Below are 72089 nucleotides of genomic sequence, written 5' to 3'. Positions count from 1 at the left end.
ATAGCACACATGGCTGCGGATTGTTTATTGCTAAAAAAAGAGATGTAGCTTCAGATACTTACAACATCGTGATGACTCCAGCGATTGAGCTGCTGCAAAGATGGCCACGACGGTATTGTCGATATTTAAACTATTTACCAAAACTGAACGTAAAACAATATTGTACGTCCAGCGTGCTGTTCCGTACCAAAACACATTGTAAATTGAACTCCACACTGTTTAGAAAGGTACGCAACTGTTACGAACATGGAATTTTCACGTTCCTCTTTCCAACACAGACGAAATTGATCTTTTCTTCATAATTTAATGAAACTTTGTCCTCTTTGTACCGCATTTGCGACCGAGCATCTCCAGCCATCCGAGACCACCCTCTAACTGAAATGATTATCATTTGTCTCTCTTGCGCTGGTAAAATTAATACATAGTTTATATTTTACCCTACTGGGCTGAAGTTTTCACAGGTGAGCTGATATTATAATACAAATAACATCAGTTTACATAACAAACTTCCGGTAAATTTTCATACGAAGATCACAAAATGATTCAACGCAGTTTAAAAAAAAATAAAAAAAAAAAAAAAAGAAGAAGTTAAGCGAAATTTTATACTGCCCCTTACAAGAACTGAATGAGTGAAACATTGTTGTAACGATACTAAACGAGGACCAAAATATGTCCGTCTCAAACTGACCGGACACTTATTGGTAGAACAGCTTCACCATTGTAAATGAAAAGCACGACATTGTGGATGTTCTACAGTATTAATTTATTTCAGTCATCAGTTACAAGCCAACTTTAGACAGGGCTTTCAGCTAAGCTGTACACCTCAAACATTTCCTGGACTGTGTAAGATACCTTAATTCTGTTTTCACCCCAGTTAATTGTGAGAAATTTCTCACTAAACGACGTAGAATATGTTTTCATAGCTGTATTAATTACGGCGATATTGGCCTGAACTTCGCAGTTTCAAATGCAACTATGGTAATTGCAGCTGCTCTCGTCGTAGTTCTGAAAAATACAAATTAAAAGGCAATTCTCTACTCAAAATTCGATTTGTAGTTTCAAAGAAAGTACTATATTTAAAACTTGGAGTTTATCTGTTCTGTCAGGTTTATTGAACGCTAAGTGAGTAGAGAAAAAATTTCAAACTAATTGCACTTAGCTACATGTGGTTGGACCGGCACGCGAACCGAAATTAATGAAAGTACACTTCAAAGGTTGAATTATAATGTTAGCTGAATTCTCCGTCGGTTTTTGGTAGAACAACCTTATGACAAATGAAAAGCGCTAGTTTTATTGTCGCCAAAAAAGATACAATGTTTGTAAAAGACATTAGAAAAGAAGTTTCACATCTAGGTTGGAGCAGAATCTTGCAGTAAATAAAATCACTGACAGTGCAGTGGTAATACAATGTAAAAAGTAAAAAGCTGAACAGTAAATAAATATCAAGAGAGTAAACCAGAAAAACTTTGACATAAAACTGGAACAGAAAGCCTACATAAGTTTCTATTAATAAACAAAAGCAATAAAATAAAGTAAAGTTAGTGTTTGACAAGGCTACCTCAGGAGGTATAAAACATGGAAAGTGATACGCAAACTCATTACATGAAAGAATTATTAATGTAACCACAGAACATCAGAACATATGAGGCACTTAAGCCACATCAATAAGATAAACAGAAATGAGTAAATGCAGAAAAATGGAGGAGTGTGATGGACCATGCAGTAAATTACATCTTTGGGAGTGTGGTGGTACTGCATTTTAAAAAGTAAAAATTTGAACAATACACAAATATTTGATCCGTTTTTTTTAATTGGTTTGTGTATCACTTCCATGTTTTGTACCTCTTAAAGCAGCCTTGTCAAATACTAATTTCATTTTATTGATTTTATTTATTAATATAAACTGTTATGTATGCTTGCTGTTGCAGCTTCATGTTAGTTTTCCCGGTTACTCCCTTTATATTTATTTACTATTTAACTTTTTATTTTTTTACATCGTACTACCACCACACTGTCAAAGATGTTATTTACTGTACGTTTCTGCTTCAACCTAGATGTGTAGCCTTTTTTCCAATGCCGTTTACAAACATTGTAACTTCTTTGGCGATAATAATCAGTGAATGTCTGAAAATGGCCTTGTAAGCCGAAAAGCAGTTAACACAATAAAAATAATACTGTAGAACAAAAGCAAACTAGCGCTTTTCATTTATTGAATGTATAACGTCATTTTTTAATCTTTTTTTAGAAAAACCCACAAGTACAATACAAGAGATAGTTTCAAGCGGAGAAAATCCCCGACCCAGCCGGGAATCGAACCCGGGCCCCTTAGAATGGCAGTTCGTCAGACTGACCATTTATTTTTAAATCTCATTTTGATCGTTTTCGTTCGTTGTATCTGCTCAGGGCGGACGTCGTAAGACACCCGTTTCGGTTCGTCCTCGATCCATTAACTCAGTTTTTTTTATTACAGAGAGTAACAAAACCTCTGACCGAACACGCTGAGCTACCGTGCCGGCTAGAAATTTTTCACTCGAGGGAAGACTTGAACCAAGGACCTCTAGTTCCGCAGTTGCTCACGCTAACCACGGGACCACGGTGATCCTAGCATTCAGCTATCGGAGCGGACAGTAAATATACAGTGCGGTCAGAAAATGTCTGAAACGCTTGTAGGGATGTTGCAGGGCAGGTTGTATTGAGAAATGAATGTTACGAAAAAAATTCGGTACGTTGCGCCGTTTCCGAGTTATTTAGCATTGAAGTTAGCCAATCAGATCGTCGCGCGCGTAAATTCAAGTTTCAGCTAACAAGACAAAGCACTCGTTGGGCAACACCGCCCCTAGTAGGCCGCTTGAATGTGAGCGCGCGACGCCCTGATTGGCTAAATTCTATGCTAAATAACTCGGAAACGGAGCAACGTATCGCATTTTTTTCTGAAAATTTATGTCTCAGTACAACCTGCCCTGTAACATCCCTACATGCATTTCACACATTTTCTGACCACCCTGTATATGTAAATATCGTGTGACTAGGGCCTCCCGTCGGGTAGACAGTTCGCCAGGTGCAAGTTTTTCCATTTGACACCACTTCGGCAACTTGCGCGTCGGTGGGGATGAAATGATGATGATTAGGACAACACAAAACCCAGTCTCTGAGCAGAGAAAAATCTCCAACCCAGCCGGGAATCGAACCCGGGCCCTTAGGATTGACATTCTATCGCGCTGTCCACTTTTTTAAAATCTCATTTTGTTTGCTTTTGTTCGTTGCATTTGCTCGGGACAGACCTCGTAAGACATCCGTTTTAGGTTCGTTGTTGATCGATTAACTTAATTTTTGTATTACAGAGGGCAGCTAACCCTCTGACCGAACACGCTGGGCTACCGTGCCTGCTCCACTCAGCTGCCGGGGCCGGTCGGAAAGGCAGTTGAACGGAATGGATAGTGTCTCGGAAGGAGGTTATGAGGTGAAACACTAACTATAGCAAAACAAGGGTAAGGAAATGTAGTCGAGGGAATTAGATTAGGCAGCGAGACACTAAAAGTAGTACCTGAATTTTTCTGTACGGACAGTAAAATAACTGATGGTGGCCGAAATTGAGAGGCTGTAAAACTTAGACTGGCAACGGCAAGAAAAGTGTTTGTAGAAAATGAAATTTGTTAACATCAGCTATAGATTTAAGTTCCAATTTCTTACTAATTGATCCCATAATCTATATACATAATTAATTTAGTCAAGTTAAAAGGAGCAGGCTTGTAAAATACAACAAACATAAGTTGTTTAAAAGTTTGTTGGTGAATTATGGTATGCTATACAGCCCAAAGGCAGTTATTCAATGATGAATGCGACATTGCAATACAATTAATCTAAGTGAAACTCCACACTAACACAAATAAACGGTAGTATAATTGACACACGATACAATAATCTTAAGTGCTGATTAGTTTAGCTTTCGGACGAATGAGGTTGTTTGAAATGAGATTATAAAATGAATACTAGGAAAAACTAAAACAAGGGTTATGGATTGCAGTAAGACAAAAATCAAGTGAGGCTGAATAGAATTAGGCACTTCATTAAAGGTTCAAATGGCTCTAAGCACTATGGGACTTAACATCTGAGGTCATCAGTCCCCTAGAACTGAGAACTACTTAAACCTAACTAACCTAAGGACATCACACACATCCATTCCAGAGTCGGGATTCGAACCTGCGACAGTAGCAGTCGCGCGGTTCCGGACTGTTGCGCCTAGAGCCGCTCGGTCACCCCGGCCGGCGGTCACTTCATTGTAGTTTTAAATATCTTCTGTAGTCGTCAGCAGATACTCAACTCTGCGGAGGAAAACGTGTTACATACGTGGCATAAATTTAGACACACTGTAAGTCAAATGCTAGATGTGTTTTTGCTGTAGAAGACAGTGAAGGATGGGAACGACCCACCACTGTTAAGCGACAATATTACAAAGTTACTATGAAAGTACAAGAATAATTCTCAGAAGAATAGAAAAGAAAACTGATGATCTGTTAGAGGATCAGTTTAGACGCGATAGAATTTCTTGGAGACGGACTTCAACATGTTCTTAATGACATACAGCCTTGAAATTTTCTAGTATCGGAGTTCACTTCTGGATTCTAGTGATCGTCAGACCACTGTGAATCCCATGAACTTTCCTCCACAAAAAACTACTTGCTAAGTTTGTACTTCGACGCGTTACTGCAATTTTTTGTGGCTCACGGACGAGTGACTCGTTATTAACATTACCTCTAGAGCCTTTCCTTATTTTTACCGCTCGGTGTGTATTCCTCATAGATTTAAATATTTATTTAAGCGAATAGGTAACTCGATTCATGTATTGTCAGCAAACAGCATTATTAGAAAACTCAGTATTTCGAGGTAAGGAAATGATTGCATCTTAGGCGGTACGAAACTCTTAGAACTTTTTGTATAAAACTCTTAGAGCTTTTTATATAAAACAAACGTTATTAATATTCTACATCTTCATGTCTACATATTTATGTCTCAACATAGTAAACCTAGCGACGAACGAGTTTCTCCCAGCAAGAGACCAGTTTGTTGCTATTGTCACCTTGGAATGTTTGATCTTGTTGAAAGAGCCACACCCTCACCTCTTTTTGCACCGCCTCATCGCTATCAAAGTTCTTTAAGTTACTGAAACAGGTGAAAATCGGTTGGGGTCAAGTCGGGTGTATATGGAGGATGATCGGTGACAGTGAACCCAAGGGATCGGATTGTTGCAGACGCTGCGGCGCTCGTGTGTCATGTGGCATTGTCGTGCTGAAGGAGAGTGTGCTCCATGTGTGGACGACCTCTTCGAATTCGAAATTCGATTACAGCACGCTCTTTCTCACGCACCGATACAGTTACGTTACATGCCATTGTGTTCCACGCTACAATTCGTGATCCTCTAGCGGCAGTGGGATGCAAATATGTAGATATGAAGATTAAGACTGTAGAACGTTAATAACGTCTGTTTTATTTAGAAAGCTGTAAGAGTTTTCACCTACAAAATTCGGAGGCATTACTTTTCGGCACACCTTCGTACTTTATCACTCTTCTTCTGTGAATTTGTTTTACAGAAAGCATAATTACCATGAGTGCTGATAAGAATTACACCAGCGATTCACGACGAAAAAAGAAACATTTACATGTACCTTCAAAGCAAGGGAATAAATACGGAAACGATTAAATTTTTTGATCCGTACTGATGAAAATATTAGGAAATGGAGAAACTGTGAGAAGAGTGGGCGAGTAGGGCAGCGTTGGTGGTATGGAAAGAAGAGAGGGAGGGAAAGAGAGGCATAGGAGTAGAGAAATAGGTGTAAAGAAAACAGGGAGGTGGGACAGAAGACGGTGAGGTACAGGGATCAGTAAAGTAGAAGTGAACAAGCAAAGGAAGTCATATTAAGCGGAAAGAGGACTGAAGAGTAGAATGTAGACAGAGATTACTTACTGGTAGCACACAGAGAGAATACAAGCAGAAAGCAGAGAGCGATAAATGAAGGAAGGAAGAAATGATTAGTGGAGGAAGGTAGAGATGATGAAGAGAGAAGGAAATCAAGTACGTCAGAGCTAAGAAACGAGTGTGTGTGTGTGTGTGTGTGTGTGTGTGAGAGAGAGAGAGAGAGAGAGAGAGAGAGAGAGAGAGGGGGGGGGGGAGGGGGGGGGAATTTCCAGAAGTTTCACCCGAGTGTGATGGTAATCTTTGTAGCACATTCTACAAGATATCTCAGAGTTATACATCATAGTATATTTTTACACAGCAGTCGAACGTTATATTTAATTATTCATATCATCAGATCACCTCCTCTCGTTTCTATTAATCGTATGAAACACTGACCTTAGTGTTGAAAGCTTATGTTCCTAGAATTTTCGATAGCTTCCTTTTAATATATCACTTAATAGACATTGTTACAGTTTAATTATCGTTCGCAGAAGCTGACGTAGCAATCGGATAATAGAGAGAAAGAGAGCTGTACGTTTCATCGAAAGTGTATGAGTAAATATCAAACTGTAACCTAAACTGGAAAAGAAAATTAAAAGAAGCTCGTCGACTTCCTGCTCATGAAGGGTCGTAATTGCTCAGGGCTAAAGGGCTCGTGGCGTGTTGAAGGAACCATCGCAACAACTGTGGAAACTGTGAGTACGGGAAACCTAAATAAGGATAATCTAATAAGTATCAGAAGCAAACTACTCCTAATTACATTTTATTATCTGCATCACCTCGACTGGTTTCTGCAATAGAGCCATTTTGCGTGTTACTCCATATTATTAAATCTTTCTCTCTTTCCCTATTTGTCACTGTAATTTCTTGTTGCTGTCATTTAAATATCAAAAAGCATTCGAATTACTTTCCACGCTGAAACTGGTTCGTTGTGTATCGTTAGTACAACGCAGTTCAGTGAATAAGTATTAAAATGAGTTTTTGTGCGACCCTTCCGCCGGATGAAAGCGCTGGTGAAATTCACCACAGAGTCCTCAGCAGGCGCCACATTCCACACTACCGGCGGAGACCACTCAGGACGTCTCCTATAGCGTGTGGGTTGCCGGCCGGCGTCTTCCGATGAACAAAATAAGATTGCCGCCACATGTGCGGCATCGAGCGGTTGCCGGCCGAACTAAGATGCCCGTTACTGGAGCGCCGTGACGTCACGTTGCCTTAGCAACCAGAGCTACTGAGCTAGCGCGTTAAGTCCAGGGCGGGTGTGTGAGTGGCGAGTTAAGGAATCACGACGTCACTTGCACTTAACAACGATATTTCAAAGTAAAAAGAAAGGCAAACATAACGGATTTGTATGGCTTATATCTCCAATGTGTGTAACAATTTTCGGTACAACTGTGTTATCACCACTTTATTACACGTGCATTAGCACGAATTTGATGCATGTCACGTGATGTGCGTTAGGAAAGTAGGTTTGCTTTAAGGCGTTTAGCCAGCCTTTACACGTTTGACTCATTGCTGTTATAAATGAAGAAAACAATTCGTCCTGAAAAAAGTCATCTTTCGGGTCATTGTGAACTGACACAGTGATGCAGTGAAATGTTAGCTGCCTCTAGGGCGAAAGTAGCGGGAGTACCCCTGAAATTATATTGTTAGTAACTGTTGATCAATATGTACTACTAACGTCAGAAACGAACGTCGCCCACAACCTTACACTGGAGACCAGTTGACCTGTTACAGTCAGTGTCTTCACCGTCAAAATACACGACAGGAAGCCACACAAGAGTTGTGAAGCAGACGAACAATGTGTCTATCTATTCGAACAGTGGGTTATAAATTCAATACATTTGCGTTTGTTGGCAAGTACTGAAACTTGGCTATGTTAATTGAGGCTCGGTAACCTAATCTGATTAGCAGCATGTTCGGATTCAGATGTAGTTTGGTGTGACGAATGAGAAAATTCTGAGAGTAAACGATGTATGACAGTACTACGGTGTGGGATATGTTTTCGTACAATTTTCTAGGACCATTTTGATTCAATATTTGAATTGTGGTCACCAGTACAAGACGGTAGCTTATACTGGAAGAAGTGAGCTTGGAGGGAAATAATCTGCATCAGCGCACTTTCAGAAGTGTCAACAAATAGCGGGACTGACTCCGTATACACTTCAAGCTAGTTCTGTGATCTTTAAATTGTGAAGGATTTCATCCAGTTGACCAACTGCGACGCCATCTCGACCATCTTCGTGGCTTTGATTGTTTGCTGCTTAGCCACTGAGATGTCGCAGGAGAATTAGTACTTTGCAAGACTGAAACAGTCCTAATCCATGAAGTTTCAGGATTACAGCCAGAAGACGTCGACTTCTCGCCACGATATTTCCGCTGACAACCACTCAGACATCTTGAGGTGAGTGTATTGCAGTGGTGATTGCTAGTTCACGCCGCTAACTCTATACCAAAAATTGGTGCAGAGACGCTTGTGCAGCCGGCCGGAGTGGCCGAGCGGTTCTAGACGCTACAGTCTGGAACCGCGCGACCGCTACGGTCGCAGGTTCGAATCCTGCCTCGGGCATGGATGTGTGTGATGTCCTTAGGTTAGTTAGGTTTAAGTAGTTCTACGTTCTAGGGGACTGATGACCTCAGAAGTTAAGTCCCATAGTGCTCAGAGCCATTTTAACCATTTTTGAACGCTTGTGCAAAGCCATCTACAAGGAGCAGGCGCATGCGCAACGGTGATACCACACGCGAGCGCTCTGTCGGAATGCGGGTTTGCGGGGTTAAAATTCAAACATAGAATTTACTGTCGCTAGAAGTGTCACTAGTCATAAAATGCTTCCTTTTTCTAGATATTAAACGAATCACTGGTCTCGACGTCTTATCCAGTTGAAAGCTGCCATCACGATTAATAAGACTTTCCGAAAAAGTATTTCCAACGATACCTTCGTAAATGAATCTGATCGAGGCCAAGATTTCGGTGGCAGAATAATCCAATAATCCATAGAATGTCTTGTGGAATTAATAACGCTCGGCTATGACTGACTTACTGGACTGCAAAAGGCAAGTGTGATGATCATGATCAACGCACGTTACACGTACTGTGCGTGTTGTCTGAACAATGTAGGCGTTGTCACACTGGTGCGAAGCTCGATAGAGATCTCTCATACTGCGGCTGTCTTTGCGCATCCGTCTCCGTGCCAATTTTTAGTATAAAGTTAGCGTCGTGAACTAGCAATCTCAGGTGTAAAACAATCATCTGAAGAAATAAACTTGTTGTAGCTGGGATTCACAGTCACAAAAAAAAACTTTTGAAGGACATCATCTTCACACCAGTGACTGTTATAGGTTTTTGTTACACAGCCGGCCGGGGTGGTCAAGCGGTTAAAAGCGCTACAGTCTGGAACCGCGCGACCGCTACGGTCGCAGGTTCGAATCCTGCCTCGGGCATGGATGTGTGTGATGTCCTTAGGTTAGTTAGGTTTAAGTAGTTCTAAGTTCTAGGGGACTGATGACCTTAGAAGATAAGTCCCATAGTGTTCAGAGCCATTTGACCCTTTTTTTTTTATCACACAAAACTTATAACGGTCACTGGCGTCAAGATGAGGTCCTTCAAACAATCACCTGAAGATCACAGAATGGTTGTCAGCCGAAATATCGTGGCAGGAAGTTGACGCCATCCGGCTGCAATCCCGAAACTTGATAGAATACTCTTTACGCCAGGAAAGTTGGATGAATCCGTAAAATAGCCCTGTCCGCATGACAGATGAGAAAGCATCTTCAACATACACTCGCGTATTAGGGAAAAATATTAAACAAAAATGGGTTTGTGCATGATATGTTTCGACGAACAGTTCTTACGTTTAAACCATTGGCGACTGGAAACTGGACTGTTCTCTATCAAGGTGTTCGACGCCATGTTTCCCTAGCAGACTCTCTAATAACACGAATTTTTTTACTACATAAAGTACTGAGAACGAATAACAACAATTTCGCAAAGACATAGCTTTGAAGGGACTGTTGAAGAAATGTAGGCCACCTTCTTACTTCCTTAGCACTGGATACAGGGAACATCAACTGTTCTACATTTTGCTATGGCGAATAAGAGCTATTCTAGTGTAATACACTCCTGGAAATGGAAAAAAGAACACATTGACACAGGTGTGTCAGACCCACCATACTTGCTCCGGACACTGCGAGAGGGCTGTACAAGCAATGATCACACGCACGACACAGCGGACACACCAGGAACCGCGGTGTTGGCCGTCGAATGGCGCTAGCTGCGCAGCATTTGTGCACCGCCGCCGTCAGTGTCAGCCAGTTTGCCGTGGCATACGGAGCTCCATCGCAGTCTTTAACACTGGTAGCATGCCGCGACAGCGTGGACGTGAACCGTATGTGCAGTTGACGGACTTTGAGCGAGGGCGTATAGTGGACATGCGGGAGGCCGGGTGGACGTACCGCCGAATTGCTCAACACGTGGGGCGTGAGGTCTCCACAGTACATCGATGTTGTCGCCAGTGGTCGGCGGAAGGTGCACGTGCCCGTCGACCTGGGACCGGACCGCAGCGACGCACGGATGCACGCCAAGACCGTAGGATCCTACGCAGTGCCGTAGGGGACCGCACCGCCACTTCCCAGCAAATTAGGGACACTGTTGCTCCTGGGGTATCGGCGAGGACCATTCGCAACCGTCTCCATGAAGCTGGGCTACGGTCCCGCACACCGTTAGGCCGTCTTCCGCTCACGCCCCAACATCGTGCAGCCCGCCTCCAGTGGTGTCGCTACAGGCGTGAATGGAGGGACGAATGGAGACGTGTCGTCTTCAGCGATGAGAGTCGCTTCTGCCTTGGTGCCAATGATGGTCGTATGCGTGTTTGGCGTCGTGCAGGTGAGCGCCACAATCAGGACTGCATACGACCGAGGCACACAGGGCCAACACCCGGCATCATGGTGTGGGGAGCGATCTCCTACACTGGCCGTACACCACTGGTGATCGTCGAGGGGACACTGAATAGTGCACGGTACATCCAAACCGTCATCGAACCCATCGTTCTACCATTCCTAGACCGGCAAGGGAACTTGCTGTTCCAACAGGACAATGCACGTCCGCATGTATCCGGTACCACCCAACGTGCTCTAGAAGGTGTAAGTCAACTACCCTGGCCAGCAAGATCTCCGGATCTGTCCCCCATTGAGCATGTTTGGGACTGGATGAAGCGTCGTCTCACGCGGTCTGCACGTCCAGCACAAACGCTGGTCCAACTGAGGCGCCAGGTGGAAATGGCATGGCAAGCCGTTCCACAGGACTACATCCAGCATCTCTACGATCGTCTCCATGGGAGAATAGCAGCCTGCATTGCTGCGAAAGGTGGATATACACTGTACTAGTGCCGACATTGTGCATGCTCTGTTGCCTGTGTCTATGTGCCTGTGGTTCTGTCAGTGTGATCATGTGATGTATCTGAGCCCAGGAATGTGTCAATAAAGTTTCCCCTTCCTGGGACAATGAATTCACGGTGTTCTTACTTCAATTTCCAGGAGTGTATTTTCTCCCTTCAGATTTTTATTTATTTTATTTACTGGCTATCGATTTCGTAGCAAATATTACTTCATCATGAAGAAGTTTATCACTGTTATCGTGATATCCAAACGTAGCTCAACTGTGTGAAGAAAAACTATTCTACATTGCAAAAAAAAAGTCAGATTTCACTTAAACTGTTTCATATCTTCGCAGCAACAAACTCTGTAGCCATCGCAGCTTTCTTTGACGTCGTCGAATGGAGCGCTCAGATCAGTTGTGGTGGCAGTTACGATAGAGAACGTAGCGGTCTTGACATGACCTGGAAGAAGAAAGCCAAGGTTTGTAAACTCTGCCAATCAAGCTGGCCACAGTTTTTGCTCGACCTAACCAATATTGCCAATGTTGACAGTTATCAGTGCAAATCTAGACTGGAATATGCTGATGCACCATCATATTGGTACCAGATGTTACTTCATACGGTAAACGGTACTTTGATCAGCATTTCTGTGAGTTTGGTTCACAGAAAACGTAGGCAACGTTCTCCAGTTATTTGTGGTGATAGAAGAAGAAATCCTAGTAGAGGCTTACCAGTCACATTAGTCTTAATGTTACTGAGATCTTTGTACATGAAATCTAGTAGCATCCGCGTGTGGATCCTCGAAGTCCAAGACGTGACTATTGTTGTTTTGGTATTCAATTCGCAAACTGGTTTGCTATAGTTCTCCACACTAGACTATCACGTGCGAGTCTCTTCATCTCTGAATGTCTAATGCTGCCTACTTCCATCCGAATCTGCTGGAAGTAGCCAGTCAAGCCTTGCTCTCCGTCTACAATTTTTGTTCCTCTTCTCTTCATCACCCACATACTCTTCTTCGTTACCAAACTGTCTATGCTTTGATGACTCAGTTAATCTTGTTGCACCATAAATTTGGCTTCTCCCGAAATCGATTCACTACATTAGCTGTCCAATGTACCGGCTGATCTTCAGTATTTTTCTGTAACTCCGTATTTCAAAAGTTTTTTGTTATTTTGTAGAACGAAGAAACCGCACAATAGTTGTTTAATCCACAGACTTTTATTGTGTACGCGATCGGTTTCGGAACATTAAATTTCCATCAAGCAGAGTAAAAAATAAAATCACGTAACCACCTATCGGCCACATTCCACTTCCATTCAAGGCTACACTCCACCCAAGTACCTCCAGAAAAGACTACATCGACTATTAAAACAGCTTTCACGCAAAAAGGAGGCCTTACCTGTGAAGAACAGTTGCGTGTGAAAGGTATCATTATGATTTTGATGAACAAATCACTGTAAAAAACTGTACGATGCGACAAATCGCACTATTCACGTTCAGCACTAGTGCCTGAACTTCCTGAAGGTAAGCCGTACTTTTTCAAAACCCTCCACACGAGGAAGAAATGTCCTACGCACATTACGTCTCCTGCCTGGAAACTTTCAGTAAATTAGTATCAAGAAACTAGTACTTCATTTGAACTCCTTTGTCCGTAGAATTAATTTGGAGTTGAAATGGCTGCTTATTTTGGATGCAGGGTAACATATTTGCATGGTCCTGTTCATTTTGTCAATAAGCATGGCCTCCTCCTCAACAGGAAAAGAAAGTGAAAGGTTGCTGAGCTATTAGCATAAAATTTAATGGGTGGAGGAGGGGGTTGGGGGGAGCAACAGTCAGGAGTGGTAAAACACCAACAATCCTGTTGGCAGAACATCCGCAACTGAGCATTATAGCAGAGCTTGAAAATACCGCTTCAGTTGTAAATTACTTTATTTTCACATGACCGGTTTCGGACTGTTCCTAGCGCACCCTCAGGTGTCGTAGCTGTGCTGTGGTCCCCGAGCGCCGCGTGTACCAGGCGCAGTGTGCTGCCTATGAGCGCTTATAAGCTTTTTGGTGAGGCCTGTTGGAACCTGATGTTGTTACGTTATTTTAATATTTCGATGGCGTCTCTGATCTTGCTTCTTACCAAACCCGACTGCTTGGCAAACACACAGATTTCGTTAAATTTTATTTTATTGCCGCAGTCTCTCTGGTGTTCAGCCACAGCAGATCTGCTATGCTCCCAAAGTGGAACGTAGCGCTCGTGTTCCCGCATGCGCGTTGCTACTGGCCTGATGGTCTCGCCAACGAATTCATCTGCAAGCTCACATTCCGCAATGTACAAGCCTGCAGTGTGCATACGATCACCTAGTCCTTGGTGGAGCCTAACACATCCTGCATCTTGCCACTGCTGTAGAAGACAGTTTGGTCACCAGCCGGCTGAAGATGTTTATCAATCCGGTAATGTGACATTCTTCACAAACGGTAAGTAGGTTGCTGGCTGCAGTTTGTCAATTCCTTGCCTATTTTGCTTTCTTTTGTTTGTTGCCGTGGCTATATGGATCCAATTAAGGCTATAACCATTATCCAAGAACGTTGTCCGAAGACTTTTGAGCTAAAGTATTACGCTGTAGGTATCACTTACGCGCTGAACACGAAAAGCTACAGAACGGATGACAGAGTTCAAGAGCGTTGTTTGGTTTTGGTTTGAGCATGCAAATACCTGTCCGTATATTTACGCTTCCGATATACCTGACGAATATAATAAAATGGACGGTGTTTCGAGTGCTACATCGGATGATAGGAAAACTTCGTAGGTATGTTCCTTAATCGGTGCGCTCGAGGAGCTAATCTGAAAAAAGTAATAGTTCCACTTTCTGCCATATTGTGAAAATACGACGCAGTAAGCAGTTAGAATGTGGCTTGGGTGCATAAAAAAGGGAGAAAACATCAAACACATGATAACCGTGCTTCTGGCACGTTTATTAGGATATGGTCATCAGTTAGAACACGTCTTCAGTACGTCCCACGAGTCAGCTACATGCTGCATCTGTAACACGGCATGGTCGACAGTTGCTCACACCGTCTAATCACAGCCGTATGTCGACATATGCTGTCACTCAGAAAAAATCCTAATACATCCGTGATACACACTGTCTTTCAGATATCCCCACAACCAGAAGTCACATGGACTTAAGTCTGGGGATCTGGAGAACCACACATTGACACAGCGACACGTCACAGCGACAAACAGCATACTGACGTCAAAACAGAAAACGTTTCACATTTCGATTGCTTACAGCGCCATATTTGCACTTGATGCCACAAAGTGGAAGTATTATTTTTCAGCATACTCCGCGAGCACACCAATTAATGAACATACCTACTATTTTTTAGTGACCTGCGATGTATAAAATCCGCACTGAGGCACTCGAAACATCGTCAGTTTAATTACATCGACCCAGTAGCCGGCAGCTGTGGCCGAGCGGTTCTAGGCGCTTCAGTCCGGAACCATGCTACTGCTACGGTCGCAGACTCGAATCCTGCCTCGGGCATGGATGTTTGTGATGTCCTTAGGTTAGTTAGGTTTAAGTAGTTCTAAGTTCTAGGGGACTGATGACCTCAGATGTTATCCCATAGTGTTCAGAGCCATTTTGAACGACCCAGTACTCTGTGCCCTAGTTTTCCATCCACTATCTTATACTCTTTCACGTCTTGGAATGGAATCGCGTCATTATTCTCTACTCCGAGAGTGAACTTGTTCAAATTATCGTGAAACCGCTGTAGCTCCATCTCACCAAGGGGACTATACAGCGGACGTGTTGTCCATGTATCTGAACCAGCAGTGTGGGTGTTAGAGTGGAACGAAATGCCGTTCCTTCGAAGGCCTCCAGGAATATGCCAGTTGCCAACAGGGATGGGGGAGGACTTAGTTATGTGCCAGAGTTTGCCCGTAGTATTTCTCTGCAGCCAGCAGCGCGCTTGCCCTATGTGAAAATGTGACTGACTATGTTGGTAAACGCCTTCGCCGGGTTGGTTTCTAACCTGTCTTCTGCAGCAGCCGTGTCATGCAGGATGTGTTAGCCTCCACCAATGACGAAGCAGATTCTGCAAGCATGTACGAGGTAGATTCTTGAGTGTGGCGAAATATTCGCGTACGGGAACGCGAGCGTTACAATAGACTAGCGCAGCACAGCAGATCTACAGTGGCCGAACACCACAATGACTGCAGCAAGGAAATATTTTTTTTCGAAACTTGTGTACTTGCCAAGCTGAAGATAGGGAAAAGCAGGGTCAGAGGAAACATGGAAGTACTATAACCCCTAACAACACCGACAGATAAGATAGTTACAGGCTTGCCACATCTTGGCTGCCAGTCATCAGAACCCAACAGGTAGCACCAACAACACGGGACGCAAGCGCCATGCGTCCAACAGAAGGGAAACAAGAGCCCACACATCATTCACCAATGATCATCAATTACGACACACACTGCAAGAAGCAGTTCCCCATTCCCTCCACCGCAATAACCTGTTTCAATAAAGCTCCCATTCCACCCACGTCATATGACCAATAATATCAAACTTTAAAAAAAAGTGACGTAATGTCACGCTCACTGAGCTGTCACGACAAACATGAGTGACTCTGGACAATAAAAAATACACAAGCAGGCCCAGAAGAAGACTGCCGCAACCGTCGCCGAAACGTTAATCCAGTGATTTGTTTTCCAATATTAGCGGTACGATACCTAGAAAACTTTGGTGCCAACTGACTCTGGCCGAGAAAACTTCCTCAATTACGTTAGCTAAAAATTTATTCGTTTTTGCTCGTCCTGCAGCCGGTGCAGTTTCAACCAGAAAATCGTGGCAGTGAAACCAATATTCATTACAAACACTTTCACCAGTTTCATCCAGCAGGGTCATATTCACGTGCCTTCCTCAGGGCGTGGTACCAGAACTCGAATCATATTTAGTAAAGGCATAAGGAATTTACACATGAGGAATGTGCTTGCTTTGTGTGCCATGAGCTAACATGCACATTACGGTAATTAATGTTCCAGAACTGTTTCAGCATCAAAAGACACTGAAGCACCAAAGAAACTGGTATAGGCATGCGTATTCAAATACAAAAATACGTAAAACGGCAGAATACCGCGCTCTGGTCGACAACTCCTATAGAAGAAAACAAGTGTCTGGCGCACTTGTTAGATCGGTTACTGCTGCTACAATGGCAGGGTACTAACATTTAAGTGAGTCTGAACGTGCTGTTGTAGTCGGCGCACGAGCGATGGGACACTGCAACTCCGAGGTAGCGATGAAGTGGGGATTTTCCCGTATCCATGTGCCGTTAATATTAGGAATCCGATAAAAAAAACACCAAATCTCCGACATCGCTGCGGCCGGAGAAAGATCCTGCAAGAAAGGGACCAATGACGACTGAAGAAAATCGTTCAACCTGACGGAATTGAAACCCTTCCGCAGAGCATATTGCTGCAGATTCCAATGCTGGGCCATCAACAAGTCTCAGCGTTCGAAACATTCAACGAAACGTCATCGATATGAACTTTCGAAGCCGAAGGCCCATTCGTGTGCCCTTGATGGCTGTACGACACAAAGCTTCACGCCTCGCCTGGGTCCGTCAATACCGAGATTTTACTGTTGCTGACTGGAAACATGTTGCCTGCGCGGAGGAGTATCGTTTCAAATTGTGTCGAGTAAATGGACGAGTACAGGTATGGAGACAACCTCATGAATCCAGGGATCCTGCATGTTAGCAGGCAACTGTTCAAGCCGGTGGAGGCTCTGTAATGGTGTGGGACGTGTGCATTTCAAGTGATATGGGATCCCTGACACGTCTAGATACGACTCTGACAGGAGACACGTACGTATGAATCCTGTCTGATCGCCTGAATCCATTCGTGTTTACTGTGCGTTAAGAGGGACTTGGGAAATTCCAGCATGGCAATGCGATACCTCAGACGTCCAAAATTGCTACATAGTGGCTCCAGGAATGCTCGTCTGAGTTTAAACACTTCTTCTGGCCACCAAACTCCCCAGACATGAACATTACTGGAATGTCTTGCAACATGTTGTTTAGAAGAGTTCTCCACCCCCTCGTACTCTTATGGATTTATGGACACCACTGCGGGATTCATGGTGTCAATTCCCTCGAGCACTAATTCAGATGTTAGTCGAGTCCATGCCACGCCGTGTTGCCGTCCTTTTCTGTGCTGACGGGGGCACTACATGATACTAGGCATGTGTACCAATTTGGCTCTTCAGTGTATAAAGGCCAACACGTAAGTACATACATTCTAACGACTAAACTCGAAAATGATATTGTGGGCAGAAATATGAGTAATACAGAATGTATGAGTCAAGCAAAATAGTTTTTGCTGTTTAAGTGATTTCCTTTACCAGAATTCCCGTCTTTCGCTTTAAAGTTACCATTATTTTTACGGGTCTGACGGAGTCCTTCCCTTTTCATTATACACTTAACTTCCTTCATAACTGGATTATATCTCTTATCATTCGCACCTCCTTGCAAAATTTTCCCCTCCGGTGTTTCTCTTAGTTAATTAATGGCTACTAATAACACAAAGCTGAAAAAAATCCAAATAATTTTATTTCACAAATAGGCCAAATGCTTTTTGCTTAAATATAAAGCATAATAATTGGCGAGTTCTTAGGCCCCTTACATTATTCCCATATGTTCTATACAAGTGCGTCCCTTTTTCAACACATTAGACTGCAGTGCAGGGCTAGTGAATGGCATTGCGTTTATGCACTTTCATCCCTGAACACGAATACGCAGGGATAATGTAAAGAGCCTACAAACTGATTACTCATTATGTTTAGATAAATACGCTTGGTATAGTTCAGAATTTATACAGACAGCATAACCCCCATATTAGCTTATTTGCAAAAACTGAGACTCCGGAATAGAGGCTTCTTAAATAAAAATTTTTCGTGTTGTGGCCAAACAATTTTCGGTGCCTTCTATTGTTTCCTAACTCAAAACCTGTTCATTTCTGATAATTAGTCTTTAGTTCATGTAAGCCAGATTTCGTATAAGCCTCAGTTCATGTAAGCCTTATTGCAAGGTACATGATTGCTATAAGTACAGGTGACCAGATGAATGCTAGCGCATCTCCTATCGTTAGAAAATATCAGATAACGTCGAGTCAAAATTCCGCCCAACGTCATGTCTTAGAGGAATACGGCATCCAGCATAACCATGATAATCTGTGGTTTTAATCTAATTTTTCAGTTCTTTCTTTGTACTACCTCACTAGTTTGGTTCCCTTGCTAAAAAAAAAAAAAGGCGACGTCTGGAAAATTTGGGCTTAATAGGAGAAGGGGAAGAGGTAAACCGCAGCTGCTACGTTTGGAAAACAGACGAAAAATAATACAAAGACACATAAACTTATAATTAATATTTCTGTGTCATTTTTAATGATACAATATACAATATAACACTACTATGTACAACGCTTATGATGTAAAAACAATGAAAACACATTTTAGTGCATAAATACAGGGAATTTCAATAAATTACAGTACTTATTATTTTGTAGTAATAATTTTTCCCTCGGTTATAACAGTAATATTGTGTGGATATCATTATATGTGAACAACACTAAAAATCACTATTGTATGTGTGCATAATGAGTGGCTGTATGATCATGAAACCAAAGGCCAGAATAAAGAAAGAATACTCCTTTTTATGCCCTGCAAACATATGGGGTTCTCAGATACAGCCTAAGCATAAATCGCTCCTACGTGTGTTACATAGGTACAGAGAGCTGATGAAATATTAATTTTCCACCTTCTTGCGAAGAACCTGAGAAACTCGTCACAGAAATAAAATATGGTAAAAATTATGGCTGTTTTGTTGCAACCAAACTGTCCAGTCCTGTTTATGAGTGTTTCTGGGATTTGATCCATAGCAACTTAAACTCTTTTAATTTCTTCATGTGATGATTTTGTTCAACGATTCGATGCGTTCTGGAGATAGGTGCGATAAGTGTTTGTGTTTACAGCTTTTGGTAATATATTACGACCGCTTTAAGGATTTTCATATAAATCATTTGCGGGCATTACTTTTAAGCACGCCCTCGTAGAAGCTTCTCGTGTTGCAGAAGAGTGATGTTGCAGAAGAATGATAAAGATTTTGTGGATAAATCGAACAACTAATGAAGAGTTTCTGTATGGTATCGAGGGTAAAAAGTGCTTTACCACTCGGATTGTCTGAAAGAAGGGGCATTAAAAAAATAATTTGGTAGTGAAGGGAACTGTGGAGATTTATTTCAGTAAATTACTTAACGAGAAGTGTAGGTTGCAGTAGTTAGAGCTGAAGAGAATTTCCCAGAGTAGACTAGCTAGGAAGTTGAATCAAACCAGTTTCAGAACTGAAGAATACAATAAAACTACTACTAGCTACTTCGAATGTATTTTTTTCTCGGAGTATTTTTTTCTCGGAGGCAACAAGTAACCAATGATAACGAAAAAATGTTCTAAACGTACGGACTTAATTTCTAAACCATTTTATAATTTTCCTTCACGCTCGCCTCCTTGAACTGTAGAAGTACTTAAGAGTTAACTCATATTCTAAGGGAATTTATACAGAAGAAAGTGAACGCTTAAGAAACGCTGTAGGAAACAGACTGGTGCATTCTTCCTAGCTGCTTCAGAATGTGGCCAGATACTGGCAGACTGCTTCAGGTAGGAATCGAATTGGCTCGCGAGGCCTGAAACTTTTATTCGAAGTCTGCCTCGGAGGGCAGAACTTGTGCTCGGCGGCTGTACGTTAATATTGCAGGGACAGTTCTCTCGCAGGGACTGTATCTCAGCGGAGAACGACACAGACTTTCTGTTCTCTGTTAGTCAAAGCTCAATACGATAATTCCTCAGTTTCCAGCGCTACTCGTTTGCTCAAGAAGCCGTCTCAGTGTTCACAGCTTATTTAACTGCTTGGGAGCTTCCTGAGTTTCTAACTAGACGCTTCGCGCAAGAGGAACTTTAACAGGATTTTTATCTCGACACCCAAGATGTAATCACCAGTCCTGCAGGGGCTTCTAGTTAGTCCTCGACTCCGCAATAGTCAAAAGCACTTCCCGGTTCGCTATATTTAATGATAAAAATTCGGAATCTACTGTTTACTATCTCCTAGAATCTGCATGTTCTTTTGTATAACTCAGTACTTGTGTACAATCGCTGTTTGTAGTTTTGCGAATCTAAATGCTATATAGGCACAAGACACTCAGAAAACATGGCCTTGTAGCAGACATTTTTGACGAGCAGTCACAAAACATAAATGAGGTGTTATTTGGGAAAATATTGTTTCAAGCAAATGGTTCAAATGGCTCTGAGCACTATGGGCCTTAACTTCTGAGGTCATCAGTCCCCTAGAACTTAGAACTACTTAAACCTAACTAACCTAAGGACATCACACACATCCATGCCCGAGGCAGGATTCGAAACTGCAACCATAGCGGTAGCGCGTTTCCAGATTGTAGCGCCTAGAACCGCTCGGCCACTCCGGCTGGCGTTTCAAGCAAATGTTTACCTTTTTGCCAACTACAGCGGTAGGGAGCTGGTGGGGTGAGTGGTAAGGCATTGGGCCAGTTAAATCATACAAATTTTAACAGCAATTTATTAAGAGACACCAAGTATACCAACAGTAAACACTTAATACGACATTGTAGTGTTACTCCGAATTACGATGCAATGTTTCTTCGAACATGAATGTGTGTAAATTTGGGGCTGGCTGTGAGTCGTGGTCCGATAGCCAAATGGTATCTGGTATCTTGTCTGTCAAATTTTGACTCTCTTTTTGCGAATCTCGCCTTCTTATGTCGATTCCCGCACTCTCCCCACCCGGATGCTGTTTATTACCCGAGGGCGAAGCACAACGCTGTCACATGGATCAGAGGTCACGCGATTCATTATTTATTTGGAGGTGGTGTCGCAGAACTCATGGATTTTTGAACTATTTAAACGATCGTCATTGTGCTATTATGAAGAACCCTAAGTAGAGTCAATACTTTCCGAACTTCTTGCGGAGAGACTTCCACGATCCGCCCCGTAGCTGAATTATTCATCGCCGGAGATAAATGTGATACATACACACAAGGGGATGAATAGATAACGGTACCTACACGACATTACAAGAAGACATACCATGAAAATGGGGCGGTGGCGTCCGTCGAATATCGACGCAGCATTTGCGTGTTACAGAAATGTAGCTTTTAGTTTATTTTTATTTCAGAGACACGTCATGGAAAAGCCGGATTTATTTTGTGTTAGTAAATAAATGAATCAATAAAAAAATAAAAATAAATGTTAAGGCGAGCGCTCACGACAAGCGGGAAACCCGGGCTCGAGTCCCGATCGGACACAAATTTTCATTGGTGTCATTGCATTATACAGCTGATGGTTGTCGATATTCGCAACTGCGAATACATTTCATGTAAACAACATCGAGGCTCTTATGGGTCTCGACAAAGCGCCGTGAAAGTCAGGATAAATAAATATCAAAATTCTGGTATCAAGAAAGTAATTTCGAGAGACAGCTGGTTACTGTTCTTTTAGCATCACAGACAAATACCTGCTCAGTAACAACCTGAACGCCTCACGGCGATGTTGAAAAACACACAGACTTCCAATGTTTTAAAAAACAGCAAGGTCTGCTGGAAAATGAATAAATAATAGTTTTTAAAAAAGTTTACAAAAACTGGGGCACCTCAGAATTTAAACTTAACTTACACAGAGTGCGAGACTGGAACGTAGGCGAGGCCTGTTGAGGATAAGGAAAACAATTTTGAATCAGACTTTGCAGACAAAGACCATTTACATTTTAGAGACCGAAAACCTCCTCACGAAGGTACAAACAAAGATTTATTTTAGTTTCTTTAACGAAAAAGAACCGCTATCAACAGTCATGTACAACTGGGCTTAAAAAAAGGGTCTTAGAGCAATAATAAGCAAAAATGCCACTAATGGTAATGAATCAAGAAAACGCCTTGCGGCAAGAGGCAAATTGTTCTTAAAAATAATAAAAGAAAAAAGTCTTGATAATTAATTTAAATATAACTGTTGACCCCGTTGAACGCCCAGGAACGGTAAATACAATCTCCTTAAATCAATTTTCATCCATTGGAGTAACAGAGGGTGGTGGAACGATAGATAAAACACAGAAAATTGAGACAATATCACGATGGGTCGACCTTGCCTAAGATCTAGCCCAAGTAGTCATAAATTACATGAATTAAACTAGTTGACATGCTGCTCTAATAAAAGGAGACAGGTACCTTTATTAGCCACTACATTCAGAAATTAAGTAGTGCATCAGCGTGGGTCTTTGTTTTGAATTAGTTGTCAATTGAGGCATCTTAGAGCAAGCTTATAGGACTATAGCGCTTGGCTTCTTTACTGTGAGCATAAAGTAACAACAATAATCCTATGCTCCCCTACAACATACGAAGGTTTGTCTATAGTAAGCAGTTTCAACTGGATGCAGGATGCAGTTGTTACGCGTAGGTGAAAATGTTTCCACATGATAGAGTAGTGTTGAGAGCTGCATCAAGATGGTGGCCACAACGGTAACACATGACTGACGAAAATCTGTTTGATTTCTAACAGATAAAAGGTACCAGAAAAGCAATTCTCACGTCGCTCTGACAAGGGAAGTGCTCCAGTTCGAACAGCTAAAACTGAATAAAAATAATTTTAAAATACTGAACTTGCGTCTGTTCTAGGATGGTCAAGGACATTCATATACATAATGCTATGCATTGGCGTACAATCGATGTTGAAGCCTACAGAAGTGCAAGTCGCTGAAGAAAAAATACCGTGTAACAAGGGTCATAAATGAGACGTGTGCGAGCCATATCTGAAATGCACATGTACGATATCACTAGCAGCTGTTCTGCAGGATTGTCTTCGCCTGGCTGCTGGGTAACCGGTGGACACGCTTCTGCAAGGGGGCAGCCATTTGGCGCCGAGTGATAATATACGCGCGTGCACGGCATAGTTGGAGAGTTGGCTTGCTGGAGGCACAGCGTGCTGTTCGAGGTGCGCTGTTATTGCGGATACATTTACCTTCCCAGTGAGCTGATCACTGGGGCAGAAACGACAGCCTGGCCTGCGTACTGTTGGTGCTGAGACACCTGTCTGAATTCGAGCCGCTAGCCACTCAATCACTTGACGGATGGGAAGCTGGCTTAAAATGTCTTCTCATCTGAAAACTGCTGGAATATTTATGGTGAGCAAACACCTCTCTTATTGGGTAGTGATTTAAACTTGTTAAATAGCTTTCCTGAGCCCCCATCATTCTGTTGTCACACATTGCAAGTGCGTTTTCAGAGTCTTCTATACAACAGGGCGAGAGTGCACTGATCAATTAATTGTATTAGGCTGTTTGCGGCCATTTTTATCACACATGACGAATTGTTGCACGTGTGTGTGTTTGTTCGCTGAATTTTCATGTTAACTACACTGGGCGAGCGAGCGGTTGGCATAACTATGAAGGTATGTACCTCGTTGGATCTCGCACAGTCTTCATTTGTTATGTTGTTAGTCTTTTAATGAACTGAACTCCTTACATTTGCTCTCCCCCCCCCCCCCCCCCCCCCCCGAAACATCTCTCTGTCATCAAACTGAAGATTACATGGTGCTACAGCAATTTTCCTGCCTACTGACCCCTCCTTTTAGTCAAGTTACGCCATAAATTTCCTTCTCACTGTTTCAGTTTAGTATCTCTTTGGTAGTTATCCAATCGAGGCACTGGGACCCACAAGCACAGAAACAAAGTTTCGAGAAAAATAAAATATTTGTGAATCAAATTTATAGGCGAACTATCTGTCTCCCCCCCCCCATACACACACACACACACACACACACACACACACACACACACATTTATGATCTATTCCAAGACTTCATGGTCCTTGTTATCATTATTTTCATGAAGCACATTCTGTGGCTTTACGTTCAGATAATTCGGCCAATACACCTCGGATTAAGAAGAATTAATATACATAAAAGAGGCAGACACTAAATTATGTTGTGTACCCTAGATAACAATTGAGCAATGTAGAGCAATAAAACTATACTTTGTGCTTTAGGTCCATGTGGAAATGAATATCCGAAAAATCGATGACACAGCTTTTTCTGAAAATTCATATATACAGTGGGGGCTACTGATGTAGAGAAAACTGCTTCGCCGTAACATCAACAGGTGTCAGGAGCATCCATACATGCTAAACTGTCAACATCTACGACATTGTGCCTTATGCCCCTATGCTTCTCCGCACTTCAACTCTTCATCAAATGTTAGAAGCTTCTTGAAGCGATAGGGAGCTGGTTGGAGAATGGTAAGATGCTGGGAAAATTAAATCATATGTCCATAAATAACAACTTATCTCTTAAACAAAACAATCCCTTGACAGCAAAGGATAACAATTCAGCTGGAAGTGCCTATCCTTTTTAACTAAAAACAGTAACTCAAAAACAGTGAAGTATAATTTTCGAAGTTTTAAAAACACAGAAAAATTATGTAAGTACGGCAGTGCCTTAATTAAAGAACATCAACGAGTCAAGGTAACATTACCAATTTGTGACCAAGCGCTTCAGGTGGAGTAACAACAACAACAATAATAATAATAATAATAATAATAATAATAACGATCTATTTCAAAATATTTCACTAGAATACAAAAAGGCCCACTAAAAGTATATCTATAATGTCAGCCCAAATAAACTGTTGGCAGCAGACAGGATACTTTTTATTTTTGACTCAGTTAAATTCCCAGCCCACCAGCCCACGGCCAATCAAATGTTTGTGATAAGTGAGACCTCTCAAAATGTTAAACATACACAAGAGTACTAAACTTAGGTAAAGGTGAAACCAAGTGGCAACGCAAATAAAGCGCCAAAGAAACTGGTACAGGGATGCGTAGTCAAATAGAGAGATGGTTCAAATGGCTCTGAGCACTATGGGACTCAACTGCTGAGGTCATTAGTCCCCTAGAACTTAGAACTAGTTAAACCTAACTAACCTAAGGACATCACAAACATCCATGCCCGAGGCAGGATTCGAACCTGCGACCGTAGCGGTCTTGCGGTTCCAGACTGCAGCGCCTTTAACCGCACGGCCACTTCGGCCGGCAAAATAGAGAGATGTAAACAAGCAGAATACAGCGCTGCGGTCGGGAAGGCCTATATAACACAACAAGTGTCTGGCACAGTCGTTAGATCGGTTACTGCTGCTACAGTGGCAGGTATTAACATTTAAGCCAGTTTGAACTTGCTGTTGTAGTCGGCGCACGGGCGGTGGGACACAGAATTTCCGAGGTAGCAATGAAGTGGGGATTTTCCCGTATCCATTTCACGAGTGTGCCGTGAATATTAGGAATCCAGTAAAACGTCAAATCTCTGACATCGCTGCGGCCGGAAAAAGATCCTGCAGGAAAGGGACCAACGATGACTGAAGAGAAGCTTTCGACGTGACAGAAGTGCAACCCTTCCGTAGATTGCTGCAGATTTTAATGCTGGGCTATCAACAAGTGACAGCGCGCGAACCATTGAACGAAACATCATCGATATGGGCTTTCGAAGCCCACTCGTGTACCATTGATGACTGCAGGACACAAAGTCTTACTCCTCGCTTGGGCCCGTCAACACCGACATTGGACTGTTGATGAGTGGAAAATTGTTGCTTGTCTCATTTCACATTGTATTGGGTCGATGGATGTGCACCGGTATGGAGACAGCCTCAGAAATCTATAGACCCCGCATGTCAGCGGGGGGAGTTCAAGCAGGCGAAAGCTCTCTACTGGCGTGAGACGTATGCAGTTGGATTGTGAGTCTCCTGACACGTCTAGATACGACTCTGACAGATGACACATATGTAACTATCATTGTGCATTCTGACGGACTTGGGTAAGTCCAGCAGGACAATGCGACACTCCAGACGTCCAGAATTGCTACAGAGTGGAGTCAGGAACACTCTTCTGAGTTTAAATATTTCCGCTGGCCACCAAACTCGCCAGACACGAACATTATTGAGCTTATTTGGGATGCATTGCAACGTACTGTTCAGAAGAGATCTCCACCCCCTCGTACTCTTACGGATTTATGTACATCCCTTCAGGACTCATGGTGTCAGTTCCACCCCACCCCAGCACTACGTCACACATTAGTCGAATCCATGCCACGTTGTGTTGTGGCACTTCTGCACGCTCGAGGGGACCCTACGTGATATTAGGCAGGTGTACCAGTTTCTTTCAGTGTATATCAACAACCACCTCTCGGTAACACTGTCAGAGACTTACACAAATAAGTGTAGCAAAAGGATTTTACATCAATGGCAACGAATAATTAAGCTTAGTACCAGTCATGTAGATTAATAAGAAAATTATAAAATTAACTTTGAGCGCGTATTACAGCATAAGACCATCTGCCAATGCGGCAGTGAAATAACGGCAGAACCACCTCGCAACGACTAAAGTAAGTGTGCAGTTACTTTTGAATCACAAAGTGCTAATTTGTGATGCAGTTGTCATCCTTACTCTACTGCATATCTCGGAAATAAAATAATTTCTGACATAACTTTATTTTAGATTTTACTCTTATTCTGGTGCATATTCTGATGTGTACACTTCACCCACGAAGTGTGTATACTTGCTTTTGAATCACTCTGTATATTGCCACTCGATGCGTACATTACACCCACGGAGTGTGTACACTTTCTTCTGAATCACCTTGTATATTGCCACTCGTCACCACGTCCCTGCCCCCAGACGGAAAGGCATCCTTCAGTTACCCTGCAACAGATCACAGATACTCGCCGTGAACGGCTGCTATCAATATAAAAGAATGGCTCTGTTATAGAACGTGCAACACTCACTTCTATTCTCTTCTTGTCTGAAATCTTTATCACCTACGTTTCATTTCAGTTTAATGCTACACTCCAGATAAATACCTTCAGCAAACACTGCCTAACTCGTAGATTTATTTTCGATGTTAACGAATTTGTGGTTTTTTATCCAGAAACATCTTTCTCTCTATGTCAGTCTGTAGTTTACATCCTCTATACTGCTGCCAACTTCAGTTACTTTGCTGCCCAACTAGCATTTCATTTAACTCTTTTAACGTCCCATTTCTTAATCTGACTGACTCAGCATTTCCTTACTTGATTCTACAGTACAATTTTTATTGCTGTTCATGTTGTGTCATATTTTCATACCAGTATCCATTGCACTGAAAAAGTCGTTTGCCATCTCCAACAAAATTACAATGTCACTGGGAAACCATAAAGTTTGTATTTCTTCTCTCTGTGCTTTAATTCCTTTCCTACTTCGCTTCGTTTACAGTTTACTAATAGTACATATTGAATACATCACCCTGTCTCACTCCTGTGACTTTGTTCTAAGATAAGTCACAAGATCAGTATTGATTTTTATCTTTTACATGGAATCAAAATCATTCTACTCTGAGGCCAGCTTGTCGGTCAATTCTTCTGCAAGTGTCATTATATTTCAGTCTTGACTTATTAAACGTTGTTCTGTGATATTCACAGCTGTCAGCACACACCTTTCTTGAAAGTGAAATTACTGCATTCGCTTTGGAATCCATGGAAATATCGACCGTCTGAAACACTGAAGCGCCAAAGAAAGTGGTATAGGCAGGCATGCAGGCAGAACACGGCGCTGAGATCGGCAACGCATCTATAAGACAAAAAGTGTCTGTCGCAGTTGTTAGATTGGTTACTGCTTCTAGAATGGCAGGTTGTCAAGATTTAAGCGAATTTCAACGTGGTGTTATAGTCGGCGCACGAGCGATGGGACACAGCTTTCCCGAGGTAGCGATGAAGTGAGAATTTTCCCGCACTACCATTTCACGAGTGTACTGTGATTATCAGGAACCCGATAAAACACCAAATCACCGAATCACTGCGGTCGGAAAAAGATACTGTAAGATAGGGAGGAACGACGACTGAACATCATTGAGCATATCTGGGATGCCTTACAACGTGCTGTTCGGGAGAGATTCCACCCCCTCGTTTATGGACAGCCCTGCAGGATTCTTGGTTTTAGTTCCCCCCCCCCCCCCCCCCCCCCACTCCATCAGCACTAAGTTAGACAGTAGTCGAGTCCATGCCACGTCGTATTGCGACACTTTTGCGTGCTCGCAGGAGCCCTGCACTATATTATGCAGGTGTACCAGTTTCCTTGGCTGTTCATGTATATTTTGCATCCTCGCTATCCCATGGGTCTCAGTTATTCCGACAGAATGGAGTCGACTCCATGTTCATTTTTGACAGGTTTTTGAGTACTCAGTCAAATTCTACTTGCAGTATCACATCTCTAACCACATCTTCATTCATTTCCCCTTCCCTTTCCATAATATTGTCCTCAAGTTGTAGTCCTGTGTACAGCGCTACTTCAGTGAAATTGGTGTGCAGTTCTATGCATTTACCACCTTATCTTTGTGTGACGAAGGGTATGAGTGTATTGAACCAGGGACCTAGAAACGACAGAGAGGCTTCGTCCCGCCGTAGCCCTCAGTGGTTCACAACCCCACAACAGGCCACTGTAGTCCATCCACCACACCACCGCCCCACACCGAACCCAGGGTTATTGTGCGGTTCGGTCCCCAGTGGACACTCCCCCCATTCCCCCCTCCCCCTCTCCCTCCAGGGAACGTCTCATACCAGACGAGTATAGCCCCAGTGTCATTATGGTCCACGAGTACATGGAGATATTGTTTGCGTAGCAATTGCCGACATAGTGTAACTGAGGCAGAATAAGAGGGACCAACCAGTACGCGCCGAGGCAGATGGAAAACCATCTTAAAAACCATCCACAGGCTGGCCAGCACACCGGACCTCGGCACTAATCCGCCGGGAGGATTCGTGCCGGAGACCGGCAGGCCTTCCCGCTCGGGAAGCAGCGCGTTAGATCGCGCAGCTAGCCGGGCGGCCGTGACGAAGGGTACTTCAGTACAATTGTATTTCTCTACCGCTGTGATCTGTTAGCAGACATAGCACAAAAAGAATAAACATCGGTAAACCTTGCCACGAGAAATGTACTAGTATGAAACATAGGTCTTAAAATGAAGAAGAAATTTCTGAGAATGTAGTATGGAGAGAACAATGGTTCAAATGGCTCTGAGCACTACGGGACTTAACTTCTGAGATCATCTGTCCCCTAGAACTTAGAACTACTTAAACCTAACTAACCTAAGGGCATCACACACATCCATGCCCGAGGCAGGATTCGAACCTGCGACTGTAGCGGTCGCGCGGCTCCAGACTGTAGCGCCTAGAACCGCGCGGCCGCTCTGGCCGGCAGTCTGGAGAACAGCATTGTATGATAGTCAAAGAGGACTGTCTAAAAACTGGACGAGATGCAAAATGACTAATTTCAGGTGTGGTGCTACAAAACGCTTAAGCGAAGCGCTATTGGCACTATGGGGGCAAGCGTTATCGTGCAACAGGATGATTCTGTCCGACATTATTCCGACAAACCGAGGGTAAACGGAAAAACCATCCGACAAACTCCCCACCAAAGAATCCAAAGCTGTTCGCACAGGTTCCAGTACAGTCATGACGACCTTCGTCTTGGATTAGAGGGACCCCTGCTCGTCGAGTTCCTCGACAATGGGACACTTCGCAGAAGCTGCGACGCACAGTACAAAATGGTTCATATGGCTCTGAGCACTATGGGATTTGACATCTGAGGTCCTCAGTCCCCTAGAACTGAGAACTACTTAAACGTAACTAACCTGCGGACACCACACACATCCATGCCCGAGGCAGGGTTCGAACCTGCGACCGTAGCAGTCGCGCGGTTCCGGACTGAAGCGCCTAGAACCGCTCGGCCACAACGGCCGGCAGTGGGATAACTTTTGTAATGCGTGTTTGGTGATTACTTTTGAATGGAACCATTCTACTTTTGAATGGAAGCATTCCGTGGTCCGGCTGTGATGGGTTTTTGATTTTCATTTGACTCCTCTTATCGTGACCTCGCCACCTACGCATTGAGGGCAATCAGAACAGCAACCGGTACGTAATGGAGGCTTAGAGTCCGAGTGAATACTCCTACTGCAGACAGCCCAATATGCCATCTTGCACCAGAACAACGCCCGGCGACATGTGACGAGGAAAACTCGTTTCCTTTGGAAAACGATGGATACCACTGCTTCTCTAGTCTGCACGTTCGCCTGGCATGTTACCCATCACTCATGTCTCAGATACGATCGGTCGGCAACTTGTTCGTTCTGGTTCTCCTGAAAACTGAACCACGGTGCGTTCCCTAGTAGCACATCTGGTCGCTATGATTGCAAGGCGCGATGTCTAGAGGCTCTGATTGCACACGTGGTGTCTTCACACAGTACTGAGTTGTTACAGCAAAGTAACGATCGCACACTTCAGCTTGGCGCCTGTTTTACTGGTCGAGCCGTCCCAGAAGGTGGGCCTTTCCTTTGCAGCCTTTTTGGTGAAAATCGGCTGACTTCGTACCATACCGAAAGTTTATGTTTGTTGCTAACCATAGCTACGTAACAGTACTATGCGCCTTAGTACCAAGTAGCCATTATCAATTTAGTGTTGATTCGTGTGCAATGATCGTGTGATCGTTAATAACGGTGGTTATAATTAAAGTGCAGCTACTCACGGAGGTCCACTGTGAGCTGTAGTTTCTGGTATGGCAGCGAAACTTGGTATATATGCTATTTCATTAAGGCAGAAGCGATTTACAATCCTATATCATTAGTTCCAATTTTGACTACCAGGTTTAAATCTGGCACAGTGAACGCAAGAAAGAGGTATAGAAATGTTTGAAAATGTAAAGGATTAGGAACACTACGTGGGCAGGTAAGATCAAACAAGGCAAAAAGGCATTATATTGGTTGTACTAGTAATCATCTTGCATGAAAACAGTGGTTTCCATGCATTTGTGGTTTACGAAAGAAGGGATCACATATGTATAAGAAGGTCTTGATAACGTGCAGACGTCACGGTATACACGCTATGTCATCAAAAGTATCCTGACACCCCCCAAAAACATACGTTTTTCATATTAGGTGCATTGTGCTGCCACCTACTGCCAGGTACTCCATATCGGCGATCTCTGTAGTCGTAAGACATCGTGAGATAACAGATTGGGGCTCTCCGGGAACTCACGGACTTAGAATGTGGTCGGGTGATTGGGTGTCACTTGTGTCATACGTCTGTACGCGAGATTTCCACACTCCTAAGCATCCCTAAGTCCACTGTTTCCGATGTGGTAGTGAAGTGAAAACGTGAAGGGATACGCACAGCACAAAAGCGTACAGGCCGACCTCATCTGTTGACTGAGACCGCCGACAATTGAAGAGGGTCGTAATGTGTAATAGGCAGACATCTATCAGACCATCACACAGGAATTCCAGATTGCATCATGATCCACTGCAAGTACTGTGACAGTTGGCCGGTAGGTGAGAAAACTTGGATTTCAAGGTCGAGCGGCTGTTCCTAAGCCACACATCATGCCGGTAAATGGCAAATGATGCCTCGCTTGGTGTAAGCAGCGTAAACATTGGACGATTGAACAGTGGAAAAACGTTGTGTGGAGTGACGAATCACGGTACACAATGTGTTGATCCGATGGCAGGATGTGGGTGTGGCGAATGCCTGGAGAACCTCATCTGCTAGCGTGTGTAGTGCCATCAGTAAAATTCCGAGGCGGTGATGTTATGGTGTGGTCGCGTTTTTCAAGGAGGGGGCTTGTACCCCTTGTTATTTTGATTGACACTATCACACCATAGGCCTACACTGCTGTTTTAAGCTCCTTCTTGCTTCCCACTGTTGAAGAGCAATTCGGGGATGGCGATTGCGTCTTTCAACACGATCAAGCAACTGTTCATTGTGCACGGCCTGTGGCGGAGTGGTTACGCGAGAATAACATCCCTGTAATGGACTGGCCTGCACAGAGTCCTGACCTGAATCCTATAGACCCCCTTTGGAATGTTTTGGAACGCCGGATTCGTGCCAGGCCTCACCGACTGACATCGGTACTCTCCTCAGTGCAGCACTCTGTGAAGAATGGGTTGCGATTCCCCAGGAAACCTTCCAGCACCTGACTGAACGTATGTCTGCGAGAGCGGGAGCCGATAATCAAGGCTAAGGGTGGGCCAACTCCATTTTGAATTCCAGCATTACCGATGGAGGGCGCCATGAACTTGGAAGCCATTTTCAGCCACATGTCTGGATACTTTTGATCACATAGTGTATGACAGGTCCCCTAGACGTATTCTCTTCAAAGAAGAACGAACAGAAAATAAAGGTGATGCTGAATCCACGGCGAGTGCAGTGGCTCTCAGTGCACAACATTCGGTTTAACAGTACCATAAATTCGGCAGTCGTGTAGTGTAAAATGTGCCTTGTCGCTCCATAGACTATTTCCCGACCACATGCCATCACCTTCGATCCGTGCAAGAAACCGAAGAGAAAATTCAGAACGTTGTTGCGGATCATGAGGTTTCAGTTGCAGCACCGTCTGGATCTTTTCCGGTTACCAGTGTCATATCGACCCCTAAGCTTTCTGTCCTGTTGACTATGCGATTAACAATTCTCATGACACTGCGCGAGCGCTGCTAAAACTACGCGGGGCACATGCTGCATGGTCAGTTACAGCAACAGCACCTCGTCAGTAACTTCCATTGGGATAGGACGCCATGCTCTTCCCGGTACCACACCAAGATCACCTGTGTTTCCGAATTTCATTGTCATCTGCTTTAAACGACACTGGGCCTGTCCTCTGACCTTTCAGTTGGCGATACTCTCTCAATGCAACACTGTTATCTGAGATACAGGCTCCCAGGTAGATGCCATTTTCCTTGACTTCCGGAAGGCGTTCGATACAGTTCCGCACTGTCGCCTGATAAACAAAGTAAGAGCCTACGGAATATCAGACCAGCTGTGTGGCTGGATTGAAGAGTTTTTAGCAAACAGAACACAGCATGTTGTTCTCAATGGAGAGACGTCTACAGACGTTAAAGTAACCTCAGGCGTACCGCAGGGGAGTGTTATGGGACCATTAAATGACCTAGTAGATAGTGTCGGAAGTTCCATGCGGCTTTTCGCGGATGATGCTGTAGTATACAGAGAAGTTGCAGCATTAGAAAATTGTAGCGAAATGCAGGAAGATCTGCAGCGGATAGGCACTTGGTGCAGGGAGTGGCAACTGTCCCTTAACATAGACAAATGTAATGTATTGCGAATACATAGAAAGAAGGATCCTTTATTGTATGATTATATGATAGCGGAACAAACACTGGTAGCAGTTACTTCTGTAAAATATCTGGGAGTATGCGTGCGGAACGATTTGAAGTGGAATGATCATATAAAATGAATTGTTGGTAAGGCGGGTACCAGGTTGAGATTCATTGGGAGAGTCCTTAGAAAATGTAGTCCATCAACAAAGGAGGTGGCTTACAAAACACTCGTTCGACCTATACTTGAGTATTGCTCATCAGTGTGGGATCCGTACCAGGTCGGGTTGACGAAGGAGATAGAGAGGATCCAAAGAAGAGCGGCGCGTTTCGTCACAGGGTTATTTGGTGTTCCGAAACTGTTTCACTGCGGAAAATCGTAACACGGTCCCTGACTTCAGCCGTCGCACGGACGCCAAAATGGAAAATATTGAAATAAACGATATCGGAATTGAAAAACAACTGCTATCACTTAGTAGCGGAAAAGCATCCGGACCAGACGAGATACCCTTAAGATTCTACAGTGATTATGCTAAAGAACTTGCCCCCTTTCTATCAGCAATTTATCGTAGATCGCTGGAAGAACGTAAAGTACCTAGCGACTGGAAGAAAGCGCAGGTCGTTCCCATTTTCAAGAAGGGTCATAAATCAGATGCGAATAATTATAGACCTATTTCGCTTACGTCAATCTGTTGTAGAATAATGGAACATGTTTTGTGTTCTCGTATTATGACGTTCTTAGATAATACAAATCTCCTTCATCATAACCAACATGGATTCCGCAAACAGAGATCATGTGAAACTCAGCTCGCCCTATTTGCCCAAGAAATTCACAGTGCCGTAGACACTGGCGAGCAGATTGATGCCGTATTCCTGGACTTCAGGAAGGCATTTGATACGGTTCCGCACATACGTTTAGTGAAAAAAATACGAGCTTACGGAATATCGGACCAGGTTTGTGATTGGATTCAGGATTTCCTAGAAGAAAGAACACAACATGTCATTCTTAACGGTTCAAAATCTGCAGATGTAGAGGTAATTTCGGGAGTACCGCAGGGAAGCGTGATAGGACCTTTATTGTTTACAATATACATAAATGACTTAGTTGACAACATCGGTAGCTCCGTGAGGCTATTTGCAGATGACACGGTTGTCTACAAGAAAGTAGCAACATCAGAAGACTCGTACGTACTCCAGGAGGACCTGCAGAGGATTAATGCATGGTGCGACAGCTGGCAGCTTTCCCTAAACGTAGATAAATGTAATATAATGCGCATACATAGGGGCAGAAATCCATTCCAGTACGATTATGCCATAGGTGGTAAATCATTGGAAGCGGTAACGACCGTAAAATACTTAGGAGTTACTATCCGGAGCGATCTGAAGTGGAATGATCACATAAAACAAATAGTGGGAAAAGCAGGCGCCAGGTTGAGATTCATAGGAAGAATTCTAAGAAAATGTGACTCATCGACGAAAGAAGTAGCTTACAAAACGCTTGTTCGTCCGATTCTTGAGTATTGCTCATCAGTATGGGACCCTTACCAGGTTGGATTAATAGAAGAAATAGACATGATCCAGCGAAAAGCAGCGCGATTCGTCATGGGGACATTTAGTCAGCGCGAGAGCGTTACGGAGATGCTGAACAAGCTCCAGTGGCGGACACTTCAAGAAAGGCGTTACGCAATACGGAGAGGTTTATTATCGAAATTACGAGAGAGCACATTCCGGGAAGAGATGGGCAACATATTACTACCGCCCACATATATCTCGCGTAATGATCACAACGAAAAGATCCGAGAAATTAGAGCAAATACGGAGACTTACAAGCAGTCGTTCTTCCCACGCACAATTCGTGAATGGAACAGGGAAGGGGGGATCAGATAGTGGTACAATAAGTACCCTCCGCCACACACCGTAAGGTGGCTCGCGGAGTATAGATGTAGATGTGATAGCGTTACGGAGACGTTTAGCAAACTCAAGTGGCAGACTCTGCAAGAAGGGCGCTCTGCATCGCGGTGTAGCTTGCTGGCCCGGTTTCGAGAGGATGCGTTTCTGGATGAGGTATGGAATATATTGCTTCCCCCTACTTATACCTCCCGAGGAGATCACGAATGTAAAATTAGAGAGATTCGAGCGCACGCGGAGGCTTTCCGGCAGTCGTTCTTCCCGCGACGAACCATATGCGACTGGAACAGGAAAGGGAGGTAATGACAGTGGCACGTAAAGTGCCCTCCGCCACACACCGATGGGTGGCTTGCGGAGTATAAATGTAGAATGTAGATGTAGATGTAATCGATGCTGTTAACATAAAACAGTTTGATTAACACTGCATGGTCTCTCTTCTCGACCAAGCGAGGTGGCGCAGTGGTTAGCACACTGGACTCGCATTCGGGAGGACGACGGTTGAATCCCGTCTCCAGCCATCCTGATTTAGGTTTTCTGTGATTTCCCTAAATCGCTTCAGGCAAATGCCGGGATGGTTCCTTTGAAAGGGCACGGCCGATTTCCTTCCCAATCCTTCCCTAACCCGAACATGAGTTCCGTCTCTAATGACCTCGTTGTCGACGGGACGCTAAACACTAACCACCACCACCACCACCACCACCACCACCACCATCTCTTCTCGATAGCCATATTGTTCACTCACGTTATGACTTGTAAAGTGACTGCGTGGGTGTCATACCGTCATAAAGTCTACAGCGCCACGTTTGCACCTGGTGACTGAAATTGGTACTAATTTTCTTTCCAACGTCAATTGCGCCCGAATTAACGCATTAGCCTGTCTACCAAGTTTCGCTCCCATACAACCACATTTCACTGTTATACGATGATTACAGCCCACAATGGACGTCAGTGGGAAGCTGCACTTTAATCATAATCACCCGCCACTAATAACCAAAACGAGTGGAGAAACTGTATCTGGCTCTTCTAGTGACTCGTTCTCAACTTTTGTGAGTCATTTCTACGGTGCATTAATCCATTAAATGTTGGTTCCTTTTTTAACCTGTAAGCTGGCTGCTCTGGGAGAAGGAGTGGGGGCTTGTCTTGAACAGTCAGTGAGCTACGAGCTGATCGCAAGCTTTCACTGCCACCATATTCCACACAGGCACCAAGTTAAAGTGTGCGATCTGCATATATACAGTTCTGTATGTTGAATCACTGTATGTTTTCGTGTCCTTAATCTGTGTAACAGATTTCATTGTAATTGCGTGACTCTTTTTTAGATTTGGAATTTTCGAAAATAGTTGTACATTTTACAATAAGTATTGTTCCTGGTGCTCTGTCACAAACCGTGTAACCGAGAAACGCTATTTTTATAAGCTTACCTGCTATAACGTGTAGAGTCCAACTTTTCTCACGGAGCCAGCGGTGCGTAACGCTCTGCACACACATGCAGTTTGAAAGCGTCTCTCCGGCCCGCTGGCGGGCAGTAATCCTCATTGCCGCGCCGTCCGGCTGTCACGAGGGTGGTACTCCACGGCTGCGTGTCCAGCCAGCTGCCCAGCGGTGCCGCTGGTGAGCGGAGCGCCGGATCAGCGGCTATCTGCATGCGCGGCTCCGTCCGCTGCCCTCTGGCCCTTTGTATGCCAACTTCCGGACGGCACGGCAGCTTTGTGAGTATCACACGGGAGCATACCGCGTCAGGCAGCGAGATCTCTCGAGGACTTTGCCTCCCAGCCCTCGCCGCGATAGCTGCCGGTCCGTGTACATTTCGGCCGTTTGTTCGGCACCCTATTTATACTGCACGTACCTGGGGATCGTGGGATAACGACAACGTACTTCAAGTTCGCAGTGCCGCTGCATTGTTTTCATTGCACAGCTGGTGCCAGTACAACCAGTTTCATATTTACAGATGTGGGGCTCGAAGTGGCGTGGAGACACTGCAGGGTTCGGCACACACAATCTCACCGGATTGTCATCCCATTAAAGTAGTGGACTGTTCACTTTGGGGTGCTGTACACGACGTAGAACAGGTAGCGGGCCGTAATGTGACCCTCCATTGGCAACACAAAATTCGTGACAGTTAAGTGGAGTGTACGTGTCAGTCTGCTGTACGCACTCAGTAATTAAGATAGTTCGACATGGGGACACGACAGAATGAGAGAACGAAGCTATCGTCTTTCGACGCGTCTACTCCATGAATGAAGTCCCTCGATTGCTAGTGTATCAGTACGGTCGGTGCAACCTGTCTACAAGTACTGATATACCACTGGCAGACAACACGGCGTGAAATCACTGATCGTGAAAGGGGCTAACCTACCGGGATCGGAGAAGTTTGTTGTGCCTCGTCAATGACAATCTATTTCAAACAAGACAGTAATTACTCTGTTAGTGTGTGCAGATTTCTCTCGAAAAGGTTCCAAACGAACATAGCGAGAGCTCCTTTTCTTCCGAGTCATCAGTCTTCTGACTGGTTTAATGCAACCTGCCAAGAATTCCTCTCCTGTGTAATTTATTTATTTATTTATTTTTTTTTTTTTTTTTTTTTTTTTTTTTTTTTTTTTTTTTTTTTTTTTTTGTCGCGAGTAGCACTTGCAGCTTACGTCCTCAATTGATCTGTCTTCTCAACAGTTCTTACTCTCTACGACTCCTCTAGTCCTTGAAAATTATTCCCTGATGTCTCAACAGATGTCCCATCGTTTTCTCCAGTCTTCTTGTCTTTGCCGGCCGTAGTGGCCGAGCGGTTCTAGGCGCTTCAGTCTGGAACCACGCGACCACTACGGTCGCAGGTTCGAATCCTGCCTCGGGCATGGGTGTGTATGATGTCCTTAGGTTAGTTAGGTTTAAAAAGTTCTAAGTTCTAAGGGGCTAATGACCTCAGATGTTAAGTCACATAGTGCTCAGAGCCATTTTTTCTTGTCTTTGTTTTCCATATATCTGTTTCCTCGCCGATTCTGTGGAGAACACCTCTCATTCTTTACCTTACAATCCATATAATTTCTTATGATCTGCGTTTGATACTAGTACACTTCTCTTGACAGGAATGCCCTTTCCGCCAGTATTACTTTGCTTTCCATGTCGTCCTTGCCCCGTCCGTCATTCGTTATTCTTTTGCCTAAGTACCAGAATTCCTTGACCATATCTACTTCGTGAGCACCAATCCTCATGTTAACTTTCTCATTGTTCTCATTTCTGCTACTTCTCATTACTTTCGTCTTTCTCCGATTTACTCTCAATATATATTCTGCGCTCATTAGACTGTTCATTCCACTCAGCAGATCCCATTATTCCTCTTCACTTTCACTGAAGACAGCACTATCATAAGTGAATCTTAGCAATGGTACCCTTTCACCTTGAATTTTAATCCCACTCGCGAAACTTTTTATATCCGTCATTGCTTTCTTGATGTACTGATTAAACAGTAGGGGCGAAAATCTACATACCTGTCTTAGACAGTTTTTACTCAAATCACTTTGTTATTGGTCGTTAAGTATTACTGTTCGCTCTTGGCTCTTGTGCATATTCTGTATTACCCGTCTTTTACTACAGCTTATCCCTATTTTATTAGACTTTCGAACATCTTGCAACATTTCACATTGTCGAACCCTTTTTGCAATTCGACAAATCCTGTGAACGTGTCTTCATTTCTCTTCAGCCTTTCTTCCATTTTCAACCGCGACGTCAGGACAGCCTCCATGGTGCCCGTACCTTTCCTAAAGCCAAACTGACAGTCATGTTACAGATCCTCAATTTTCTTTCCCATTCTTCTGTTTATTATTCTTGTCAGGAACTTGGACGCATGAGCTTGTCGGCTCTTGGAATCTTCAGAAACGTGTGGATGATATTTTACGAAGGTATGAGGGTACATCGCCAGTGTCATACATTCTGCACGTCAATGTGACTAGTCTGATTGTTGGCACTTCACCCAAAAATTTTAGAAATTCAGATGGAATGTTATCTGTCTCTTCGTCCAAAGCTCTTTTAAATTTTGACTCTAATACTTGATCCCCTTTCTCTTCCCTGTAGACCCCTGTCTCTTCTTTGATCGCGCTTATAGATAGATACCTTCAGTGTCCGCTTTCCACCTATCCGCTCTCTCCTCTGCATTTAACAGTAGAATTCCCATTGGACTCTTACTGGTACCATCCTTTTTAATTTCACCGAACATTGTTTTGACTTCTCTGTAAGCTAAATGAGTCCTTCCAACAATCATTTCTTTTTCAATTTCGTCATGTTTAGTTTCGACCCATTTCCTACGGGCGCACAAAACCTGCATGTCTTCAGTGCGCCAGACAACACAGAAAATGGACGTAGGAAACTTTTTTTTATTTACCGAATACGTTTAATTATAACAACTACTTCTGTTTTTATGGTCGCAAAATCTTGTCAATCTAAAACGTATTTAATACTAAATTTCATGCGCTTGTTGTATAGATATTACCATTTAGCAGATTCTCTTATTGGTTGCTGTGAAGTTAAGGGAGTACCACATGGAGTATTTGGCGGTATCTGAGAAGCTGATTGTATAACCATCCAACTATAGTCAATTAATTCATGTTTTGTAATTTGGCTTTGGAATTCTATAATTTAAAGAATGCTTTTTATAATTATGAATGGGTTAAAATAAAAAATATATATAAATTTGAAGGCAACATTCATCGTACTAGCGCCACCTGTCGGCTGGAAGTTACATCTCTGCACAATTTTTTGAGTCACGCTGTTGGTTGACGCCCCGATTAGGCGTGAGCAGTCTTTCCGAGAAATACGTTTAGGTATGTGTCCTGTTCTTGAGTCTTTAGTCCATCTGTGACAGATTTCCACAGACCGGAGACAATGTATCACTGCCACCACATCTACATCTACGTGATTACTCTGCTACTCATAATTAAGTTCCTGGCAGGGGGTTCAATGAATCACCTTCTAGCTGTCTCTCTACCGTTCCACTCTCGAACGGCGCTCGGGAAAAACGAACACTTAAATTTTTCTGTGCGAGCCCTGATTTCTCTTATTTTATCGTGATGATCATTTCTTCCTATGTACATGGGTACCAACAGAATGTTTTCGCAATCGGAATACAGAACTGGTGATTGAAATTTCACGAGAAGACTCCGTCGCAACGAAAAACGTCTTTGTTTTAATGACTGTGGCACTAAATTAAATGGCATCCATAAATGTAAGATACATTCAGTAACTATATTTAAACGAGAAGGAAGAATCCACATATAGGTGGCACAAATTGAAGTACTAATTATTATTATTCACGTATGGACCCAATAGGACCACGCGAGGTACAGTCAATCACTGTCGCTTTTGATGGTTGACCTTCCTTTGTGTCCAAATTTGCTTCTTCCTTTCAGAATGAAGTCTCTTTCTTTCATCAGACCTTGGTATTCCAGTCCGTTTTCTAATTTCCCTCTCACCAACTGTCTGACTTTTTCTATCTGTAACGTCTGCCTGAGTAATGCCAGCTACTTTAATATCCTCCTCCATCGCAGCGATACATTTACTTGGCTCAGTTTTGGCTTACCTCTGTTTCCGTAGAATTCTACTATTTGTTTTGCCAACCTAGTGGCTGCCGTTCTTTTAATGTGTTCATAAAATCTAATTCTTCGTTTTCTCATGTCACCATGTATGTCTGTGTATTTTTCTTTTTTCTTATTACTTCTCAGCCTATAAGTTTCTCCATCAGTAATTTTACAGCCTGCTATTTTCCTAATAATCCTCCCTTCTTTTTTTCCAAATTTCTTCAACATCCCTCTTTCTATTTAAAATTAAAGTTTTTGCTCCATAAAGGCACTCAGATTTACTGAATATAGAAAGTCATTTTTGCTATAAATATTTTGTGTAAATCTCAGTGCACTATTTTTTTACACGGAACTTCGTTTGCAGCTTTCACCAGACCGTTTTCTTGTACGATTACCTCCAAACTCTTTCTGTTTTTCCATATATCGTGTTTAGAAACTTTGGTGCTTGTTTGTTGCATGTCATATATTGTTGTCCTACTTTTCCTACAACTTCTTTAAGAATTTAAACTTGTTTTTGAGTTTTGGTAATATCCCTAGTTAAAATTGTCAGATCATCCGCAAAGGCGAGGCAAACTACTCTAATATTTCTTCTACCTATCTTGATTGATCTATATTTTGACTCGACTTTTGCTCTCGCCATTCAGTAATTACCTCTCCCAAAACACAGTTAAACAGCAATAGGGAAAGTCCATTTCCCTGTCTAACACCAGTCTTTATTTCACTTGGTTAAGAAATTACTACCATCAATTTAACTTTAGTGCTAGTACCGGTTAACGTTTCCTTAATTAGTCTTAGACTTTTATTACCTAGCCCCTGTTCCTTTAAAATCTGGAAAACAGATTCACAATCAACTGAATCGTAGGCTTTTTTAAATGGTTCAAATGGCTCTGAGCACTATGGGACTTAACATCTGAGGTCATCAGTCCCCTAGGACTTAGAACTACTTAAACCTAACTAACCTAAGGACATCACACACATCCATGCCCGAGGCAGGATTCGAACCTGCGACCGTAGCAGTCGCGCAATTCCGGACTGAAGCGCCTAGAACCGCTCGGCCACCGTGGCCGGCAGGCCTTTTTAAAATCCACAAATGTATATAAAATATTTTTACTATAAATCCTTTGGTGCCTAAGGATTAGTTTTAAATTTAGAATTTGTTCCGGGCAGGATCAGTTTGGTCTAAAGCCTGCTTGATATTCACCACTTTTAGGTTCTAATGTTACTGGACTCGATTAAGTAAATATTGCGAGAGAATTTTGTATGTAACCTGGAGAAGAAAAAATTTCTTGGTAGTCACTAACATCAGGTCTATCTCCTTTTATATGCAATGGATGAATTAGGACAATTTTCCAGCCCTCAGGTATTTTCTCAGTTTACCAGATATGTCCTATTGGTTGAGTGATCTCCTTTATAGTGTTAGGGCCAGCCGATCTTAGTAATTCTGCAATTATACCGTCTTCTCCGGATGCTTTATTGTTTTTAGGTCTCTTAATTTGTTTAGTTATTTCGATTTCGTCAGTTTCTTTAGAGTTAGGGTTGATGTTATTGGTTGGCTGTGGTTGGAATTTATCGATTGTTCTGGACAGTTTAATAGTTTTTCAAAATAATTCGCAAGTACTTTACAGTTTTCCTGGTTATTAAGGGCCAAACTGCCATTTTCATTTTCGAAGCAAAATATTAGAGGTTGGTAAACAGTTAGTTTTGTTTCGAATGTTTCATAAAAGTTTCTTGTATATTTCTTTTGGTCGTCATTTTCGATTTCTAAAAGTTGGGCATTTTAATCTGTCGGCTTAATGTAATGTTCTTTTCATACAGTTAGAAAGGTGTCGTACGTATTTTCAGTTTTGCTGTTATTCCAAAAAAGCTGCTGTTTCACAGTTAGCGTTCCACCAAAGGTGTTTTTGTTTCTTTCGAAGCGGAATTAAATTTCGTGCTGTTTTGATGAAATTTTCTTCTAAGCTTCGCCAATTTTTGGACTGTTTTTTGTCAAGTTTGGTTGTTAGAGTTGGGGTCATTTTAGCAGTGTCAAATTTTGGGATAACACTTTTTGTTTTGAAGAGCTTTTGGGATTGAAGTTTTACTTTTATTCGCGTTAAATAATGGTCAGAATCAATACTGGGCCCTTTCCTAAATTGGAAATCTAAAATTTCTTCGTAGTTAGGATATGAAATTCCCACATGATCGATTTGAAATTCGCCAATAAATGTATTGCGTGGCCGCCAAGTTTTTTGTTCAAAAGAGACCCTTTTTAAAATTTGTTGGCATGATTTTAAGGTTAAAATTTTTGCACATTTCAACAAGTCTTTGGACATTTTGGTTCTGCCATTTATGCAGGGGAAATCCACCCACCGTTTTCTTATATTTTTTCTCTTTACATATTTCAGCATTAAAATCACCCATTAAAATTTTAACATGGTTTGAGGGAATTTTCGAGAATATGCTTTCTAAGTTTCCTAAGCATCATTAACTTACTCAGGTTTTTTACGGTTTTCCTCATTGACTGGCATTTGGGCATTAATTGAAGTGTATGCTTTCTTTCCCATTTAAGAGAAATTGTCATTAGTGTATTATTAATGGGCCTTACCTCCGTTACCTAATTTAACATATTTTTGGAGACTGCAAAAGCAACCCCCAGCTGTGGTGTGTTACTAAGTATTATTTTATCAGTTTTACTTTAAAAAGACGATAAAATTTGAATCTTCTGCTCTTTTAATATATCTTCCGATTTATGAAGTTCACTTGGTTGCAAAAGTGTTTGTATGTTACGTATTGCAAAATACGTATTTGTTGAGGAATCTGCTGAATCTGCTGAATCCTACAGCATTTTAACCTGGTCGACCCAGAATCCGCAAGACCAGTAATACTCTGCGGTGGATTGACCACCTGGGGTAACATTGTGATTATCAAAATGCTCCATGATGATTGTACCTGGAATCAGGTGGGGTTGCGTAGACTCGTCGAGTGATCTCAGTCTTAATAGTGGAAGGATTAGTTCCAGAATATATGTTTCAGCCGCACCCCTGGCAATCAGACCCTGACCACAAGACAGACGCAAAGTGGATTTGGTCTTTCTTGCGATCATTTGTTTTTGTATAAAAACTAAAATCAGTACTAATATCAAAAAACAAGTTATATATTATCGAGGCATATCGTACGCTGAGTGCATAATTATCTTTCCTAACTTAGCTTGCAAGCATGTATCATCAGTAGGTCGTGGAGCACACTATTCCTGATGGAAAGAAACCTAACGGAAAACGTGATGAATACATCGTCATAAAAGACAAGGTGAGCCACAAAAATCTGCTGTTGCTCAGCTCTGTACTGACAAGAAAAACGCGATGAATTACTTAAAGACCAAGATCCTCTCGTCCGCCTCCACATACTAGGACTCAGTCATTAAAGAAGCAGCCGAAATAAATATAGCTAACAACTTAAAATAACAGAGGCACTGATTTTCGACTCAGCAGAGCATGGGAAGTAGCGTTGTAGCCACTAAGGAGTGGAAGTCAAACGCATTAAGCGAGATAACTTCGATGGGGAATCGAAGCCAGGACAGCTAAGCCAACCATCGATGCCTTGCCCACGCGTATTCGCTAGGCTCTACTGCATGTCAAAGAACCTCCTGCGACGCGCTTCTCCGACATTGGTCCGTAGATATCAAAGTCCCCTGTAATAGCCACCCCTCTTGGCGAGCCAGTCCATAAATTTGTAACACATCGTGTTTCGAACCCTCCCGAGAACGAAACGTGCAGTGATGAGCGAGTGGGCGGGTGCGCAAGGCCGCAAACAGAGGATGAATCGAGAAGCAATTAACGAATATGAAATCAGGTAACAGATTCGAGATCTTCCGACGAGCAACAAACTGCAGCTCTACCCATAATTTGCATATCAATTTAATTTGAAATATCTAAAGATTCAATTGAAGCAGCTAAATAATTACATGAACGAAAGAAACCTTGTAATAATAATTCCTGTGAAGGTACGTCACATAAATGGACATTTGGAGAATGGGAAAGGAAGTTTTTGTTATGAGACGTGTTAATTATAAATTATTTCAAGACTGTGTACGTGTGCGCGACGTATAACAAATAGTAAGGAACGTAAGTTATTATTATCAAAACACAAATATCGAGGTAATTAACAAAACACAGTTTTTTTCTGGTATCATCTCTGTTAACATAGGCCATGAAGGTCAGAGACAATGCTTTGATTGACCGAGATCTCGTGTTTTGTTTCGTCTAGCGGTAGGCCCCCATTGTCGTGCTGTCTGATAATTAACGTAAGTTTTATCTGTATTTTGAAAAATATAATAGAAATTGTCATTAGAAAGTGTGTATTATTGACTTAGTTGTCACCTCTCATGATTGCAACCATTAATTATAATTAACAAAGTTTTTACAGAAATTCGCAGTACAGGGAGCTCATCTCCCCTAGCAGGATTTAGTCGGCCATTACGCTGATTGTAATATTTAATTAAAATATCATGTCATAATATTAAATGTAAATGCGAGAGACTTCTCAGTTTTGATCTTTCATTAATTTCAAAGTTAAAAAGAGTCAAAATAGATTTCGTTTATTAATATTTAGAATACTGAGTAAGTTTAGTATGTTTCATTTTGGCCGCCTAACAGCAGACGAGATTCTCTCTAGTTTTGCCTTGCAAATAATGAAAAAGAAATATTAAAAATAATTACATTACGCAATATCTCAGTTAATCTTTGTGTAATTTGGTACATAAATAACCAGTAGCCCCTGAGACCCATATTAATAGTTACAGTTTACGTAAAACTACGCATGTTTTCTTTCCTAAATAGCAGCGCTCACGCAAACTACTTATTAGAAGGCTGTGAGTCGCGCGCTGTGTTTAAAAAAATATTATATCGTACGTACTTCGGGGCAGCCGATGTCCGTACGAATGTTATCGCGGTATAAGTTAATTAAAAGTCTCATGCTAGCCCACAATACTTAAAGCCACCCCAACCAAAATTATAAAATATATAAGTATAAAAAATAAAAAATATACACTTATACCGTGATATCCCCTACATACAGAGGAATCGAAACCTGTAAACAGGTCTCGGCAGTCGTCATTTTGAGAAGAATTAACGAATTGTTCAAAATGGCTGCGGTCGTTAAAGGATTCTACGTCTCGAGGCGCGCATGAAAACAGAACATCCCGCTGTCGCAACGGCCGAAGCTGCACCAGGTTAGGAAACTTCTGGGGAAAAAAGGGAGCGGCCAGATCTATAGCCCAGCAGGCGACTTTTTTCAGCCGTAGAGACACAAGTGTGAGGTGCTGGCCACCTAACAAAACCTCTGAGCCTCGTCATTCCAGCCAATTCTTGAAGGTCTTCTTAGAAGGTCCACTAGCTACCGTTTCGCCCGTGACCACCTATTGTCCATTGGTAAGCTTCGCCACGTGACGGTAAAGCTTAATGGTTCGTGACTTCACCCAGAGTCTAATAAGGACGCTGGTATTCGATCGCCTTTTTTGCGATTAGACGATCGTGAGTATTTCGCGACACTACGGGAGACCAGAAACGCCAGCCATGCGGTTATTAAGGTTCGCCAAATTCTGTTACTTCCCCCCCGCCCCCCCTTCCCTCTTTTGCTGCCAAGACCTACGAGGGTAGTTCAGTTAATGCCATTAATATACGTAGACCAACGTCCTTGTTGGTGCTTCACATTTGATGTTTTTTTTTATGTGCGCCGATGAAGATTCGAACCGTTCTGGCTGATGGCAGAGCCGTAGCGCAGCGTCAAAATGGCATCTACCTACAACTGCACTGTAGTACCTTCTCTAGAGAGTCGCACAGATGACAAAATGGTACATATTGAAATAGACGACAGAGGGATAGAGAAACAATTAAAATCGCTCAAAAGAGGAAAGGCCGCTGGACCTGATGGTATACCAGTTCGATTTTACACAGAGTTAGCGAAGGAACTTGCCCCCCTTCTTGCAGCGGTGTACCGTAGGTCTCTAGAAGAGCGTAGCGTTCCAAAGGATTGGGAAAGGGCACAGGTCATCCCCGTTTTCAAGAAGGGACGTCGAACAGATGTGCAGAACTATAGACCTATACCTCTAACATCGATCAGTTGTAGAATTTTGGAACACGTATTAAGTTCAAGTATAATGACTTTCCTGGAGACTAGAAATCTACTCTGTAGGAATCAGCATGGGTTTCGAAAAAGACGGTCGTGTGAATCCCAGCTCACGCTATTCGTCCATGAGACTCAGAGGACCATAGACACGGGTTCACAGGTAGATGCCGTGTTTCTTGACTTCCACAAGGCGTTCGATACAGTTCCCCACAGTCGTTTAATGAACAGAGTAAGAGCATATGGACTACCAGACCAATTATGTGATTGGATTGAAGAGTTCCTACATAACAGAACGCAGCATGTCATTCTCAATGGAGAGAAGTCTTCCGAAGTAAGAGTGACTTCAGGTGTCCTGCAGGGGAGTGTCGTAGGACCGTTGCTATTCACAATATACATAAATGACCTTGTGGATGACATCGGAAGTTCACTTAGGCTTTTTGCGGATGATGCTGTGGTATATCGAGAGGTTGTAACATTGGAAAATTGTACGGAAATGCAGGAGGATCTGCAGCGAATTGACGCATGGTGCAGGGAATGGCAATTAAATCTCAATGTAGACAAGTGTAATGTGCTGCGAATACATAGAAAGATAGATCCCTTATCATTTAGCTACAATATAGCAGGTCAGCAACTGGAATCAGTTAATTCCATAAATTATCTGGGAGTACGCATTAGGAGTGGTTTAAAATGTAATGATCTTATAAAGTTGATCGCCGGTAAAGCAGATGCCAGACTGAAATTCATTGGAAGAATCCTAAGGAAATACAATCCGAAAACAAAGGAAGTAGGTTACAGTACACTTGCTCGCCCACTGCTTGAAAACTGCTCAGCAGTGTGGGATCCGTACCAGATAGGGTTGATAGAAGAGATAGAGAAGATCCAACGGAGAGCAGTGCGCTTCGTTACAGGATCATTTAGTAATCGCGAAAGCATTACTGAGATGATAGATAAACTCCAGTGGAAGACTCTGCAGGAGAGACGCTCAGTAGCTCGGTGCGTGCTTTTGTTGAAGTTTCAAGAACATACCTTCACCGAGGAGTCAAGCAGTATATTGTTCCCTCCTACGTATATCTTGCGAAGAGCCCCTGAGGATAAAATCAGAGAGGTTAGAGCCCACACAGAGTCATACCGACAATCCTTCTTCCCACGAACAATACGAGACTGGAATAGAAGGGAGAACCGATAGAGGTACTCAAGGTACCCTCCGCCACACACCGTCAGGTGGCTTGCGCAGTATGGATGTAGATGTAGATGTAGAATTCAGTTACAAGCAGCGTGCTGTTATTAAATTCCTATGTGCAGAAAAAAGAAATTGTGGTGAACATCCATAAACGTTTGTGTGCAGTATATGGCGATGCTGCAGTTGATAGGAGTACAGTTGCGTGATGGGTAAAGAAAGTTACAGCCTCAGGAAATGCAGAAACAGAGCTCCATGATCAGCCACACTCGGACGTCCTGTCACAGCCACTGCGCCAGACATGCTGAATCGTGCAAATGCCGTTATTCGTGCCGACCGGCGCATCGCAACTCGACAATTGGCTCTACAGTTGTCGGTCAGCATTTGAAGTGCGTCTGCAATGATAGAGACTCTCGGATATTCAAAGAGGTGTTCACGATGGGTTCCACGAATGCTCGCAGCGGACCACAAGATTCAAAGAAAGGCCATTTTATCTGAATTGTTGGAGCGTTTTGAGACCGACGGAGAGCCTTTCTGTCACTGATCGTTACGGGGAACCAAAGCTGGGTGCACCACTTTGCGTCGGAAACAGAAAAACAGTCCGTGGAATGACATCATTCTCATTTACCGCAAAAGAAAAAATTCAAGACAACACACTCTGCCGGAAAAGTCATGGTGACAGTCTTCTGGGATTGTGATGGCGCCATTCTCGTGGATGTGATGCAAAAATGGACAACCATTAATTCAGAGGCATATTTGAGGACTCTGAATACACTCTAGAACCTATTCCGACGTGTTCGATCGGATAATAATCCAGTAGAAATCTTGTTCCAACACGATAATGCTCGCCCACACAAAAGTCTGAGAACCCGGGAACACATGACCAAATTGGACATCAGCGCGTCATCCTCCCTACAGTCCAGACCTGGCACCCTCGGACTTTCATCTCTTTGGGCCGCTTAAAGTTTCTCTAGGGGGAACTCACTTTGAAGATGACGAGAGTGTCAGTCACGCAGTGAAAAACATGGCAACGCCTACAGGACAAGAGCTTTTACCAGCAGGGAATACATGCTCTTCCACAACGTTGGCTTACGGCCATAGAACACGATGGATACAACGTGGAAAAATAGGACATGGACAAGACATTTTGATGTATGTTGTCACCAAATTCTGACTCTTAACAATAAATATGTTCTGAGAAAAAAAATGTGGAGCATTACTTACTGAACAACCTCCGTAGTACTCACGTTTCGTGATTCTCGCGCCGAAGTGTTCTGAGTTCAGCTTATGTAGCTGTAGGTTAATGCTATATACTTCTGCGAGTGTGTCTGTGTCACTGGAGACTGCTTTTGGTTAGGAGCATGTTGTTCTGTGCTAAATTCAGAATTTATCTCTTTGTGCCAATTTTTATATTTTTTTGTTTAGATTGCGATTTCTGCCACCTTCCCCCGGTATCCATACAGATCAGTGGCTACCTGCAAGTCGGGACGTAGCCCATGACAATGGACAGAATAATAACATTAGACCCTGATAGTATATCAGTATTTACCTCACCCTCTAACTGGGGCAAACTCTTTTCATAACCAAGACTCGGTAGATCACGTGTTATCGGATGAGCTATATTCCTTCCTGTAAATCTCCACCTGGCATCTGCTTCTACTGGAACTTTCCACTACTAACGACAATTTTCACGCTACACTGCGTCTTTCGTCGATACGATCCTAACGTAATACACCAAAGCTAGAAACTGAATGTATCCAGTGCAAAATGCGTTTTGCTGATTCCCTCCTCTGCTACCACAGACAGCACGTAATTGTCCCCCTTTATACTGGAGCACGTCCTGCGGGACCTGTTTGTAATCTGCCGCATCAGAGTAAAACAATGAAATTCCTAAAATGTCCACCCACTTGTCATCTTTTAACGATTTTATCGTACCTGCACTGAAGTAGCTTTCAGATCAGAGATCTGTTGTCCTCTAGGAGAGGCTAAATGAAAGTTGCGATTGATTTGTCTACGGCTCACTATGCTATTAAATAAAAATAAAAATTTTACTAGGAAACCAAAGTATTTATAACAACATTCTCACTAGGCAAATCCATAAACTGATAACAAGAGATTTAACAAACGTAGGCCCTCAAAGTCACAAGTTAAGTGGTCCAAATATATAACACTAATATTCCTTTATATACATTGTAGAAATTACAGTCTCAAATCAAGCTAAATGGCAATGTGCCACACGTAGGGGCTTTATAATTCACGTATCCGTTGATCTGCAGATGACTGTATAACTTTGTTTAAACTAGTAATCAGGATATGTATCAGCTGCGATCTGGGCAATAAAACTTCTGTTTTGGAAGCCTTTTTACAGTGATGTAGAGCTCGCTCTCCTTCTGACAGTGTCAGGTAATTATATCCGAAGCTCCGTTACTCTCTGTATTACTCAAGACACGATTTACTAAGACCGTCATATATGGTGTGCAACTTGATCTTTATTGCGCAGCCCATCGCCTAGAACTTTACTCGGTAGCCTCTCGCTTGTAACTGTGGAGCTCTAACCACTTCTAACCACTACGCTAGGCATGCTCTTTGGCGGGATCCGAAGGCAAACGCAGTGTATCGTCTGCGTATCTTAATCTAATGTTATTAAAAGTGACTATTAAAATAAAACTTCCTGGCAGATTAAAACTGTGTGCCGGACCGAGACTCGAGCTCGAAACCTTTGCCTTTCGCGGGAAAGTGTTCTACCAGCAAAGCTACCAAGCACGACTCACCACCCGCCCTCATAGCTTCAATTCTGGCAGTACCTCGTCTCCTACCTTCCAAACTTCACAGAAGCTCTTCTGCGAACCTATTAGAGAGAACAACTTCTGTGATTATCAATGACATCTGAATTGTCCTTAAATAAAGATTAATAAATGAAAATGTGAGGTTTGGTGCACTGGCTACTCATATTGTACGATTACTAAGTTGGTGCAGTTTCTCACGGACATGTTGCTCGTTACACGATCTGTTGTCTCTGCTTCACTGCAATCTTACTCATAAATCATCAGCCAATGAATTCTGTCTGTTACAAAGCTTGGTATCTGTATGGTGCGAAATGTGGCAAGTTACACTGAACAATGAAAAATATGTACTAAAAAGAATCCATTAAATTTCGGTTACGTGATAAATCACACAAATCTAAAGGCTGTCAATTCAGCTAAATACGAGTAGCTGGTGATTAAAATTACGAAAAACTTTAGTTGGAACGATCAGGTAGATAATACTGTCGGAAAGGCGAACCAAAGACTTTGTTTTATTGGCACAACACTTAGAAGATACAACAAATCCATTAAAGAGACTGCCTACACTGCGCTCGTCCTTCCTATGCTGGGGTACTGCAGTGTGTCATGGGATCCTTTCACATAGGACTGACGGGGGACATCGTTAAAGTTGAAAGAACGGCAGCTCGTTTTGTATTACCGCAGAACAGGTGAGAGAGTGTCCCGGATATAACTGAATAAATCACGGAATAATGTAGATAGAGAGGTAAAAATTGACACACAGGCTTGGAATGACATGGGGTTTTATTAGAACCAAAAAAATACTAAAGTTCAAACAATTTCCGACAGATGGCGCTTCATCTGAGCAGAATATCAATAATTAGCATTACAAAGTAAGACAAAGCAAAGATGATGTTCTTTACAGGAAATGCTCAATATGTCCACCATCATTCCTCAACAATAGCTGTAGTCGAGGATTAATGTTGTGGACAGCACTGTAAAGCATGTCCGGAGTTATGGTGAGGCATTGGAGTCTTATGTTGTTTTTCAGCATCCCTAGAGGTGTCGGTCCATCACGATACGCTTGCGACTTCAGGTAACCCCAAAGCCAATAATCGCACGGGCTGAGGTCTGGGGACCTGGGAGACCAAGCACGACGAAACTGGCGGCTGAGCACACGATCATCACCAAACGACGCGCGCAAGATATCTTTCACGCGTCTAGCAATATGGGGTGGAGCGCAGTCCTGCATAAACATCGTACGTTCCAGCAGGTGTTTTATCATCCGTCACACAAAACCAGAATCACGCATTTTCTCGAAGAAAAAAGGCCCGATAACGGTAGATGTGGTAAATCCAACTCATACCGTGACTTTCTCGTCGTGCAATGGAGTTCCCACGACAGTTCTAGGATTTTCGGTAACCCAAATTCTGCAGTTGTGGGCGTTGACGGACCCTCGGAGCGTGAAATTAGCTTCGTCGGTCCAGAACACGTTACTCAACCAATCGTCATCTTCCGCCATCTTCTGAAAAGCCCACACCGCAAATGCCTCCGCTTCACTAAATCGCCAGGTAGCAGTTCATGATGCCGATGGATTTTGTACGGGTAGTATCGGAGGGTACGCCTAAGTGCCAACCAAACAGCAGTGTATGGAATGCCGGTGCGCCGTCCGACTGCACTAGCGCTGACTTCCCCGTGTATAGACGAACCCGCTACAATCTCCATTTCTTCCTGAACTGTCTCAACAGCATTACGCGTTGTGCTCTGTCGGCCACTACGGGGTCTACCGTCTAAACAACCCATGGCTTCGAACTTCGAAATCATTCTCGCCACAGCTGCATTTGTCAACGGACCTTTACCCATTCGAATCCCCTTCCTATGGCGGTAGGATCATAACGCTGAACTAGCACATTTCCCATTCTGATAATACAGCTTCACTAAAAGAACCTTTTCAGGTAACGTCAACATGCTGCGACTGCTGGCGCATCTGATTCTCTCTCTCATTACAGCTTCTTTTATACCTGATTGTCATGTGCAGTCACTGAAGCTTTGCTGTCCAGCACCATCTGTCGGACATTTTGTGAACTTTGTTTTTTTTTTGTTGTTGTTCTAATAAAACCCCATGCCATTCCAAGCATGTGTGTCAATTTTTACGTCTCTATCTACGTTATTCTGTGGTTTATTAAGCTTTCAAATTTATACTGACTTCTTGATCACCCGGTACTATTCGAGTTTGGGTGGCAGTCGTTAAAATGAAGGCGTTTTCCGGTGCTGCGAGATCTTTTTATGAAATTTCAATCTCCAGCTTTCTCCTCCAATACAAAAATATTTTTTTTGACGCAAGCCTATGCAGAGAGAAATGATCATCGCAATAAAACAAGATAAATCAGAGCTCGCACGGACACATTTAAGTGTTTTGAACGGAGGGATATAGTGTGAAAATGGTTCTCTGAAACCTCTGACAGGTACTTCGGTGTGGGTTGCAGAGTACTCGTGTAGCTGTGGATGTAAGAATAGTAAGGCTCCTAGAGCAAGAAAAATTACAATCTGCTCATTAGCGAGTACGCAGCGCAGGCGTAAAGTTGATCGGAGAGTAGGAGCCAGGCTGCCCACGGCGGCCGGAGGCACGCAAGAAATTCGCCGCGTCTTATCCGCGCCGCGCTTCCGGCGCGCGCCGCGATAAGAATGGGGTCAGCGCCGGAGGCCGCGCCGTGTCCCGTTGCCCGGCGCGCCGGCCCGCAGTTTCGGTGGCGCCGCCGCGGCGCGGCGCTGCGGTCGCGTAAATACTACGCGGCGCGCTCGGATCGACCGGCGGCACGCGGCAGTCGCGATCTGCGGCGCGTCGTGCGTGTGTGGTGCGCGTTGAGTGCCGTGCGTGGAGCGGCGCGCGCGTGTGTGCTGCGAGTGTGTGGAACGACCAATCTTTTTTTTCCTGAAGGGAGGAGGCGTCAATCAGCCCGTGTGGATACGGCCAAGGCTCACCTGCCGGCAGCGACCGTCGCGGCCGCGATGCTCAAGATACAGATGCTGGAGCACCTCGTCAACGACGAAGCTGGGTAAGTGCGCCGGACATGTGCCGCGCCGAGTGTTAGCCGCCCCGCCGAGGCATACTCTTTGGATATCACCTTCATTTTTGACCAGAAGAATGGAAATGACAGATAAAATGTTTGTGACGCTGCATGTATTTGGAACATACATCGCTATCTAGAGTACAGCTGCCATGCTACATTATGACAACGTGTTTTACTCTTAAACTAGTTAATTTAAGTATGGTAGCGGTGTACAGTGTGTAGGCTTATAGTGAGTTCAGACTTATTATTGTCGTTTTTGACATTGTATATATATCATCGTAAGATCCACTAGTACTTGAAACTTGTCACATAATAATTACATCGTCCAGAGCACATCATGCTCTTGCTGACGTGATTACGGTTAGGTCGTATGTAAAAGTATCAACGACAATATTTGATGATGCCCATAAATGGCCGTAAGCAAACGGTTAAACAAATTATTTAACTTCAGCCACCGAAAATATCTTGACACTTGGCATTACACTTAATTTTCTAAAAAGTTCCCTTTTTTTTCTCTTGTGTATTGTTTATATGATGACTGACAGGTGTAGCCTGGTATTCCCTGATGTTTCGTCTCTGTCTGCAGGGGTCAACAACAAAGTACTTTGGGTTTAAGATGATAAACGTTTTGGCTTTTTTTTCCTTACACACTCAGCACAAACACCAACCATTTTTGTCGGAAAGTTTTCCGTGCAAAGAGCAAAATGGGTTCTGTGACTGAAGGAGTATGATTCAATATTGTGGATGCCGCAATATTACCTCCGCGTTTTTTGATATCAGCCTGAGCACGTTATGAAACACGACCGAATATCATTTCTGTATGAGTCCTCACCGAGGAAAAGGCATACAGAAATAAGGTCAAATTGAAAAGTGCAAGATGATACACTTAGGACTGTGTTGAAAAATGAGTAAAACTCGTGCATTTTCCTGCTTCTGTAATCCTAAACAGTGTTACTCTCCACTGACTCGTTTCACATCATGTCGATAAAAGAACTAACTAATGACGGAGGTCGCTTACAAAACCGTCATCCAAAGAAAGGACGGAAAATTAATGTTTAACGTCCCGTCGACATCGAGGGCACTTGGGCCAGAGCAGAAGTTCGGAATCTTTCGAATATGGGGAAAGGAAAGCATCTGCACCTGTCAAAGGAACGATCGCATCATTTGCCTGGAGCGATCTAGGGAAATCACGGAAAACCTAAATGTTTATGCCCGAATAGGGATTTGAGTCGTTGTCCTCCAGAACACGAATCCAATGTGCTAACCACTGCACCAACTCTTTCGTCGCGTCGGTCGACTGATTCTTGAGTGTCACTCTGCAATGTCGACGCCTCAGATGTCGACGCCTCAGCAGGTGAAGAACGGAGCCAAAGAAGGGAAGTAAATACGGTACGAGAGACCGTGTGCATCACGGCGAAGTTTACTATTAAGATTCTGAAAATGAACTTCGGAGAACAGTAAATCAATATACTAATTACTTCGATATTTATCATTCAACTGGACCGAGATGATCATGCTCATACGAGCACTGGTGACTGGACCAGAAATGCGAGAGAAATGATGGCAGTACATGCTTCACCCTACACCGCTCAGTCCTCTGGAATGTAGGTACTTACAAGCGATTCACTCGTTGTAACGAGTATCGTCAAAACTTGGAAAAGTCAACACCATCGAGTTGAAGAAGAATATTCTACAAACCAAGTCGAAAGTATTATCGAATTTTAATCATTAATCTGCATCAGCTGCCTATAAAAATTGAAATTGTGGTTGAGCTTATTTCAGGAATTGTCGGTATGGACAATACAGAAACGGAATCTTTAAATCCCACACCTATGTCAGAGAGAAATCTGGAACCGGCGTCATCCATACCACGAGGCAGTACAGTTCCTCCGACAAGACTTTAACAAGGTAAAAGAAAAGAGATTAAGAGAATATGTATATGCGATAAATTCAGAGTTATGTTGTGGTTCGGAATCTACATTATACTGTAGGCCCACCTATCACTGACTGGGAAATTCCATCACAGGTCGTGGCTAGCAAAGGGCGTACCACCACCACTAGGGCCAAGCCCAGTAATGCAGTGCGCTGTTTATACCAATGTTCGAGTTGAGGACAGGCTTGTCATGCGAAGGAACCACCTGTAATCGTCTTTCAGGAATCATCCAGACACATGGGTGATTTAGAGTATCTTCCGAATAACTTAATCAAAATATCTAAACAAGGATTAGAGTCAGGACATCGTGGGCTCGTTAGAACTGTATCATTATTCGTGCCCTGGACTTCATTCTACGCATCTTTTGCGAAGAGCAAACAGAGTAAACGCATCACTTTTGATGGCGACTATGTTAAGTGCCAATATTGCACAAGGGACGATGTCACTACAACTAATGTACAACTTGAATGGTGTACATTAACTAACATAGAAGGTACTGACGCATATGCATTACTTTTGGTACGCCATGATGTAACCAATGTTTTCGATTTTGTAATGATTTCCAAAATCACTAATCACAGGGTCCGTCTTAAGGAGATTGAAGGAAAGGCCAGGAATCATGAAGATAAAAGAGAGATTGTTGCAGGAAAATCATGGAAAACCTAAATCAGGATGATTGCAAGAGGATTTGAACCTCGCTCTTCTCAAATGCAAATCCCGTGCCTTAAACGCTATTTGCTCAGTGCTCGCCTTAGAATATATGGCTTAGAAAATGTCCCATTTACCTGTCCTTTTTCCTTACAACTGTTATCCTTAACCAGCCATCCTTGACCATTATTTTGGACATTTCACAAAGTACGACAGATAGTTATAATGCAATGTAATTTCTAATGAAGCATCCCGACATTCACACGGAGGAAAAGTGGAGGAAAACTAAATCAAGATGGATAGGCGGATTTGTGACGCCTTTCCTCTGAAATAACAAGTCAAGTGTCTTTGTCATTGCTTAACGTCGTTCGGTGTCACTGAAAGATTTATGGGAGGCTGTGTTTATCTGATCGCGAGTAACACACCAGTTCTCCCTTATCGGTCTTGATTGGTGTTCTCGGAACCTGAACATTTTAAATTTGACTTTCTGCAACGACAGAGTTACGATTTCTGCAATTCTGTTTGCGTCTACATACCGTGGTTGCTGTTGTAGACCGAGCAGGTTTGCGCTTATCAGCGCTCTGTGGCATTTCTGTCAAGTTTATGGACATATATATTAAACTGTACGAGACTGTATGCCGAGAACAAATACACTAGCGTCCATGTCTCATAAATGAAAGCTTTGTGTTAAAAAAGTAAAGTATTTTTATGCTTCTGTTCATGCTACTTCTTACTACCTGGATCATAATTCAGATTTACTCCTAAGTGAATTACCTTCATCAACGACAGCGAGGTCGCACAAGACATGTCTAACCGCCCATGAAAGCATTATACTAAATGAAGTGATAAATGTGTTAGATCTGATAAGAAAATATGCACTTCAAATATCTTCATCGGCTATCAACAACGTACTACATCCGAAGTTGCGTTTTTCATTCCAGTCGAATTTTTAGCACAACTGCTTAGCCGTATTGTAAACACTACAACTGACTTCAGATGCATTCAGTCCACTCCCTACTGCATATTCCTCTATCCCGCTCCTGAACTTCCACATTTCATCCTCGGTCACATCCGCCCTCTCTGTGAGCGTACCCCTCAAACGCGCCTCTGCCCTCTGTCCTCATTTTCCGAGCCGTCGAATCCCTACCAGCGCGTCATCCTTCCCCGCTGTCCAGATACCCGCCGAAATGTAGTAAGGTAGGCATGGAATGTTTTTCCATTTCCACGTAAATGCATTTCTCCTGTAGCTGGGAGAGGCAATAACATAGTTACCCACGGCTCGGTCGTCGAGGAAACATCGGATAGTACCTTCGAGAGCAAATGATGTAATGGAATGGAAATGATAAGGAAAAGGTGGTATTTTTTTTATGGGACTTAACTGCTAAAGTCATCAGTCCCTAAGCTTACACACTACTTAACCTAAATCATCCTAAGGAGACACACACACACACACACACACACACACACATATGCCCGAGGGAGGACTCGAACCTCCGCCAGGACCAGCCCCACAGTCCATGACTGCAGCGCCCTTGACCGCTCGGCTAATCCCGCGCGGCGAATAGGTGGATTACTTCCTCATAAATTTCCGAAACGCGTCAGACACCTTACCACATCGACAACTTCTTATCGAGGTATGACAATGCCGAATATCGTCACTGAAATCTGATTGACAGGAAGAATATTTGACTAACAGATCACAGTATGTTCCGGTGGACGGCAAATGTTCAGCGGAAATCAAATACGCCCTAAGGAAGTGCAGTAGGAAATAATTTTCCAGCCATACATAATCGAGTTACCAAATAAAGTCAGTTATTGACTCCTCGCAGAAGATGCTATTCTATACGTAAAAGTATCCTCATCGGATGGTTTGTAAGGAAACTTAATGTTTACCCTATGTTGTACTGTACGACAGCCGTTTTTACATTTGCGAAAATTTGCGATAATGTCCACAAAAACGGGAAACAAACAGGTAATATTCGATTACATCAGTGGTAACATTCTGAAGTTGTCATGTTTAAATATTTACGGGTAATACTACGGAGTGACATGAAGTCGAACGAACACGTGAATGTAGCAGTAGTGAAGGCGCATGGGGTACTTTCATATGTTGACAGGTTTCTGGAGAAGTGCACTGCATCCGTAAACGGTACCACATACAAGATACAAGTGTGACCTATTCTAGAATAATTCTAGTGTTTTTGCGTCTTGCCAAACTGATCAGACAGCAGACATCGAAGCAATTTGCACACTGAACTCGTATTCAGGAGGACGTCGGTTCAAACCCGCGCTCGTACATCCAAATTAAGGTTTTCCGTGATTTCACTAAATTTCTCGAGGCAAATGCTGAGATCGTTGCTCTAAAAGAGCACGGCCGATTTTCTTCCCCATTCTTGAATTATTCCGAGCCCGTAGCGCACCTCTAATGCCCTCGATGTCGACGGTACGTTAAACACTAATCTTCCTTCCTTTGTTCCTTCTTCCCTTCCCTCGAAATAATTTCAGCGGCGATTTGCTACGATCGTAGAAGGTCAGTACAGCCAATCCGAAAGAGTAATAGGGATGCTAAGAGAACTTACAGGCAAGTGTTAGTAATGAGAGACTTGTGAAACTCCGTTAGCGAAGCGATGTTCAGAATGATGATGATGAGGTCTCATACTCCGAGGAGCGCAGGGGACGATGCAGGAGACCCACCCCGCCGACTAGGCAGTCTCCTAGAGGAACATTGCCTCCCTCCAACCGTAATGGGGATGAAAGATGATGATGATGAAGACGGCACAACACCCAGTGATCTCGAGGCAGGGAAAATCCCTGACCCCGCTGGGAATCGAACCCGGGATCCTGCGCGTGGGAAGCGAGAACGCTACCGCAAGACCATGAGATGCGCCCATGACATTCAGAGTATACTGTCCCAAATATTTTGTTTCTTCTATTGAATATCTTGTACTGCAACGATGAGAATAACATAGATTTGGCCCTTTACAGAGGCATACAGACACTTGTACCTCGAGCTAATCGCAACTGGAAGACGATATAATGTGGTTAATGCTGGTGCAAAGTACTCTTTGTCATGTACTTCACAGAAGTTTGTGTGGTCACGTCGTTTCGAAATTCTAACCGCAACGATAGAAACCAAAATTACTTAAAAAATTTTAATATAAAAGAGATTTCTTTTATCTTTTGAAGTAACGACTCCTTTTTACGCTTCTTGGGAGTCCACTGCGTCTGTATGAACGAGCGTAATGGCAAGTAATCGACGCTTGTGCGAGTTTACCATCCAGAAAGACGCGAAGAAGCGTAACAGGATGAGCTTGTTCCTTATGGTTTGGCCTTGATCCACTAGGCTGCGGCTGGTCCCGGCGGAGGTTCGAGTCCGCCCTCAGGCATGGGTGTGTGTGTTTGTCCTTAGTATAATTTAGGTTAAGTAGTGTGTAAGCTTAGGGACTGATGACCTTAGCAGTTATGTCCCATAAGATTTCACACACACACACACCACTAGGCTGTGTGTAACACTAAACCCCTAAGTAATCATCTTCTGTAGATGTGGAAAAAAATTGAGCCGGTTCATTGACAATACAGAAGTGTTGCCATTTAAAAAGCGAAAGCTGCAACTGAATTATTTGAAGCAATGGGGACGAATGAAATCGATTACTCCAGTCAGAGGTCTCGTTTCACTCCAACTAAGCATCTCTGAGATAAGTTACGCCGCCAGTTTACGACCAGAAAGCGATAGCGAAACTGTCGTCAAGTTACGGGAGGAAACAAAATGAACACCTTTAGACATCTGGTAATTGTTATTAGGGTCATCTTCCGACTAAAAGAAAAAATAAAAAGAAAAATTTGAATATTTATGAATATGTTGTTCTCTTCAAGAACTAAAATTGTTTGATACCAGTCTCTTGAAGGGATGTTTCCCGTGTTTAATGATCGTAATCGTTAACTGAAACTTTTTCAAGTGGAGTAAAGTGCGAAAGACAGCAAGATACTTATGACAGAGAAAATTGTGTAGACTGAGCCGACGCGATGAAGAACGCAGGCACTTTGCATTAATGGCGTAAAGCGTCTTATGTCCAAAGTATAACAAGTAGAGGCCTTCTCTTTTATTACCCTCTATTATGCTCAGGAAATCTCGTACCTCGTCAACACTAGCCTGCTCTTATTTGATAGAGAAAATTAGTGTTTTCTGCTCTGTAGGATATACACGTTCGCTGAATGACAGAGAGCTTTCACGAAAACCCCAGAGAATAATCCCTGCTCCTATTTAATAATTTTATTGAGACTGGGATCCGATGTTGCCCGCCAAATTAGCCGTGCGGTCTAACGCACTGCGCGTTGCTACTACAGTCGCAGGAGTTGAGCAGAATCTCGAATTCACTGCGGCTTCTGGAAAGGTATGAATAACATCGTTTCCTGCCTCGTATTGTCGAGGGAGATGAAACGCGTTCGTGTTATTGAGCCGGAGGACAACCGTCAAATCCAACAGTGGAAGTGCATGGATTTATCCCAACGAAAAAATTCAAGACCATACACACCAGCTACAGGAAAGTTATGATGGCTTTTTTCTTTGTCCGCAAGGGTCCGCTGCTCATAGATTTTCTGGAACAAGACGCCACAGTCAACGCAAAACGGCACTTGTCCATTTTGCAAGAACTGAAGCGTGCCACTAAGTCCAAACTCCCAGAAATGTTGACGGACGGCAGGAAAATGCCCGCCCACATATTGTCAAAATTATTTCGATTACGCTGGGAATCCTGTACACATCCTCCACATAGTACTGACCTCTCCACATTTTTGAAGAGCTGGAGAAAGAAACTTGTGGGGCCGTTGATTTTCGTCGGACGAATCGGAGCTTCCCTGTGTACTATAATGACTCTATAGGCAACGGCAAACATTTTTCCTTGAAAGCACTGACCGTCTTGTCTCGCAGAGGGATAAACATATCAGCAGTTGTAATGATTACTTTTGATATAATAAACTTCAGTTTTTTTATATGGCTCGTTTTCATTTGACTGCCCCCTACATAGAGCTCGAGCTAAATGACTGTTGCTCTCTATATGAAGGCAACCAAACTCGTAGAAAGACAGCCATGTACAAAGCGGATTCACGATGAATGGAACACTGACTTCGATATATGTCATAAAGCGCCAATTGGATCAGACGGTGAGGTAACATTTGGTCTGTAGCACTTTGGGACGATAAAACACTACTCTTCATTGGGTCAGCAGAATTATTAGCGCATTGGAGTCAGACACTAAAATTATTCCTTTGGCGGAAAAATTACATTATTTTACTGAAGCCAGATTTTTCAGTGCCTATCAGCTTTCCCAAATGCGCTGGGAAATGAAAGTTATCGCTTATGATGTAATAGCACTATTCTGCGAGAAATTTTGAAGAATTTCTCGGTTGCGTGTCTTTTCGTATAACGACGACGAAGAAACCCGCGGCGCGGCGACGTGAGTGGAATTTTCTCGATATAAGTTGATCTGCGTGCAGTAGCCACGCGAAGGCAGGCCAAGTCCCATCGGCGGACGGACTTGCTCTTCGGAATGCCGCGGCATGCGGAACACGCGACGCTCAAGCTTTTACAGCAGCACGAACGGCGCTAATGAAGTAATATTCTGTTTCGCGGGATAATGAGCAGGAATTCCTCGCCCGCTACTGTAGACTGGAAAAAATCTCTGACGGCTGTTCAGAAGTTGTAAATAAATGTGCTTGGCGACATTTGTGTTGCGACATACCGACCTTATGACTTAGTAACCTTTGTGAGATCGATAGCATATTGATCTTTAATATGTGTCGTTAATAGAAGACGTAGCTCGGATTTCTTTATATATAAAGATAAATCCGAACGCCACGCACGTCACTGAAGGGGGAAGAGGTCACCATACTAATCAGCTGTGGGTAATTCTAGCAGAAACAGCAACCGGAGTCAATTTCTTCCTTCAAATGTTTGTTTACTAGGCACTTAAGTGTGAATTGCAAAGTAAATATTACTATAAGTTTTGTAACTGACAATGTAAATTTTAACGGTTTTGCGGTATTAGACTTACTTCCTGGATACTGTATTGTTGTACAGAATGTCCCAGGACGAACGGTCAGTGTTCAGGGAGATGACAAGAACGCTCATTCGAAGCAAAAAAAGTCCAGTAAAATGGGGTCTAAAATGCATACCTTAAGAGCTATGAACATTTCTTCGTCTTAGATACTGTGAAAGAAATCTCTTGTACTGCTAGCTCTTTGCTTTCCATATTCTGGAAAGTGGTATTACGGACCACAACAAGAAAAATAAATCCTTTCAACACGGTCTAGCCCGCATCTCGTGGTCGTGCGGTAGCGTTCTCGCTTCCCACGCCCGGGTTCCCGGGTTCGATTCCCGGCGGGGGTCAGGGATTTTCTCTGCCTCGTGATGGCTGGGTGTTGTGTGCTGTCCTTAGGTTAGTTATGTTTAAGTAGTTCTGAGTTCTAGGGGACTGATGACCATAGATGTTAAGTCCCATGGTGCTCAGAGCCATTTGAACCATTTTCAACACGGTCTATAAAGAGCATACCCTAAGAGCTACAAGCACTTGTTGATCTTCGCTGCTATGAATCACATCTGTTCATAGCTCTTAAGGTACGAATTTCAGAATTTACTAGAAAATTTTACTTGTTTCGGTCCATACTACCTCCTTCAAAATTATGGAAAGAAAAGAACCTGCAGTAGAACAGATTCGTTTGACAGTACCGAAGACGAAGTAGTGTAACAGCTTTTAAGGTATGTATTCGAATGAACTTTCCTAACTTATGCCCGAATTTTAACTATTCCTCTTGGGACACACAGTATACGAAACATTCGGCTTGAGGTATCAAAACTGGCAGTGTCAACGAAAGTATCTCTATGGTGGCAGTGGATTACTTCAGTTCCAAATCTTCTTCTTCTTATCCTTCTTCTTCTTCTTTCGCTGATGCCTTGTCTCTCGGTTTCGCAGCGTCGACATAGTTAGGATCAGATTTGGCAACGTTAATTTTTAAGGGGTGGCTGGATGCCCTTCCTGCCGGCGCCCCATACCCCCCAGGACGGAATCAGTGTACCCCAGCTGTCTGCATCTAGCGTAATCAGTGGAACAGGGGAACGTGTTCAGACGTCTGCGAGTCGTGTAACTGAGGCGGAACGTGGGGACCAGCCCGGTATTCACCTAGTGGGATGTGGGAAGCCGCCTAAAAACACATCCAGGTTGACCGGCACACCGGCCGACGTCGGTAATCCGCCTGGCGGATTCGATCCAGGGCCAGCGCGCCTACCCGAGTCCAGGAAGCAGCTCATTAGCGCTCTCGGCTGACCTGGGGAGGGTCTATTACTTTAGTTGCGAATATCTTACGTTAATCATCAAAATTAAGAAATCATATGACAGAAGCAAGCGTGAACTGAGCTAGAACAAGTGTTTTTGACTGTAGCACCTTCTGTCGTCCAGAGATTGAAGATTATATTATATTCAATCTCTGGACTGGTGTTCTGCTGGTCTCCAGGTATTTCTTACTTACGCTAGTCTTTTTCATCTGCAGCTGGGTACTGGATCTGCCTAATCCTCGCCAGCTGCTAATATTCCTTCCAGTGACCACTACTCCTGCTTGAGTTGGATACTGATATTTCTTTCAGTCCTTGTTCATTCTCCATTTTGCACCCAGGTGAGGATCTTCACGCACACCATCCTTGCTGCTGCAGCATGTTCTTTAAAGTCATCTGCCAACATTTATTTGGGCGCCGTGTCGATCTTTTGTAATCCGTCAATGAACTTCTTCAGTCCTGCCAGGTGCGAGTCCAGACTTCGGTTTTGTGAGAGGTTGGGGTAGGGGAAAATCACTGTTACCGTCTCCTTCACGTCAAATATAACTTACCATCATCCCCTTCCAATATACCAAAGCAGGTAACAATTTTAACATCAATTATGTTAACGTGTGATTACTCAACTTCTCCCAGTGTAATTCACGACAAAGCGGTTCACGGGTGAACAACCAGGTGTCAGTGCACAGCGTCCACAATATTTTGCAAGCCAACACTGACGTATCAACTTCTATCACTGTGTCGTTAAAGAATGTATCTAGATTCCGGTAAGTGAACCGTTGATCAGCCGTGATAGTGGATACACACTTGTTATCGCCTGGGAACCCACACGTGGTCTGAATAAGACGTGGAAGGAGATATCACACGACGAACTCAGACACCGGCAGCAAGCGTCCATGGACGCGAATCGCGGACTGAGCGGCAAGACAGAAGGAAGGGAGTGAGGGGTGGGAGAGAAAAGCACCGCGTCTTCTTCTAGGCAGTGAGTTCATCAGCGTACCTGATGATGGCGACGTGGTCACTTACTAAAATATTTTGTTCGTTGGACAATAGAAAACCTTTTAATATCAGAATAAATTGTTTAATTACTTTAAAAGATAAAGAATATTTTAATGTAATAATATTAAGCCTAATAATAATTTGTTTACATCAGTGAATACCACATCGCTTTAGCCTAACATCCGCGGAATTGTATTCACGAAAATACAGCCTTCTAAAATCACATATTCGGAAATTTAAGAAGTACGTAGGTCACACAGTTAATTTACGAACTATAATAGCAACGAACTGCCACGACCTCGATAACATCACAGTCTACAAAAATAAAATGGAAGTGAGTGATCACCACTACGATTATTTCACTAAACAGTATGACTCTCGATTCTGATCTATATCTACATCTACATGATCACTCTGCAATTCACATTTAAGTGCTTGGCAGAGGGTTCATCGAACCACAATCATACTATCTCTCTACCCTTCCACTCCCGAACAGCGCGCGGGAAAAACGAACACCTAAACCTTTCTATTCGACCTCTGATTTCTCTTATTTTATTTTGATGATCATTTCTACATATGTAGGTTGGGCTCAACAAAATATTTTCGCATTCGGAAGAGAAAGTTGGGGACTGAAATTTCGTAAATAGATCTCGCCGCGACGAAAAAGTCTTTGCATAATGACTTCCATCCCAACTCGCGTATCATATCTGCCACTCTCTCTCCCCCATTACGTGATAATACAAAACGACCTGCCCTTTTTTGCACCCTTTCGATGTCCTCCGTCAATCCCACGTGGTAAGGATCCCACACCGCGCAGCAATATTCTAACAGAGGACCAACGAGTGTAGTGTAAGCTGTCTCTTTAGTGGACTTGTTGCATCTTCTAAGTGTCCTGCCAATGAAACGCAATCTTTGGTTCGCCTTCCCCACAATATTATCTATGTGGTCCTTCCAACTGAAGTTATTCGCAATTTTAACACCCAGGTACTTAGTTGAATTGACAGCCTTGAGAATTGTACTATTTATCGAGTAATCGAATTCCAACGGATATCTTTTGGAACTCGTGTGGATCACCTCACACTTTTCGTTATTTAGCGTCAACTGCCACCTGCCACACCATACAGCAATCTTTTCTAAATCGCTTTGCAACTGATACTGGTCTTCGGATGACCTTACTAGACGGTAAATTACATCATCATCTGCGAACAACCTAAGAGAACTGCTCAGATCGTCACCCAGGTCATTTATATAGATTAGGAACAGCAGAGGTCCCAGAACGTTTCCCTGGGGAACACCTGATATCTCTTCAATTTTACTCGATGATTTGCCGTCTATTACTAGGAACTGCGACCTTCCTGACAGGAAATCACGAATCCAGTCGCACAACTGAAACGATGCCCCATAGGCCTGCAGCTTGATTAGAAGTCGCTTGTGAGGAACGGTGTCAAAAGCTTTCCGGAAATCTAGAAATACGGAATGAACTTGAGATCCCTGTCGATAGCAGCCATTACTTCGTGCGAATAAAGAGCTAGCTGCGTTGCACAAGAACGATGTTTTCTGAAACCATGCTGATTACGTATCAATAGATCGTTCCCTTCGAGGTGAGCTGCAATACATAACTTTACGAGCGTGTAAAATTCGAAAAGTATCATGCGTTAAGCATATTTTGTAAATTCTAGAATTCCTTGACAATATCGAGGCAGTTTTTTTGCTACTTTATTCTCCGAAAGTTTTATGCGAAATTTGGAAACTGATGTCTGTAAAAGTATGACCACATGACCCGCCCTCCCCCCCTCCTCCTCCCACCCTCCACCAACCCCCTGGGATCCGCGCTGGACTGCCACCCGTAACTGAGGCTTTGTAAGCGGTCCTCTTAAGAAGGTCGAAACGTTGGTATTTTAGTGATTTTGGTGTTTCCTAATGATGTGGCCTAGTACGCAAAATAATCTTAGTGAATTTGACACCTGCCATGGAAGCCTACGAATTTTGACCTCTACGTAATTCTCGTGATTTTATTTTATCGCTAACTTGAGATTCATCTGACATCACGGGTTCCTGTTACTTAAAAACTCACCAAGCATGTTTCAAAATCTGGATGTCTGCCAGGTGATCGACGGTCCGGTCTCTGTATCAGGCGCGTGTCATTGCGAGACCTGGCGATTCTTTTTTTTTTCAGTTGGTTTAAATCTGCGGAGTGGAACAGTATCGAAATGTGAGATGGTAATTACTAGGGGAATCCGTGCGCCCTGGGTACGAAAATATTGGCTGCGGATGAGTTTCAGAGAGCTGCAGTAATTGCTGGCGGCGCTTTCCGCTGTGCAAATGGTGCCACACGGCGGCACTTCCCGTAATCCGATCGCCGGAAATTGATGTCCGGCCGGACGGCGGGCTCTAGTCACACAGATGATTTGTTGCCAGCGTTTCGAATAACTCCTTAGAGGACTTTTTGCCAGTCCTGATTCGCCGCTCGCATTCGTGCAGCTATGCCTTGTTGACCATAAGTAATCAACGGTGGAACGTGTTTAATGGTCACGCCTTTCAAGAAACACAAACATATACACTGTCTGACAAAAATACTGAAGCCCCTTAGAGGGAGGGGTATGCGGGGGGAGATCATATTTGAATTTCACAAGTTGAGAGGATATGTGATTGTATTTCGGTGATTAGGAAATTGAATCATACACTGAAGAGCCAAAGAATCTGGCACACGTGCCTAATATCGTGTGGAACACCCGCGAGCATGCAGACGTGCCGCATCATCACGTCATGGACTCGACTGATGTCTGAAGTAGTGATGGAGGGAACTAACACCATGAATCCTGCAGGGCTGTCCATAAATCTGTAAGAGTACGAGGGGGTGAAGATCTCTTCTGAACAGCACGTTGCAAGGCATCTCGTATATCCTCAGTAATGTTCATGTCTGGAAAGTTCGGTGTCCAGCGGAAGTATTTAAACTCAGAAGAGTGTTCCTGGAGCCACTCACCACCACTTCCGGACGTGTGGGATGTCGCATTGTCCTGCTGGAATTGCCCAAGCCCGTCTTAATGCACAATAAACACGAATGGATTCAAGTGATCAGAAAGGATTCATATGTATGTGTCTCCTGTCAGAGTCGTATCTAGACGTATCAGGGATCCCATATCACTCCAACTGCACACGTCTCACACAACTACAGAGCCTCCACCAGCTTCAACAGGTCCCTCCAGACATGCAGGGTCCATGGATTCATGAGGTTGTCTCCATATCCGTACACGTCCATCCTTCGAAATAATTTGAAACGAGACTTTGTGTCGTGCAGTCATCAAGGGTACACGAGTGGGTCTTCGACTTCAAAAGCACATATCGATGTTGTTTAGTTGAATGGTTCACACGCTGATACTTGTTGATGGCCTAGCATTGAAATCTGCAGCAATATGCGGAAGAGTAGCACTTGTGTCACGTTAAACGATTCTCTTCAGTCGTCGTTGGTCCTCTTCTTGCGGGATCATTTTCCGGAAGCAGCGATGTCGGAGATTTGATGTTGTACCGGATTCCTGATATTCACTCTACATTCGTGAAATGACTAGTACGGGAAAATCCTCACTTTATCGTTCCCTCGGAGATTCTGTGTCTCATCGCTCGTGCGCCGGCTGTAACATCACATTCAAACTCACTTAAATCTTGATAACCTGCTATTGTAGCAGCGGTAACTGATCCAACAACTGCGCCAGACACTTGTTTTCTTACACAGGCCTTGCCGACGGAAGTACCGTATTCTGTCTGTTTACGTATCTTTCCAATTGAATACGCATGCCTTTACCAGTTTCTTTGGCGCTTCGGTGTATTTACGAACTTGGTAGCATGAGCCCATGAGTACTGTCAGGTGGAATGGTTGTGGTTGTAGTAGTGTACCCCTAAAAGGAAAAATTAAGGTCCCCGTGATCGGAAAGCGAAGTGAAGTTCCCTATCCAATCACGCGAATTTACTTTTAAAAGGTAACAAAACAAATGGCTCAATGGCTAACGTCTTACTAAGTCTGAATTTAACAGGGTAGGCCGACTTTTAAAAGTTAATAGTCATGCATGAATTACACGTGTCAGCCACAGACAAGACATCACACATTAGTTAAGGGAGGCATCTAACTTCTGAAATGCACAATTGTAACGGATGCTTTTCTTTTCCTCAATGTGCACTCAAATGGTAAAACCTTCAACAACATGACAATGAAGGGAAAGTTAAAGAAACAATAAAGTTTTACTCCATCTTGGTACTAATTTTGGTATCAAGTAATATACGTTGTCAACGGTCAGCCGAAAAGCATAACACTGGTGATGATAAGTGAACTCGGAAGAGCAACCGCCGTTCAAAGACGCTAGGCGCATCTTGAAAATCAAACAACTAACTGCGGTCATCAGTTGCCGAAACGACTAACTCTGCAAAGTTACCAAATATCGCACACCCTTAATTATATCAGGGGAAAGCATTGGTGTCCGAATCTCACCAAATAACTTCTAGTACTCGTGATTGCGCTCACGTCTGTTGTGTGCGGTTGATAACAGCATTCTGGACCCATCTTCGTTTGCGTAGCCGAGAGGCTGCAGCTAGACCACTGTTCTTGGAGGAGGAAGGCAGAATATCCTTACTAAAAATTCTAACTTCTCTCTAGTCTTGGGAAAACTCTACGTCATCCACCAAAGACAGTAGTGATTCCGAGCGTCAGTCAAACTCTAGACAAACCTTGCCAAGATCGCGACCACTGCCCCAATGAAATTTCAAGATGTCGACAGAGCCTCTGTAAGAAAGAGACGCTTTTGTTTCATTCCTTTTAGACGGGGGCCGAGCGGTCTAAGGCGCTGCAGTCATGGACTGTGCGGCTGGTCCCGGGGGAGGTTCGAGTCCTCCCTCGGGCATGGGTGTGTGTGTTTGTCCTTAGGGTAATTTAGGTTAAGTAGTGTGTAAGCTTAGGGACTGATGACCTTAGCAGTTAAGTCCCATAAGATTTCACACACATTTCAACATTTCATTTTTAGACGGGGGCGAGGGCAGAAGCTAACCATCTTTCCAAAGCAGCCTTTGAGACACTGTGTCTTTCAGCTCCAACACAAGACTTCAATCGTCGCTTTTGAGTAAAGCAGACATTGCTTCGCGTATCCATCGCGTCACTGCACAAGTGCTGCTGCCTTCCCACACGCTACCTGCCATCACGTTAAACTGGCCAGCCCAGAGCCGAACAGCGAGGGTGGAGGCAGCTTCGGCCCTATAGCCCACTTGGTGCTACACATTTATGGCCATGCCGAACGCCAGTTATTTGCTCCCCTCTGGCGCATCTCTGCTAAGCTGTTGTGCCAAATAAACGGAAAAGTACAATTTCTGATAAACAGAAGGGACACTTAATTCAGTTCCTAGCTCAACCGCAGGCAGTGTGTGGTGTTACATACGCATTTTGCAAGTATGGTCTACGGGTAGGGTCTTCGACCTCGGTCCCGGGTTCGAACCCCGCACCACTTATATTCTGAATAAAAAATCACTAGCAGTAGCGGCCGAAGACTTCCGGCATAAGAAGTCACCATCACTCAGCCTTGTCAAAGAGGGCGGAGGAGCGGACAAAGGTTCAAGGCACTCTCTTGCTCTTGGGGTGGGAGACTGCCCCTCAAGACAGAATAATCAGCAATGATCAACGGCATGAGGATGCAGAAGGCATTGGAAACCACTGCATTAAATACACATAACGTGTATCCGCAGGACATGGGGCCTGTAATTGAAGAAGTGTCTTGATGACATCTCCATTGGCAAAAGATTCCGTTATAGCCCCCCATTAGCATCTGCGGGAGGAAGTGCCACGGGGGAGGTGACCATGAGAGAATGATTGAACAACCAACGAAAGGATTACGTTCAACGAGTCGGGGCGTGGAATGTCAGAAGGTTGAACTTGGTAGGGAAGCTAGAAAATCTGAAAAGGGAAATGCAAAGGCTCCATCTAGATATAGTAGGAGTCAGTGAAGTGAGCGACAAGGCTCTCTAGTCAGTAATAACAACAGCAGCAGAAAACGGTATAACAGGCGTAGGATTTGTCATGTAAAGGAAGGTAGAGCAGAGAGTGTGTTACTGTGAACAGTTCAGTCATACGGTTGTTGTCATCAGACTCGACAGCAAACCAACGATAGTTCAGGTATGCATGCCGACTTTGCAAGCCGTGGATGAAAAGATAGAGAAAGTGTATGAAGAAATTTAACGGGTAATTTAGTACGTAAAGGGAGATGAAAATCTAATAACCTTAAGCTTCTGATATTCGGTTGTGGGAGAAGGCGTACAAGGAAGAGTTACGGGAGAATATGGGCTTGATACTAGGAATGAGAGAGGAGAAAGACTAATGGAGTTCGGCAACAATTTTCACCCAGTAATAGCGAATACAATGTTCAAAAATCACGAGAGGAGCAGGTATATTTGGTTAGGGTTTGGGTTGATTTGTTGGAGGAGACCAAACACGAGGTCATCGGACTCATCGGATTATGGAAGGCGGGGAAGGAAGTCGGCCGCGCTCTCTCAAAGGAACCATCCCGGCACACGGACGGACGCGGGATTGAACCGTCGTCCTCCCGAAGGCCAGTCCACTGTTTTAACCACTGCGCCACCTCGCTCGAAGGGTATCCTTGGAAAAGGCCGGGAGATACGGGAAGATTAAAGTTAGGTTACCTCGTGGTCAGCCAGAGATTCCGAAATCAGATACTGGATTGTAAGGCATACTCAGGAACAGATACAAACTCAGATCACAATTTAGTAATGGTGAAGAATAGGCTCGAGATTAAGAGACTTGTTAGGAAGAACCAATGCGCGAAGAAGTGGGATACGGAAGTACTAAGAAAAGAAGAGAGATGCTTTTTCTCTGAGGCTATAGATGCTGCAACAAGGAACGGCTAAGTAGGTAGTTCGGCTGAAGAGGAATGGACGTCTCTAAAAAGGGAAATTACGGACTTTGGCAAGAAAAACATAGGTACAAACAAAAATGTTCATGGAAACTCAGGAATACAGAAATACAAGTCACTTAGGAGTGAAATAAAAGGAAGT

The sequence above is a fragment of the Schistocerca americana genome, chromosome 2 (assembly GCF_021461395.2).
Source record: "Schistocerca americana isolate TAMUIC-IGC-003095 chromosome 2, iqSchAmer2.1, whole genome shotgun sequence".
Taxonomy (NCBI): Eukaryota; Metazoa; Arthropoda; class Insecta; order Orthoptera; family Acrididae; genus Schistocerca; species Schistocerca americana.
Note: the sequence above shows the minus strand (reverse complement) of the source record.